This window comes from Prosopis cineraria, unplaced genomic scaffold (genome assembly GCF_029017545.1).
Source record: "Prosopis cineraria cultivar Desert tree isolate PC_DT_omini unplaced genomic scaffold, ASM2901754v1 PC12, whole genome shotgun sequence".
Classification (NCBI taxonomy): domain Eukaryota; kingdom Viridiplantae; phylum Streptophyta; class Magnoliopsida; order Fabales; family Fabaceae; genus Prosopis; species Prosopis cineraria.
Window position 1 is genome coordinate 17,940,428 of NW_026555343.1, and position 72,089 is coordinate 18,012,516.

The following is a 72,089-nucleotide window of genomic DNA, read 5'->3' on the forward strand; positions in this document are numbered from 1 at the left end:
ATATTTTCTAATACATCTATACTTATTCATGAGTTTATAGGTTAGAACACAAGTTTTTGGGTCATCCATGTCATTGATCTGGCTACATTATTTTATGAATTTTATTATTTTATAATTAATTAACATCAGTAAAATCACGTAAATATATTATTTTATATAATAACAAACATTTTTTAAAATAACAAACATTTCAAAACAACGTAGAGACTAACAACCATTTATTTTATAAATAACACTTGGAAAATCACATAAACATATTATTTTATAAAAAGTATACATTATTCTATGGTTAGTTACATTATTCTATTGTATAAAAAAAGTAATTATTAATTAGTTATTTTTAAAATTTATAATATCTTCCTTGATTTATGTTTTAAAAAATGATTTGTTATTTAATTTTTTTTATCTTTGTGTGTCCCACATTTTTAAAACATTTCCTTTCATTTACTGTATCAAATTTTGATTATTTTTAACAATTTAAACAAATATCATAAAAACTCACCAAAAAATTAAAAAATGATTTTTTTCTTTAGATAATTAAGTTGAAACAAAAGGACACGTGATGTGGATTTTTTTTATTTTTTTCATTAGTTTTCTGCTTTAACTCCAAATAAAAAATTTCATCTTCTATATGGCGTCCTCAAACATGCTAACTTAAAAGTTAGAATTACCCAAACTATAGATTTAATGGTGATTTGAATCCTAAACTTGTATTTAATATATTTTAAATTTTAAACTAGTAAACTTGAAGCAATTTTGCCTCCACCATTAAATTAAATCAAACGTTAGTTAACTTTTTAAAAAATAGAGTCTAATGTGCAATTTTTCTCAAAGGAGGGTAGGAGAGAGAGGGAGAGTAGAATCTAAAGAAAATTACACATTATGCTCCATTTTTTTAAAGTAATTTAACGGTGGGGACGAAATTATCTCAAATTTAATTGTTTAGAGTTTAAAATCTATCAAATATGAGTTTAGGGTTTAAATCATCCATGGATCTATAATTCAGGGTCCAAATTATATATTAACTATTAGTATTTTATATTTATTGTGATCCAGTTTGAAAGTGAAGAGCCATTTTTGAAAGCCGACATACTCTAGGTACTAATTTATGGCATTGAGTATTATATATCATGGGTTATGTTGTTGACTAATTTTAAATTATCCGATTTTTATATAAATGTTAAACTAATAACATGCGACATTATGTCAATTGACATTATTAATGTGATTTGTTGGCTACAATCATTACTTTTCACTGCTAGCTTTTCTACCTAATAAATATGCGATCTTATATTTAGTAACTGGCATTTCTAAAAATTGATTACCAATCAAGGAGTTTGACCGTCCTCAATAAATTATCTATTTTAGGAAACTGTGTGTGTATATAATTTCAAATTTTCAATTATCATTATAAGCTATTATTATACGTTGAACATTTGTCAAGTCAACAATTTAGAAATTCATTTGATTGGCTATGTAATTTTTTAGAATGTAAATATTTTCTTTGATTTATCTTCATTTACACACAATAATTTATCATAGACGAGATAATTATCTTCGCCGGCCATGATTTTGTTGTATGTTTGACATTGCGTGTATTTGGAAACTCCACACATTGATTTTGTTGTTTTTTAAAATAAAGTGATTGCAAAGTATTGTGAATATATCAATCTTTTTTACTGACCATGTAATAAATACGGATTTCTAGCCCCCAAGATCCGTTCGATTTTAGCCCCGTATTTGTTATACTTAAAGTTCAATTACCCATCTTAATGTGTTTCTCATATAAGGAAAAAAATTAAAATTTAATTTGTTTGATTAGTTGACTACAACTAGCTATTATTCGTTATTAAAAATATGATGTTGCGTTTAGCATTTGACCCAATATTAAATTATTTATATTTAAGATCATATAGGTGTATTTAATTTATATATACTTCTGGCATTTTGATTGGTAAAAAATGACAAGATTTATATACTTAATATATTCTTATCTAATAAAATTAATATATGTGAATTTTAATGTGTTAATAATATTAATGATAAGAATTTGTTATGAAATAGATAATATATAAAAGATATATATGTTTTAATTTAATTGAAAATAAAACTTTAAGTATATAAAGTTAAGTATATAAATTTTTTTCATGAAAAAATTTATTAAAATTTAAAGGAGTATTTTTTTTAATAAATCAAATATTCATAACAGACAAAATGATTACAAAAGAAATGGTCTTTCAAAGCAAAATCCAAATGCCCAAGGCTAATTTAAAGGTGTATGTTGAATTAACTTGATGGGTGCAATAAAATGGCATAAATCATCCACACACACAATCAGGGTACGCAAGCACACATGTTGTCAGATTAGCAAGTCATGCCAGCTGCACCTTTTCCTCCCATCTTGACACATGGATGACTCCTAACACATTATTTGTTCAATAATATCAAACTTTAGGCATTAATTACTCCTTTAATTTCTTTTCACTAATTTCTTCTTCAATTTGCAGGATTCCAAAAATAATCAACACATAATGCATGCATTAATTGATTTTAAATTACATCAATATTTTTAAGTAGATATTACTAAGATTGTACATGGATTTAAATTTTAACAAATTTAGTGATTATTTTATTTTGTGAATATAATGCAAATATCCTAGCATATATATTTTATTGATTTCTCCTTCAATTTACAAGAATTGAAGAATAAACAACACATAAAAATCAATCCCATTGATTTTAAATTACATTAGTATTTTTAAAAAATTTAAATAAGATTGGATCCAAATTTAAAATTAATAGTTAAATTATAAATATCTATTGAAAAAATACTCGTAATTTTCTTTTTTGAATTTGAACTTGAAATATTCATTCAACAGAATGTGAAAAAAATACAGGAGACAAAACAAACAAAAAGAAAAGCAAACAACCACCCTTAATCAACTAATGGGTGGGGTATCAAAAGTATTAAAGTCATTGGATAATCTATGACCTAATTTAGTAAGGTAGTCAGCCATCCTATTATCATTCCTATATAAAAAGTTAAAGTTCACAATCCAATTTCTAAAAAGAATCAAATTTATGAAATTGATAATACTTTAAAAGGGGTGATAGCCATGGTTGTCCATTGTAATTGTTGAGATCGCTTGTACACAATCACAAAAAATCTTCATAGTCTTATACTTTTTTTGCCAACATAACTCAAGATCCTTGAAAATACCAAACAATGGTAGGGGAAACATGCCCTAATTTCTAATTAAAACCCTGAATCTAGGCATTGTTTTTATCCTTCAAAACTCCTCCACACAAACTGTGGCCATCAGTAAGAGTAGACTCATCAACTTCAAGTCTAACTCCCCTAATAGATGTTGATGTAGAGCATCACGACTGCCACTCATGAGGAGTTGGGGCAGGTTATTTCTAAGATCTTGATCAGTTATAACTCTAAAGAAAGATGTAGATGGTTCCTCCATCATCCAATCCTCTTAAGATTGGAAAACTAAATTGTAATGACTCCTTATATTCGAGTAGATACAAGCAAATAAAATATTTCAAGGAACCTTCTTAGTGAAAGAATTATTTTTTGGGGGGACATTTTACTCATTAACCATTATTTTTTTTGTTCTTCAATTCTTTTATAATGTAATTCTTTGTTAAGGAAATTTATTTGTTTCCATTTTATATTTATGGCATTAATTCTAAATATAGAATCTTGCTTTAACAATTTTATTTCTATGACTATTTGGGGTTTCATCCATTCTAATATTATTTTGGGTTAAAATACAAATATACCTCTAAAATTTTTTCAGAAGCACAATTAATATCATGAAGTATTTAAAGGCACAATTTTATCATTATATTTTTAAAAATTGTACAAATTTGCCCTGCATTAACAAATTCAGATGTCGTCCATTAATTTGACCATTAAACACTATGCTGGCAGCCACGTGTTCGATTTTTTATTTTTTTTGAAGCTGTCCACATGGCTATTTTAAAAATTAAAAAAAAAAATCTATGTATTCACTATTTGCTTTCCTCTTCATCGAGGGATCTCTAAGTTCCTCATCTTCCCTCTTCCTCTCCAACCTGAGCTTCTTCACCCCCTTACTTGTCCGATTTCTATACACGGTGACTCTTCCAAGTCAAACCCCAACCAAATTTATTACCCCCTCACTTGTCTGATCTTGCTTTTGTGATCTTAGTACGGTGAGGGCTGTGGCCCACAATGGAGTTGAAATGCAAAGCTTTAGTTTAGATTTCTCTCTCTGTCAAAAGATCCGGCAATGGCAAGGCTATGCCGAACAGCTTCACTGATCTGGGTCACCTCTCTCTCATAAAAATTTGGGTTTCCATCGAATAACTACGTTGCCATCTCTCGGTTCAAAGAACAGTAGAAGCGCAGACGGTTAGACAACATGGAGGGATGAGATGTTAGACAAGCATGAGCTGGGTTCCCTCTAAATGACAATGTCGTTGAATAATTTCTGCTATATATTGCTATGGTTTCTTATATGTTTTTTGTTTTGATTTGGCTTTCAACTGCTTTCTTGATTTGGTTATGATTTCTTGGGATGGGTTTTGATGGAGAGGGAGACAGATCAGATTTGACTTACAGAGAGTATTTGTCTATGTTCATGTTTGTTTGTTCTAGGTTGGATCTACATGATCTTCAGATCATCAAGATCGCGTGTCCTCAAGAAAAGGATTTTCTAGAAAAAAAGGATTTTCTAGAAATTGATTATTGTCGTTCATGATCCTTTCATTACGTTGTTCAAGAAATCTTTGTTGATTCTTCTAATCTCTGAACCATAGTAAGTTGGGTTGCCATGCTTCTAGGAATCTTCTCCCTACTTTCTTTCCTCGTTATGGGATTCATTGCAATTCTTGGACTCACAGCATCTAGATAGGTCATGGACATGGTGGTTAGTGGACTTGAACCATGTGAATTGGGGTTTATATTTGAACACTATTCTGAAATCTAAACTATTGGGATTCTATCTAATTTTAATTGTGTTTGGGTATGATCGTAAGCTCTAGTCTGATGGGTTTGAACGACGATATGAAGATTGACAATGAAAGATTTCTTCCCTTTTCCTCCAACTAAGGAAATACTTAATCTAGCCCAAAAAAGCTGAGGTGAAAGCCATGTAGGCACAATAAAGTCAATTGACGATCAAACATCAGAGTCTGTTAGGGTAGGGAAAATTTGTACCATTTTTTAAAATGTTTGGGCAAAATTGTATCATTAAATACTTTATGATACCAATTGCGTTTTCAAAAAAACTTCAGGGCCAAATTTGTACTTCAACCTTATTATATTTTCTCCTACTATTTATGTGACTATTCCAGTATGGTTTACCTTGAAAGGTGATATTTGCTCTAAAAATGGTGTTTCTAATACGGTAGGTTTGCTTAAATTTTTGACAAATATAAAAATGCTTTTAAAACATATTCTTCTATTACATATGTGGGCATTCGTTAATTTATATTGTGTGTGTAATTTTGAGCTATTGGTTGTGTTTAATTTTTCTAAAGTTTTCTCATAATTTTTTGTTGAGATTAACCTTTTCTATGCTATCAGGACTGCCAAATTTTTCAAAAATTCTTTATTTATTATTAAACTCACTTGACAATATTTTTTATAAGTTACTTGAGATATAGTATTTAAATATTTCTGCTAATCTATTTCGAAAGGAATTTTATCTATTTCAATTTTTTCTTCATTTTATATTTCATTGTTTTCCGTTATATTTTTACCTTTAGTTTCTATTATGGTTTTTATTTGCAACAATTATATTTTTCTATGTATTTCATTTTCTTTTAATTCTTTTAATTCTTGTTGTATTTGTTTTTTTTTTTGTAATTCTTTTATCTTTTTCAAGATTTTTTGTTTTATCTTTTCTAAAGGATTTTCTATATTTCTTTGGGAAATATTATATATATTTTTTATATCTTTTATAGGGATTTTGTATGTAGGTTCTTTTCGTATTTTGCTTAGAAGGGGCTAGTATCTTTTCAAATCCATATTTTTCACTAAAATTTCCTGATTCTATTTTTCCTTGTTTTGTTTCACTACATATTTTCTTTTGCATTTTTATTTCATTACATAATTTTAAACCTGAATATTTATAATATTAGTTATTTCTCCGTATGTCAATACACTATAATTTATTATTTCTCATTGTTTTTTTTCTTATCTCATTTTTACTCTTTCTGCAAATAATTTAGGTAATCCTATTATAAATTTTTCTTTCCATATGTTTGAGTTAACATCTTGTCTTTGAAATAGTTTTGGGATAAAATTACTTTTATACCATCTAAAATCTACCAGTGTAGGACATTGTAGATTCATTAGCTCTTCCAAATATCTTTCTTATATTCCTATTGGTTCTCCTACAAAGGATTTTCCTATGGAGTACATTAATTGGATTGTATTATCTAAATATCTTTGTTCTTCTCTGGTGGGATCTATTTTTATTGAATACTAACCTTTTTACCTATGTTCTTTTATTTTCACTGGGAACATTTTCCCACTATCCTTTAAGGCTTCATATAGACTGCTACAGCCATGACTATTTCTTGGTTAAATTTATTATTTCATATTCATTGTAACAGTCTATGTTCCACTCATAAATTGACGTTTTGACATAATGAGAGGAGGCCATAGTTGCCTTTCTTCAAACTGTAAATCAGGTAGTGTCGGTTTTGGATAATAATTTTTTAAATTAGAATTTTTTCTAAAATTATTTCTTTTAATTTTATTTATTTGTAATTCTTCTATGTCATGGCTTTTTTCTATGACATTTATTCTGTCTTTATTTTTCTCTTTTAGACTAAGCATTTTGAGTTCTTTTTTTTTTTAATATCTACTAATAAATTTCTATTTTATTATTTTTATCTCTTGTTTCTGAGTAATTGTTTTTGCTTGTTCTATAGCAGTGCCTTCATATTTAAATATTGACTTCATAAGATTTATTTTTTCTTTTAAAGGATTTTTACTTCTTCATCTTTCTAATTTATTTTCTAATATGTCTAGTTGATGTCTTATTGCATCTAAAGCTTGGTTTGTATAGTTATTTTGTTGTACTATTTTCCATAAACTTTTATCTTCTTGTGGATTTATTATCTTTAATGGAGATGCCACTATTTTATTTTCTTCTATGTTGACTGTGATTTCTTCTGATGAAGGTTGTGTTGTTGTAACTGTTGTATTATTTCTATATTTTCAATTTCTAGTCCTAGCTGTATTAACATTTATTGAAGGATGATTATTTTCTGTAAAAGAATTAAATATTTCATTATTATAGGTATAAATTTCTAACCATTTAAAGAGGTAAATATTTTCTCTTAATTGTTCTAGCTCTTTATAATAGTTTTCTTTAATTTTGTCTTGTTCTTCTTTAGTAAAATAACTAAAAAACCAATTTTTTTATATCTATTTTTTAGTAGCATAAATTTTGTCCTTAATAATTCTTTGTTCATTTCAAAATTTTCTCTTCTTATAACTAATAATGAACTTCTTATGGATTAATAATCTATAGGTGGTTGAAATTCTTTATTTATTTATAATTGTGTTTCTAATTCAATATTTTCTTCATACTTGTTATCTTTAACTTTAGAAGTTAGTTTTGGCTTGGTATATTGGTTGTGGGAATTTTGGATAAAAATGTACTCCCATTAGTTTATATCCTATACTAGAATTGTTTGTTGACTGTCTTGGAATTAATATATATGTCTGTTCTCCTATCCTACAAGAGATTGACCTACTTAATATTTCATAAGTTACATCTTCCTATGATGTTCTTATTGTTTTCCTTAATTTCCCTTGCTCTAAAGGTTCTGATTTGGCTAATTTTGTAAATGTCCAACTAGTGGATGCTTGTATTTCACTATGTTTTATTTTCATTGGGATTATAAATGAGGTTTTGGAGTGATCTCCTATTTCTAGTAACATTGATTCTCTTTTAGGGGTTTTTTTATGGCTTTAAAGTTCTGATGTCTTTTTTGTATTTTAAATATTATTCTATATTTGTACAACTGTGTTTGTGACTCCCTTTTTCCAAAAGGCTTGGTTGCCTTTTTCTATTACTAAAACTTCTCTACAATCTTTGTCTTTTAATCTTGTTATATAGTTTGAAAAACAATCAAAATAGATTGGTCATTTGAATAAGTTTGACTGTAGTATTCCTACTAAAGATTTTTGAAAATCTTTTTCTTGTGTTCTATCTCTTAAACATATGATATAGGTTTATCTAAACCTAGTCTAAAATTAGGTTTGAAAACAACCTGTATCATTCCTATATGCATCCAATTATATTCTTTTCTATATTTTCTTATAATTCATATAAATGTATTGTCTATCCTTATTAATTCCTATTTCTCTTTCTATAGTTTTAGTTATATATGAAAAATCAAAGGTTGTCTTGTTATAAATTTCTTTTTCCTTAAAAGTTGCCATTGACTAGTTTGATAATATTTTCTAAAGGTTGATTGAATTGAAATTTGGTTATTTCTAATTTCTTCTATTTCTTTCTCAGGTTTACTATTTATATTTGACTATAAACTAGGACTCTTTAGAGTCATCCTATCTTCTTTCTGGATTTAGATCCTAAAATTTGGCTGAACCATCTCATTTTTATGTTTATACTATCTTTATTTCCTAATGTTCTTCTTCTTCTTAGGTTTAATGAGAACACTACTATCTAATCTAATGGACTTACTAATACTACCAGGTTTAGGCTCAGGCTTGCCAAGGTTTCCACCACAAAAGAATAAAATAGTTTGAAAAAAAAAACAATTTAAACAATAAAATCAGCAAATAAAAAAAAAAAGATGGCTCTGATGCCATTTAGGAAAGTGGATCAGATCATTGTACATAAAATTTAAAACAAAACAATACATATAAGCATATGGCTTTATTTATATAAAGGAAAGTATGAAGTGAGAATGAAGTGCTTACAAAGGAAAATTTGAGAGGAAATGAGAAGGGAAATTTTACAAGTGGAGGATGATAGTTTAAGAGAGAGAGAGAGAGAGAGATGTTCTAAGCCATTTCCATATATGGAGGAGTCTTCTTTATTTATAGACTTCGGTGGTTTGCTTGATCAAATTTAGGTTTATTGATTTTGATTAATTTCTTTTGTGCTTGGCTTTTCTTTTTTGTGACTTGTTTTTCTTCTTTTTGTGCTTTTTTTTTTTTTTAACTTTATTGCCACTTTGTCAGCCCCACACACGCACACACATATATTATATACCTTTAATTTACCAAAACATCCCTATATATTTTAGGTTAAAATAAAATTGTATGTTGACCCAAGCCTCACTCATGTTTCTAGAAGGAAGAGAGGTTATTTTCAGCAACATGGTAATTAAAGCATTTTGAGAGAGTGGCAAAAGTGGAGAAAGGTTAGAGAAAAATTGTAATCAATGGCCTTCAATTGTAAAATCTGTGAGCACATGAAATCAAGGGAAAAACTATCACTTTTGCCTATGGAAGTGAAAATAAGGCACCTACATAATCCCTCCAACAATACTTTTTTTTAATCTATTTATAAAAAAAAAGAATATTTTTTTTTCCTATTTATAAGTCATTTCATTAAATTTTTATCACAAATTTTTTCATTTATCTCCATTGAATGTAGAAGAAAAAAATATGTTATTAAAATATGTATATTTAATAAGAGTAAAGTTGAGAAATTATTAAATTTTTAGATAGAATTAATGAATTTTAATATTTTTTGTGGTTTTGATAAAATATATTAAAAATAATTTATAAATAGAATTAGAGGAATAACAACTAACAAATACATGAATATATCTCTTCTAAAAAATTATGTGTAGTCATCCAACTAGTAGATCCATAACATGGCTCCTATATTTTTCTTATGTTTTTTTATCTTAGATTTTTCTATAATTTCTATTCCTACCCCATCTTGCAATTTTTTTTTTTCATTTTTTATCTCTATTTCTTTTTATCTTTCATTTTTTTAGCACATGAATTTGAAAAAATTGTGACAAAAAATTCTTGGGCTCATTGTTTAATTGAGGAATCAAGTTTATTGCATCATTTGAGGATCAGTTTCTCTAACACACTCCCGGCAAAAATACAGCAAACAATTTGATTCAAATGCAAATGTCATTTTTTAAATTTTTGATTAACTTCTGCCTTAGTGTATGGAGGTGGTGATTAATGATTGAACAGGTTGAACTTAAAAAAAAAAAAAAAAACAAAACAAAAGACGAAACTCTTGCTTTTCTACTTATTTGGTGGCTACAATTTGTTACTCCCAAAAAAGGGGGGATAAAAATCCCTACAATCATCGAGTGGGGTGTTCTAGTTCTATTTAGTCACTTATTATTGGTGGACCATGAGACAACCAATTGACCACTATACTCTTACTTTGAAAAACCATAATAGCCTTACAGATTACAAAAAAAGCCACAAACTTACCTTTTTCTAATTAAAAAAAAAAGCTCTAATACTATCAAATAAACTAATGAGTAAGTAATAAAGTATATAACCAGTGGCCATAAGTTAAAAATTAGTAGATAAGGGGTTCGAGTATTGAAATAATAGAACAAGAAAGATAATAAAACTTATTTGAACATAAGATCAATGAACAGAGTTTTCCCCACATATACTTAGGATTTGCGTTCGATTGATGAGCACTGTGCTCATCAAGTTAGAAGCCATCCTGACCTTTCATTTCAATTTTAATTAATTTTTATCGTTCATTTAAGTTAATTAAATATTTTTTATATTTATTCATATAAAAAGTATAAAAAATTTTAAAATTTTCATTACTCTATTCATTATTAATTTGATCAGTACAAATTTAATTTAACAATTTAATTTAATATAAAAAATATTTTACTCCTTTTGTTAAAAAATTTAAAGTATTTTTAATTAAATTTCACCACCTAATAAAGTAGTTACCTACTTTTTAACTAATCTTATCTTTTCATATTTACTCCTATTAAATACCCTACAATAAATATAAAATCATTATTAATATGGGTATTTTTTTTAAAAAAAGACTGATTATGCCTCGAAATATTAAAAATATCTTACATTTTTTAACATCTAACTTTTCAAAACATGCTTTATATTTTTGAACGAAAGGAGTATAATTTTACAATTTAACCATTTAAATAAACTCTAGACAATTCAAATATAATTTCAATGACTTAATTTAATATTAAAAAATTTATTATAAACTTTATAAATTAACTATTTATATGTACTTTAAATAGTTCAAATTTAATATGAAATTTTTTAATTTTTTATTTTAATAAATTTAAAAATTAGTTTAAATGAATGGCAAAAATTATTCTAAGATGAAATGGAGGGTCAGGAACATTGAATGCGGACACCATATACCTAACTATCAAATTGGATTATAATTAACTGTGGTCAGGTCAAGTGAAAACAAGTCAATTTCTCTCACGCAAGGTTGATAGTTTGAATCTTACGGATTGAAAAAAAAATGTTATATTGAAAGCCACCTTTAATTGAATATGACAATGTTCAAATTTAACCATGGGAAGATATCAGATAATTGTATTAAAAAAAAAAAGGATGAAGTTTTTGGCTCTTTCAACATTTCACTGACATTCATATAGTGTTTCGTCAAAATTCAGAATCTTACAAAGCATTCTTCCAAACAAAGAAAGAAAGAGAAGGGGGGGAGGGGGGAATACAAGTGAACTTCATCCTGACTTCCTGAGAATATTCTATTAATCCTGAGAGAGTTCAGTGACTAAGAAAGTGAGAAGAATGTATGCATTATTGGAGGCAGAGCATGATTCCCAAGAACTATCGTCTGAGTTATAAACAAAATATAGTCTTAAGCTTCACTGGGATTGTCGACGATAATAGTATCTGTCAGAAAAATGTTTGAAAATAATTATATGATAGCCAAATGTCCATAGTATACATGCATACATGCATAAGTGTGTGTACATATATATATATATATATAGAGAGAGAGAGAGAGAGGGGTACACATATATCCTGATCCCATGAAGGGAAGCATATTTTCGTAGAAGACGCTCAGTGGTGTACCACTCAGAACGGCCTGATCCATCTTGATAACCTATACGGGGCATGTGGATTGATGCTTTGCAAGGGGGCAAAAAAAGAAAAATGAACGCAATTAGTGTAAGGTCCAATCGTTATATAGACAGAATTTTCATTACTGATTTAGTTTTTAAGTACGTAAAAACAAACTTCAACTAGTAAGACAGTTTAAGAATGAAAAAGATTAGATTTTTATATGCACCATCTATAATGACGTCTAGTCGCTCCTAGCAATCTCTAAGCCCTGCTTTTGATTTCTAAGATCATGTATGACCTTTCCAAGAAAATAGTTTATTAGTTTAACATCATTGATTTACCCTCATAAAGGAATGTTCGAAGGTATTTGTTATGACTCTCATATTGGAGAGCCTCATATATGAAATGAGATCTATAAATTCAAGAGATTCTCTCATCTAACAAGCTAGTTTTTTGGAATGAGTTTGTTATGATTCCCACATCAAAGAGCCTCACAAGATAAGTGTGGTTTATATAATCAAGAGACTCTTCAAATGTCCACTTAGACCACAATATAGAACACTGGTAATTGCTAGATGAAACCTTAATCTCTTACAAAGTTTTCTAATGTATCATTCTGTTAAGAGTAATATATAAAGTAGGGGTGTAGTTAGAAAAACAATTGTAAGAATTACCTAATACCCTATATTTTAGATCAAGTATGGCTTTTAAAAAATGCCTTATATTGTGGATGGGAGGGAGTACCTAATAATAATGAAAAAAATAACAAAACTTGAACCTTTGTTATAAATAAACTATATAGCAGATATAAGATTATTAATACAAGGAGGTAATGCAACAAGAATCAGTATTGCAATGGTAACAAAATGCTGGGACTTGAATCACTGAGAATGGGGAGCAAGAATAATATAAGAACAACAAATTAAACACCAGGCGAAATAAACTCGGAACAATGTTACCGGAATTTTGCTTGGCTGAAAATGCGGCTTTTGATAAGCAGCTTTCCAGGTGGGGAAGCGAGATCGTACTCCGAGGAACTTTACGCCTTGGATTATAAGACTGAACCACAGCTAAAGCAACCCAAACGGGAGTACTTCTATCCATATTTTGTTCATCACGGTCATCTATATGGTAACATAAATTGCATAGTCAAAGTTGAGTTATAACATGTTGGACAAGATGTGGAACCCATAAACAGTTATTCACGTCAGAAAGATTAATTACAGCTAAAATTTAAAACATATTTGATTGTTTTTTAGATATCCAAAGAGACTAAATTCAGAAACCGAATCCAAATAAAGCAGAATGAGTGGAGAATGTGTCTTGAATTGAGCTTAATTTTCCTCGTAGTCATCAAAATTTGTAAAGATTTAGAGACCAATAGTTATTATTGCAGAAAGATAAAATTAATGGTATTTTGCATTGAGTATGCAGTATGCTGTAAAATGATGAGAGTACATATAAGGAACAAAAGTACGCCCTTTTCTTCATGGTCATTATACTAAATTAAAAACATGCCGCACATCTAAAAGATTAAACATGAGGCAGTACAATTTCTGATGCTAGCTCAACAGTCAATATCAACAATTTCTAAGGTTACTTAATTTTACCAGCTCACCATATCAGCTGTTCTACAAAACTATCAAAGTATTATAACGGAGAAAACGGGACAATGAAGTTGAAATCAGTTTAGTCCCCATGTTCTAAAACAAGCAGTGGTAATAAGATCCGAGGCAAGAGATATCTACATATGACAATTATATAATAACAAGTGGGACAATTTCTGCTGTAAAAGTAGATGCAGCAAAGACTGCCTGATAATGGCTCTAAATTAACCAACACGAAGCACCTTAAAGTCTTGCAATTCATTGTGACCTTGCTTGCAATTCTATATTACAAATTACTTAAAGCGAGTTCTAACCTTCAAGCTTTATAAGATGTAGATCCCCGAGATGCAAGTCCCCATGTGCAGAAGCCCGTTCATAGGCAGCACCAATGCTCAAAGAAAGCTTGTTCAGTGCATTAAACATTCCTCCACGGCCCCACTTTCCCGAAGTATCAACACAGCTGTAAAATCCTCAATTAAGCCAGAATAAAAGCCCAAAAAGGATGAAACTCTGGGCAAAATACTTGGACCGTCAATAATTGATCCTATTTTTAGTGCTAAAAAGTTAATAAACTAGGAAGGCTGGGAAAGTACAGTAAGCTAAAAGTCATAAGTGAACAAAAAATCTAAGAAACTCACAAATGCCTTGTTTTCTCGCAAATTCCTGGAGTATTACGTTTTGAACTTACTCTTCAGTGCTAAGAAAAAAAAAAAAAACTAAATGAAACAATATGATTGTCTAATAATTCCTTGTAGATAAAAGGGAGACACACACACACAACAGCATCCTGCATATAATGTTTCAGAAAGCCTTAATGGAACAGTAGTGCAGACCAAAAGCTAATCCATAGCCAATTAACATCAAATGATTAAAAATGTCATGCAAGCAAGGACACTTTTAATATTAGTGTAGAAAGAAAATTAGTTTCTAAGAAAATCAATATAAAAATTAACAGCTTGTCAAAACAGCAGATAAACTGCACGGCTGCAATTATAAAAGAAAGTTGACCTCAATATTATGGCAGGTTCAGATGGACAGACGTTCAATGGATCTGTGCAATCTCCATACACAAAATGAACAGATCCAGCATCTGATGTATTACCACCATCTGGAGTGATGATAGGGTCATTCACATTCAATGAATGGTATCCAAGAGCTTCCCACTTACGCAGCTTCTTTTCTTCCGCTTTCTTCTTTGCAACCTCAAGTTTTAGACGCTTTTCCTCATCCAAGATTCCTCTATTCCTCATCTCCATGATTGAGTCACCACTTGATTTTGGCAGTTCCTCAAATTTTTTAACCCAGGAAAGATAAGAAGCCTCATCAAGACTAGGATCAGAGTTAAAAGAAACAGAAGATCCTTCCTTAGCATTATATGATTCTAGAAGATTTCTAGGGTTGATCTCAAATTTTCTGTCATCCTTGTCAGATATATGTACATCACGCATTGCAATCACCTTGTCAGTCATAGCATTAATTACTGACAAATTCATGTCCCCAAGCTCCCCATCATTATTTTCATTAGGATCAAACATATGTAGGCCAAATATGATGGATTTTAAATCACCAGTCCCAACTCCAGATTTTTGTTCTTCTTCATGTTCCTGAATATCATCACCTATAACATTGAGACTGAGCTGCAATTTCTTCTCTGCCCTCCGCATAATTACCTACTTCATAACAAATTCAAATTCTAAAACAGGAAAATCACCTCTGTTGTCAAGATGTTAAAAAATATATGAAACATAGAAAGACACCTCCTCTGCTGTTATTTCTGTAACAAGGTTTATGCACAACACATGGTTCATCTGGCCAATCCGATGGGCTCGCTGCAATGCCTGTTTGTCTACTTGAGGATTCCAATCTTGCTCATAGAATACAACCTGCAAAATGCAATTACACTAAATTCTCAATATATCTTATATATTCAAAATGTTTCAGCAAATCTGTGAAAAATATGGGATCCCATGGACTTAAATCATATAGCCATATTCCAAGGGTCAATCGTAACACTTCCAATTTCCAGAAAATGGTAAATTGTATTTAAAGCCATTTATTACAACAGCTGCTGTACCACATAAGGCAGATAACAGAAGCAGTAGTTTACATACCTTTCTTAGACAGCAAAGTCAATAACATAAAAGGGGTATTTTAACATCTCAACTAACGCAAAGCCCAAACTTTAATATCACATAAAATATTAATATAAAACAAACGTGCATAAGAGAACTGTCATTGATTACAAAGTTTGCAAGAATCTCAGAACTAACAGAATCTGCATGACATTTGAGATGTTTTCAAATTGAGAATGAGGTTCTTCATTCTTCTTGTGGTCAAGTGTGAGTAAAGAGGTTGAAGAAGTCTACATTAAATAGAATTGGGATGAAAGTGTTTAAATGAAAAAGACTTGTAGCTCTAATGGCATATTATTTTTGGGTCGAGAGATGGTCTCAATTCACCTATATATTTCTTCTCAAAGTCTAATTAAAAAAAAAAAAAAAAAACCTCATGGATTTACCTAATATTTGGGGCTCTCTTGTTCAAAGCCAAGGTTTGATTGTGACAAGAATGAAGAGCGTGGATCAGGTATTGAAATTAGGAGGTGGTCTCTTAGACCAGGTTCGATAGTAAGGCATAGACTGGGCTCCTATGAGGTGGGTTGTGGTCTGAAGAAGATAAAATGTAAGCATGTTTATGGAAGCATTAGATGAATTCAAACTTAAGGAGAGATTTCTGGAATCAAGCTTGAGTAAAATGTGGGAAGAAGTCTTACATTGAATAGAACTAAGTTGAAGAAAAATATACAAACCAAAATGACCATTGACTTAATGCCATATGATTTTGGGTCAAGTGTCAAATCCACTAGTATCTCTTTTTTTTTCCCCAATGTATGGAAAAAAAAAATCCACTAGTATATTTTCTCACAAAATATGATGAAGAAAAATATTAATAGGAACAACCGTAAGTGTAAATACTGAAGACACATGGCTTACAAAAATGTGACAAGGTTAAGCATCAGATTCCCTGGCCAAGAACCATATGAGAGCACAGGTAAGGGGTCAATGCATGTCACTATGTTATGTACTCCCTTGGTCCCTCTTCTTCTAGAAGTATTTTTTGGTCCTTAATAAAAGTGATAGAAAATATGGGAAATATTATTCTAGGAAGAAATAGGTTTCCTTTGTGTTATTTTATTATTTTGTTTCCTTCGTGTTATTGTAATATTTTGTAAGGGGAAATCTAAACATTAGCTTTATATGGACAAGTTATTACGGTTTTCTTCATTGATAGAAAAACTTAGACTAAGCCTTGCACTTGTAATGGCAGATTAGATGAAGGAATGAATTTCTGAGTTATGTGAATGGTCTATCCCTTCAACTCTGCGTCTCTCTCCCTCTCTTCCTTCAGTTCTGGTCTCTCTGTTTCCCCTCCCTCTCTTTCTCATTCTCTCATTTCTCCCTCTCTCTGTTTCTATTTCTCTCTATTTTCTCCCTCTGTTCAGACCTGTACAAGTGTGTATGGGTGAGTTTTACATCAATAAGGCACTTGGTGGGGTATTAATTACATTTTTTCCAATATTACCCCTATTTAAACTCATTAACTATGAGAAAGAATGTAATGCAAATTTGAAAGCTTTTCATTTTAACAGGGGTAAAATTGGAAGTTTTTTATATTTTCAAACAAAGTTAACAACTTAACTCCCTCTCCTTGGTTCCAATGAGGTTGTTAGAGATGCCTTATAATAGAGATTGGAGGGAGTATATAATAGAGAAAGGATACCCATGAAGCATAATTACATGATGTTTATACAACTTTATACTCACAAGTTATTTTGACAAATTTCAGAGTTACAAAAATATGTCTACCTGCAACCAAAGTTAGTTTCTAACAACTGGACTCACGATTAAAGAGTTAGTTTGGACATAGCTTACAATTTCGCATCACAAGTGAAATTGAATTGTTATTGTTAAAGCTCAATCCTCATTTGTTTGAGGCTCTGACATAACCCAGTCAACAACTGAAAAAAAATGGGAAACTTACCCATTTTCCTTCAACAAGCACCCCTCTGATGCGCCCAACACCTGAATGGGCCAGGTTTACAAGAGGAAAAGAACCACTAACCCACTAAAGGTTCAGCACTGTGCTAAGGGTGCCACAACAGATAGCAAGGTGGGCCCAGAGCCCAATGAAGACAAGACAGAAGCTGTTATCTAGGGTTATGTGCCCTAGTGAAAAGGCATTCAGACAAGAGTTTGCTGGAGGGAGAGTGCCCTGCCCTCTCGAATGTCAGGGGAGTAGTAGTTATTGTTTTCTTAGTCCTTGTTCATTTACAATCACTGTGTTGAGGATATTTTCCACTATATTCTATTATAATCAGCTTACTTAGTTACTCTTTTCCTTGTTCTTCTTCCTTTTCCCTATAGAAGAAGATACTGTAACTAGCTATACGAAGAAATTATATTATATTAGCATCACAGTTCCATCATCCTCAATAAAGTTAACTGCCCATTCAAGAAAGAATTGTATTAGAACTTGTTGGCTATGGGTTTGTAATGATTTCATTCAAAATCTGATTATCCCATGTCTATCATAGAGTCAACTTATTTCTTTTTCTTAATTTGACTTCCATGTATGACATTTTCTTTATTCCGTACTTATTCCCTTGTTTTCCTCATTGATTCATGAGGTTGGTCGGCCAATTCTTAGAGTCAACTATTTATATGCACTGCTCTCATTTCAAAATAAGATGAATCAGAATATATATACTTCTGAATTCCAAATTTCCAAGTGATATTAGAGCTTATGACCCCTATTCTCAGATTTATCTAATTTGGTCAAATTATTGCCACCCATTTTGAGGAGGCCAAAAGCCTCTACTCAAGTTGCTGCTCTGCACAGCAAAATCATATTTTTGCCAACCTTTGGAAGCAAGGCTTCTGATTTTCCAGCCATTGAAAACAAATACAGAGTCATGCATATCACCACTCTATTCAGATTGCAAGTAATATAGACATACATTGGCCTAATAAATGACAAAAAAATAGAGCTTAAAAACCATCTCCACCCTATAATTCCTTAGGGAGCTATTTTAGTATCTTCAATGGAAAGAAATAAAAAAAAGGTACAATAGATATTATATATTTCAACAGATGGAAAAAGTACCGGTAGATGAAAAATGTCTCTTTTACCCTTTAATAAAAACAAAAAGTAATAGAAAGAGGTAGCTGTAGTTACTGTTAAATAACGATAATAAAGGTACAATAGATATTATATATTTCAATTTTTGTCCAAAGAAAAGTGAATCTCTTTCCTTCGCACCAGCCAAATTGAGAGTAAGTTCACATGAGCAAGCACATACACTCGTGCATGTACACATGCACAGCGTACATACCCATGCAACCATGCATATGTCAGTGCAGCACACACACAACCCACACACACAAGAGCATGAGCACACATGCTCAAGCGCACACATACACATTTCCATCCCAATATGAAGAATTACATAATAGAAGGCATTTGGAAAACGATTCCATATTTGGAAAGGGGGAAAAAAAAACAGAGCTTAAAGCTTGATGAAACTTAACTGTATCAGCAGCCACAAGATTCAATCCAACTCCCCCAGCTCTTGTCGTGATCAAGAAGACAAAGGCTCCGTTTTGGTCTGCTTCAGAATTCAAAGCTGAATTAGCTGAAGGGCCACTGAAACTTCTTATTGCAGCAAAGCGCTCCTCAGCCCTAACTGACCCATCGAGACGTACATAGGAATATTTTCGCAACTCCAGAAAGTCCTACAAGAATAAAAAAGCATGCAATAAAAAAATTTAACCAGATAAACATAAGAAATTTTATGCGTTTGGTAGGGATCTAACCTGCAAAATATCAAGTGTTTGGGTCATTTGAGCAAAAAGAAGGACATGGTGTCCATAATAATGTAACTTCTGAAGAAGCTGGTCCAGGATCAACAATTTACCGCTGGCCTGGACAGGCAAAAGTTTATAACATTGGGGCAAGCAAGAAATATTTTAAGGGATTAAAATTCTTATGTAAATAAGTAGAGTCGAATGAAAGCAAAAATTGAAGGTAAAATTGAATACTTCCACTCAATTAATATATTATGGAGTTAACTTATTGGAATTTGACAGATTATGCATCATGCTCCATGTTTGTTATATTTTAATTTGGCATTCTATCTGACAGACATGTACATACCTCAGTAACATGTCAGACTTTTGATGCACTTGTTGTGACACGGCAACATATTAATGCTGAAGTGAACTTAATGGTTTGTGGTCAGTAATACCTGACAAACATTATTAATCGTTCATAGCCATACATAAACTTCAAGCGGATTCCCCAAATATATTGTCCGGCTACAGGGGAGACATTACCTCTTTTACTTTAATTTTCATACATTTCTATTATGTCCTTATCTTTCTTTTTAGCAAGTGGGAAATGCAATGCAAAAAGAAAGTTTAGGATAGGGCTCAAAGAGAAATCAACTAATTTGTGAAAGAGTGAATGCCAGAACAAGTTGGAAAGATGCTGATCAATCCCTATTTATCATGTAATAAAATTGACATTAGCAGTTACCTGAACCAGATGTTCACCCTCTTGATAAGGCTCAGGCTCAATGCCTGGAAAAAGATAAGGATGGCTACACGCTTTCCTTAGTTGTATCACCTGCAAAAGTAAATTATATTTCCTTTCCCCTGTTAATGAAAATATAAATGCAAAAACAAAAATACAGCATTGCTATAAAGTAAAATAAGAAAAAGGTAACAATTCCACCACAGGCCAAATGTAATACATAAACAGAATAATATCATCAAGAAACCAACTCTCCCTCAAAGCTTAAGATGATGAGAATGGTTTGTTACACCTTTAACATCCTCCTCATGAGAAAATCCTTCCGGCTTGAAAAATCAAGAAGTAAACCCACTTAAGTCTTGTGATGAAATTAATTATAAGAATGGAAGTGAAAAGGACAAAACTCCTCACTCATCCAAGAAATCTGAGTTTTTAAGAGAGTTTGTCTAGGACAAATGAGAGAGCTTGAAAGAATTACAGGAGTTCACAATCATGCACCCACCTGGTAGGATCCAAGATAGGTAGAGAGAAATAAGTAACATAAATATCTATTAACACATGAAATTAGAATCTAACTTTGTGGATAGAATCGTAATTATTGTAAATATTGTGTCATTTATGAGAGAATATCTGGTAGAATAGTCAAAGATATTAGGATCATTAGTTTTATATTTCCTCTAGAATCCCAATATCCTAGGCTTGATCATGGGGTTTCATTTATTCTAAAATCTGTATATATTGCCTCTGTCCGGATGAATAACAGATATAGCATTCTAAACCACATGGTATTAGAGCCGGATAACTTTCACATCTCCAACGGTGACTCTGACAGCTACAACAACAGTACCTCAGATGACTCGAACTCTTCGCGGCTTACGAGTATGACAATAGACCTGATGTCTAAGACCGTGGGATCCTCGTCGAGAGACTTGAGCAAAGCCAGCAATCCCCACGGGTCAATTGTTGGCTTCAAAGGGTCTTTAGTACTGATCGTAACTGACATACTAAATGGGTCGAACTATCGCGAGTGGACGCAAGCTATCAAGTTAGCAATTGGTGGCAAAGGCAAGATGAATTTCCTCACTAGGGCTGCAAAGATACTCAGTGAAACAGAATCATAGGCCTTCACACAGTGGCACATGGATAATTCGCTCGTCTCCTCTTGGCTTATCAACGCTATGATTCCTGAAATCAAGCGAAGCTTCCTGTTTTTACCCACTGCAACAGATATCTGGGTTGCTGCTCTTGATTCCTATTCTAATGCTAAAGACCTTGCAAAACTGTATGAGTTAAAGACAAAAGCTTAGTCGTTGAAGCAGGGGGAACACACCAAAACAGAGTATTGGCTCGAGATGACGGCAATCTGGCAAGAACTCGACCTCATGTCTGATGAGGAATAGAAAGATCCAAGTGATGGAGTGAAATATAAGGAGAAGATTGAGCATGAATGTGTATTTCAATTCCTGGCTGGACTGAATTCATCACTAGATGATATTTGAAGCAGAATTCTAAGTAGATTACCCCTCCCGTCAACTCAAGAAGTCTTCTTAGAAATTCATCGTGAAACATCTAGGTGCAAGGTAATGTTGCCTGACCCCCTTCCTCCTCCATCCCTACCCTCGAAACCGTCTACGTTGGTTAGTCGCAGCAATGACACCAATCCAAAGGGTAAGAAAGGAAGGCTGACTTGTGAGCACTGTAAGAAGTAGGTCACACTAAAGATGTATGCTGGGACCTACATGGGAAACCACCAAATTGGAAACCAAAGAAGGGAGGGTCTTGTGCCTACCAAGCATCCAATGACAATGACTATGTTGAGTCACCTACCTTCCCTAAGATGGGCCAAGAGCGACTAGGTAAACTTCTTGAGCTGTTAAGCATCTTACAAAAGACTGACTCATCTTAAAAATCCAACCTATTGCTTCTATAGCTCAAAAAGGTACATGGGCTTTCCTCTCTACCTTAAATAACTTTAAATGGATAGTGGATTCTAGTGCATCTGATCACATGACTTGTGATTCTAAGTTATTTAGTACATACACTCCTTGTGCGGGCAATGAAACAATCAACACAGCAAATGGGTCATCCTCTACTATTGCTGGCAGGGGAAGTGTGGTTATATCTGAGCATATGAAATTAGAATTTGTTTTACATGTTCCTTATTTGGCATGCAATCTTCTATCTATTAGTACAATCACAAAACATGCAAACTGTTGGGCTCATTTTTGTTCCACTCATTGTATTTTTCAGGACCTTCTATCGAGGAAAATGATTGACAGTGCTAAGAAACATGATGGTCTTTATTATCTAGATGAATCAACTGTGAGTACCTTGTGGTCTTGCATTCAATGCAATTTAGTTTCTACCTCTGAAAATAAATCCACTATGGATATTATGTTATAGCATAGGAGAATGAGTCACCTAAATTTTCAATATTTGTCTCCTGAACTTTATTCTAATAAAATAACTTCTTTTCATTGTGATGAGTGTGAACTAGCTAAACACCATTGAACTACTTTTCCTCAATCTGAATACAAATCGTCTCATCCTTTTCTATTGTTCATAGTGATTTATGGGGTCCATCACAGATTCCTAATTGAACACATTCAAAATGGTTTGTCATGTTTATTGATGACCACACCAGACTTTGTTGGGTCTATCTATTACGAGACAAAAGTGATGTCTCTTTTGTTTTCTTTGAATTTTATACTATGATCAAAACTCAATTTCATACTTCCATTCAAGTTCTTCACACTGATAATGGTACTGAGTATTTTAATAATCAATTGGGTACTTTTCTCAAGAATAATGGTATCCTCCATAAGAGTACTTGCCCTAACAGTCCCTAACAAAATGGGATTGCTGAAAGAAAAAACTGACACCTTGAGGTTGCTCGAGCATTAATGTTTAAATCTAATGTTCCTAAATATTTCTGGGGGGATGCTATTCTTACTGCCACTTATCTCATTAACCGAATGCCAAGTTGGATTCTCTCTTTCTCCACTCCACTAGACAAACTCAAAGAATCTCTTAATCCATTTCACTTCACATCCTCAATTCCTCTCAAAGTTTTTGGCTGCACATCTTTTGTTCAAATTTCTCAGTACTCTAAACTTGAGCCTCGTGCGGTCAAGTGTGTTTTCTTGGGCTATTCTCCCTCACAAAAGGGGTATTGATGCTATGATCCTACTACTAAACGTCTCTACACCAGTCTTGATGTTACGTTTGTTGAACACAAACCATTCTTTCCAAAACCTTCTATTCAGGGGGAGTGGCATGGTAAATATCAGTTTTTGAAAAGTGAGGGGGAGAGAGTTCCTAAACCTGTTGTGCTACCTGAAACCCAGACACCTTCTTCCATCTCAGCAGGTAAAAGCAAAGACTTTACACTGGTTTATGAACAGAAGAGGAAACATGACAATAATACCATCATGCCCACAGCACTTCCAGAGTCCAATCCGATAGAGGATCCTGAACCCAACCACATGGAACTAGAAGAGGAGGTTGTTAAGGAAGAAACACCTACAAATGATCTAGATTTGCCAATTTCTGTAAGAAAGCAACCTAGATCTTGCACCCAACATCCAATAAAGAAGTATGTGTGTTATAATGCTCTTTCTCCACGGTATAGTGCATTTATTACTAACCTTGATAGGGTGAAGATTCCCAACAATGTTCATGAGGCACTAAAAATACCTGAATGGAGAGATGCATTCCAGGAAGAAATGAAAGCCTTGGAGAAGAATGGCATATGAGAAATTGTGGATCTACCTAAAGGCAAGAAGGTGGTTGGATGCAGGTGGGTGTTTATCCCCAAGTATGATGAAAATGGTAACCTCAACAAACTTAAAGCTAGATTGGTTGCAAGGAGATTTACTCAAACAAAAAGCTTAGATTATAAAGAGACGTTTGCTCCTGTAGCCAAACCAAACACCATTAGAGTGTTATTATCTGTTGCAACTAATCTTGACTAGTAGCTCCAACAATTAGACATTAAAAATGCTTTCCCAAATGGAGAATTGAAAGAGGAAGTATATATGTCACTACCCCCAGGATTTGAAGAAGGAAGAGATGGACAGGTTTGCAAACTCAAGAAGTCGCTTTATGGTTTGAAGCAATCTCCAAGAGCCAAGTTTGACAGGTTCTCTAGAGTGTTGAAGATTGAAGATTACAAACAATGTCTCGCTGATCACACAATGTTCGTTACAAATGAGGAGGGTAAGAGATGTATTCTCATCATGTATGTTGATGATATAATCATTACTGGAGACCATGGAGAAGAAACTATTAGAATTAAAGCAGCTCTTGCAAGAGAATTTGAAGTCAAAGATCTTGGGAAATTAAAATATTTCCTGGGAATGGAAGTTGCTAGATCCAAAAAAAGAGATCTATGTTTCTCAAAGGAAGTACATCCTGGACCTTTTAACAGAGACCAAAATGTTGGGTTGTAAGCCAACCAACACACCAATTGTTGTAAAGAAGAAAAAGAGGACACTGACGAAGGATGAATTAGATGAAGGGGAAGACCTCTCAGATGATGAAGTTGAAGAAGGGAATAATGAACCAGTAGACAAAGAAAGGTACCAAAGACTTGTAGGAAGACTCATATACCTTTCTCACACTAGACTAGATATAGCTTTTGTAGTGAGTATGGCCAGCCAATACATGTGTGATCTAAGGAAAAAACACGTGGAAGCAGTATATAGAATTCTCAGGTATTTGAAAGGGACACCTGATAGGGGGTTGTTCTTTAAGAAGTCAAAACAAAGAACTATAGAGGTCTATACAGGTGCAGATTGGGGAGGAACTCATGCAGATAGAAGGTCTACATCTGGGTATTGCCCTTTCGTATGGGGAAATATAGTAACCTGGAATAGTAAAAAAACAAAGGGTGGTTTCCAAGAGTAGTGCTGAATCTGAATTACGAGCCTTAACTCAAGGAATAATGAAAGAATGATGGTTAAAACATGTAATGGATGAAATACAAGTCAGAGTGGAAGCTCCACTAAAGCTTTATTGTGACAACAAAGCAGCCATCAATATGGCTTTGAATCCTATATGGCATGAAAGGTCCAAGCATGTGAAAATAGACAGACACTTTATAAGAGAAAAAGTGGAAGAGAGAACTATTTGCCTTATATATTTGCCAACCAACCTACAAGCTACAGATGTTTTGACAAAAGGACTTCATGGGTCGGCCTTTAACAACTACATAAGCAAGTTGGATATGATTAACATCTATGATCCAACTTGAGGAGGAGTGTGGATAGAATCGTAATTATTGTAAATATCCTGTGTCATTTATGAGAGAATATCTGGTAGAATACTCAAAGATATTAGGATCATTAGTTTTATATTTACTCTGAAATCCTGATATCTTAGGCTTGATCATGGGATTTCATTTATTCCAAAATCTGTATATATTGCCTCTGTCTCGATGAATAACAGATATAACATTTTGAACCACAAACTTCACAATATTAATAAGAGAATATAGAATTGATAGAAGAAAATAGAAGGAATAAATCTATCAAGATGATATAGAACAAGAATCTCGTTCTATATTTCTCTCAATAGTCACACTTAGGAGAATCTCAAAAGGGCCAAAAGTCTCAAAAGTCTATTTTATTCATCATGTGCCTGCTTTTGAGTTACTAAGCATATTTATAATGCTAAATATAATCTAAAATAATGAATAAAATCCACATAACTAGATGGTAAAATAAAAACTAAATAAAATCTCTTAGAATCTAGATCTAATACTAAATAAAATCTAAATAACTAAATGCTTGAATAAAATCTAAATAACTAGATGTTTAGATAAATATCTAAATAAATATCTCAATAAAATCTAGATAACTAAACATCTAAATAAAATCTAAAATATTATTAAATAGAAAATATCTAAAATAAAATAAAATAATGTTTATTCCAAATATATTTCTAACTTCTCAAATTACCCATTATCCCACCATAATCAGTACTCTGCCACCACCAAATTCGAATGAATGTGCCTTATACATATATGAAAATTCAATTATACTATCAAAGAATAACGCTACCACCAGTCCTTTTTATAAGAAACTTGCAACAACATTGCTGTAAATTAATGAAATTAGTTAATATTAGTTATATCTTGTGCAATTTCAAAATTACCCTCAATTTAAGTCATGCTTTGAGGCCTGTTCACAATCTTTGAATTTAATTTAGCATCCACATTTAATAGGGGAATCCCAAGATAGTGATAGAAGAATATAAATGTGTTAAAATATAATTAGTTAATATCACAGAAATCCAAGCCACCTTTTCATATGTTCCACTTCAGAATTGTATTGGAAATGCAAGACAGTGCACTCACTATCAAAACAAAACATATCACACTCAAGATAATTATTTTTATGAGGCCGCAATGAAATCAATCTGTGTCTCCAATCTATAACTGAACAAATTATGACAAGCTCAACATTAATAAGTGTATTATAAGCCATATATAAAAATCACAAGTTCTGATGGCAATAAACAAAAAAAAAAAATTGTAGTTTGACCATAAAAAATGCAAATACTTTCAATCAATCTCTAAAGCAGGAAAACAAGACTGTTTACAATTCTGTTAAGCTAAACAAATGCTACATCAAAATTCAATTCGCATCACCTCAAGTAACAAATGGAACAATAGAAATTGCTCTACCCCTGCAGAAAACGGAGAAAAAGAAGAGCTTGAATGCTTGGCTTACAATATTCTGCAGAGACTGATGATTTGAAGTTCCAGAAGATAGGGCAAGTAACTTAGGAAGCTCCTTTCTCAAAATTGACATGTAGACCTTTTTCTGCAGGCCCACTAGGGGTGCCATACTGTCAAATATTTCAACATTCAAAAGTGATGACTTTGAAGTTCTAGTTATCACTTATCAGAAAATAAAGCATGAATTTCCATTTAATTGTTTGTAAATGCTAATTCAAAATTTAACATACACAGTTATCTCAGTGAGGGATGGTAGCACGAGAGTTCCACTCTCTATAAGCTTTGACTTGGTCCGTCGAAGCATAAAAGCTCCTAATATACATTTCAGTATTTTAAGTTGCTCCTTTACCTTCACTGCATTTTGAACTGTTCAGAAACACTAACTGCAGAAGTTAGAGCGAGACAACCATGACATGTAAATCCTGTTTCATGCTAATTAAGCTACTTTTACACCATCACAGGTCATTCAATTGGATGAAAAGTTTTCCAACTTATGATAAGGATCTCATAATACTTTTTCTAATAAATGCAAAATTTGGAGCATATTAACTCTAAAAAAAAATTAGTTCCCTTAAAATCTGTAAACCCTTGATCAGAAGAAGGCACATCAAGATCAACATCCAATAAAGCATTCATATTTCAGATACTAGAAGTTTGCATCCCTCTTCTGGAATAATAAAAAATAAAAATATGAATAATAATAACCTGATGCAGGATCACTGATGTCCTTGAATGCCGAAAGGAACTGTTCTAGCGTACCAAAGACAGAAGGCATACAAAAATACATCAATGCCCACAGTTCAGAAAGATTGTTCTGAATTGGTGTACCAGTCATCAACAACCGTCTTGGCATGACATAGCACTCTTTGAGAACATTGTATAAAACCTGTTAAAGAGTCAGCATTTCAGAAGAAAGCACCAATAATCTTAGCAAAGGGTAATTAAAATGTCATTTTAAGTTCAGAATTACATTGTCTAATTTTTATCAACAAGCCAATATGTTATATATAAACAACTAGTGGGTCAAAAAAGGTTGACCAAGTGAGATATCTGACATCTTAAATAGATAATATTACATTTATTACCAGCTACCAAGGATTTTTTATTTTGGCTCTAATTTTGCAACATTTTCAATTTAATTACAAATTTAACATATAAAAAATTAAAAATGTAAATGAAAAAACTATTTAACATACAGGTAAGTTTATCCAGCCATACCCAGTCTGGTGATACCAAATACATATTCAATAGAAGACATAATGATTATTGTTCCATAAAACTGACAAATAATTCAACAAGTTTAAAATACAAAAGCATAAATTTAACTAAATACTATACATGGCCATTTTATAGTGTCTTCAACTTACACTTGAAGGGTTTTTAAGTCTTTGAGCTTCATCAATAATTGCATAATGCCATGGTATTTGAGAAAGAAAATCCTGATCGATCAGTGCTATGTCATAAGTTGTTAATAGGATGTTAAAAGGTAACAACGCCTAGCAAGGAATTCAGTTGCAAAATATATTAATATACATAAACATAATAAAATGAAAATCAGTTAACATACAAATGAACAGGTGAGTCTCTGCACTTACATTGACTGCTGTCGACTGTCCCTTTACATGCTCATGAATATTCCTCCGTAGGCTGCATCTGTATTCTTTCCCTCCAACATATTTGATTACTTTTAGTTTGGGGGCAAATTTAACTATCTCTGAAACCCATCCATCTGTTACACTTAGAGGACATAAAACCACTGCAAAAGGTAAAAGAAAATAAGGAAAGCAAAAGATATGGGGCAGGAAAAGTTAACGTTTTCAAACAAACAAGGTTTCTTCACTCACAAAATGGTCCAACTGACAATTGACACTCTTTTAAATAGCTCAATAAGGAGATAGCTTGCAATGTCTTGCCCAGTCCCATCTGCCAATGATTAACATGCAGCACAGAAAAATAAAAATATATATAAAAAAAATGTTCTCCGTTGTATCCTAACAAAATGATTATGACCGAGATTTTTCAACGTTGCATCTACTTAACCCGGAAAGGGAAGGTAAAATAAAAAATCAAGCACATCACCAACTGCTTGAATCAATATAACAGAGCTCAGTGTATGTGAACAAATGCAATAAAATAATACACAGCAATGAAGCAGAACATAAGAAGCTGGGAAGCACGGATATGTGCAAAATCCCACTGTGCCTGTGTCAGATATATATCTGACACGGACATGCGTTCAGGATGCGGAAATGCCGTGTCTACTTCTCCAGTTTTATTTTCCACCAGAGACACAAGAGCAAAAAAATAACTTATGTATGTCATGAGGAAAAGAATATGGTATCATAAGGAAACATAGCAACAGCTTAGCTTCTGGATTCGATCTTAAGAAAGAAAGGATAAGAGGGAAGAAAACTGATAGGATTGCTTTTGCTGCCCAAACCTACAAAAGGAGAACTAAGAAGAAGCGTGAAAAAGGAAAGATGCCTTCAGATGGTCAAAACGTTGACCTGACCTCTCCAACTATTATGGAGCAAAGAAATACCAACTAAAGCTGCTTTAAAGTTTCTTTTGACCTAGCTTAGGAGAGGGTTCTTTTTGGAGTCCGTGACAGCTATATCTTAGGTTTATAGTTGTGCTTGAGGTCCCCAAGTGGGTTATGTCATTTTTGTATTCTGAGTGTGGGAAGGAGAGGACTGGCCTCTCGAGAGCCAACAAGTGTTATGTATTAAGGGTGATTGTATTTACTTTAGTTGCTGTGATTTACCATTGAACCAAAGAAATAGGGTTTTATAACAAATCAAGGAGTCCCTCTTGTAACTCTGATTCGGCATCTTATCATATCAATCTTAAAACCTCAGGATTTCCCTTATTTTGTGCTCTGCTGTTGCGTACTTGCTGTTTTCTGGTTCATTAATACAAAGGGTCTCATCATTTGGTATCAGAGCCTCGTTGTCAGCGGTTCCGAAAAGGGCTACCCACAAAGGGGTCTAACCGAAAGGAGACCGAGTTAAGTACTGTGGGGTGCAGCAATCGGGACGTCGGCTTTCCATAGAGGGCCAATTGATAAAGACTTGGTAGTATGGGATACCAAGTCCTACATTGAGTAGTATGGGATGCTCAATAGGGTATATAAGTGAGTTGGTTTTCCCACTTCAATAACTAGCTTTTGGAGTAAGGTTCCCCATCCCACTTAGGTACCCATCATTTGACATCAAAGCAGTGAGATCTTAGGGGGTTACACAGATCACTGTGATAATGAATGAGTGCGTGCAACATGCAAATCCGGATGTGCAGGAGCTAAAGGAGATAGTAGATGTGTTGACAAGAGATATAATCACCATCAAGAAGACACTAGAGAAGACGAATAAGGCATTAGGACTAATACAGAGAACAATGGCCGAAACTCATGTACAAGAACAAGAGGCCGGTAACCATAGGGACGCGTGTGGGAGTAACCCACATGGTGAGAGGGATGGTGGAAAGTATAGAAGATTAGAGTTACCTGTTTTTGCTGGAGAAGACCCATTGGGCTAGCTTTTCTGGGTGGAACGCTACTTCCTGGTCAACACCATGGCAGAGCAAGAAAAGATAGAAGCTGTGATGGTCTATCTTAAAGGGAGAGCACTTAATTGGTACCAATGGATTGACACACAAACCCCATTGCAAAGCTGGGCTAAATTCAAAAGCAAGTTGCTACGCAAATTTCATTTTACTCAACGTGGGGGGGAATATGAGATGTTTTTTTCAGCGAAGCAAGAACACACTGTGCTAGAGTATGTGGAGGAATTTGAGCGTTTATCCGCACCATTAAGGGAAGCTTCAGAGGAGTGTCTCATCGGCGCTTTTCAAAATGGGTTGAGGATTGAAGTCAAAGCGGAATTGAGGCTCACCCCGTGAAGTTATTGAATCTACTCTGTGCGTACCAGATACTTGAGGAAGACAAAGGTCCACAGAGACTTGGGTTTCAATGGTATCCATCTGGGCCTAAAACTAACCAGGCCCAACCTTATTTCTCACATGTAACACACATACCAAAAGCGAGCAAGACCACAATCACTGCAAGTTCACCATACGTGACCACTGAAGCAAACAAGAAGGCCAAAACGAAAACAGGGGAGTCAAAGTTTCAGGGCAATTCGGCGAGTTCATCCACCTTTCAGCGGGGAGGCTTTTCTTAAAGACTCTCAGATGCTAAAGATTAATCGCCGAAGGGAGCTGGGACTTTGTTTCAAATGCGGAGACAAATTTGGCCCGAATCATCAATGCAAAAACAAACACTACCAAGTAATGTTATTGGAAATGAATTTTGAAAAAGACGCAGAGGGTACCGAGAGTACGCAAGAACTGGAAAGAGAGTGCAATGGGGAAGAGGAAGAAGCCACACATATGGAACTTTCTCTAAACTCCATAGCTGGATGTGGTGACAACCACACCATGAAGGTAAGAGGCTGAATTGGGGAAGAAGAAATTGTCATCCACAATTTCATCTCGGAGGAACTACGCAGCAAAAACGATTTCCCAATGGATGAGATATCAGAGTACACAATTACAGTAGGAGATGGGTACACTCTTAAACGGAAGCAATGCTGTAAGGACCTCCACTTGAAGGTACAGGGCATTGACATAATTCAAACATTCTACCCTTTTCCTCTAAATAGCATTTCATTGTCTTGGTTATAGAGTGGCTTAAATCACTAGCTGATGTAAAAATGAACTGGAGTTTATTGACTATGAAATTTGGCTAGAAAAACAACCGAGTTTGTTTACAAGGTGATCCCACCTTATCAAAAAATTAGACTATTCTTAAGTCTCTAATGCATTCTATGAAGGAGGGGGAGGGGTATTTAATTGAGTATAAAGGATTGATAGGGGAGAATGGAGAACCCGTAAGTCTAGCCCCAAAAATAGAGGAGTTGTTGCAACAATTTCCAATAGTGTGTCAAGCTCTCGAAGGATTACCACCTCCACGAGCCAAGGATCATGCTATAACCATCAAACCTAGCAAGCAACCACCAAATATAAGAATGAGATAGAAAATATGGTGAAAGATATGTTGAAGACAGGGATTAAACAAGCTAGCAACAGCCCTTACTCCAGTCCTGTTTTGCTGGTGAAAAAGAAGGATGGAAGCTGAAAGTTTTGTGTTGATTACAGGGCCTTGAATAAGATTACAGTACTCAACAAATTTCCAATTCCTGCCATTGATGAATTGCTAGATGAATTAAAGGGAGCTACTGTGTTTTCAAAGCTGGATTTGAAATCCGGATACCATCAAATACGAATCAAAGCTGGTGATGAGCACAAAACTGCTTTCCAAATGCACGAGAGCCATTATGAATTTAAGGTGATGCCTTTTGGCTTGACTAATGCCCCTTCAACTTTTCAATCATTGATGAATGAGGTATTTAGAGAGCATTTACATAAGTTTGTGCTAGTGTTTTTTAATGATATCCTCATTTACAACACTGATTTAGATTCCCATTTAAAGCATTTAAATGTGGTACTAACATGCTTGAAAGAAAATCAATTGGTGATTAACTTGAAGAAATGTAGTTTTGCTCAACCAAGAATTGAGTATCTTGGTCATATCATTTTGAAGGAAGGAGTCCAAGCTGACCTAGAAAAAATTGACAGCATATTGAAATGGCCTAAGCCCAAGAATGTGAAAGCCTTGCCAGGGTTCTTAGGGCTGACCGGGTATTATCGGCAGTTTGTCAAAAACTATGGCAAAATAGCAAGTCCACTCATAGATTTACTTAAAAAAGATGCCTTCAATGGACTCAAGAAGCCGAACAAGCCTTTGAACAGCTCAAAACAGCAATGACCACTCTTCCGGTCCTTGCCATGCCAGACTTTGCCGCTCCTTTTGAACTCGAAATGGATGCCTCTGGGTCTGGCATAGGCGCTGTACTGATGCAACAGGGGCAGCCCGTAGCATACTATAGCCAAAGACTTTCTAATAGGGCGCAACAATGCTCTATCTATGAGAAGGAGCTCATGGCTGTTGTCATGGCAATCAAGAAATGGCGACATTATTTATGGGGACAGAAATTCACTATCCGCACTGATCAAAAGGCTTTGAAGTACCTCCTGGAGCAGAGAATAGTTGAAGAAAATCAACAAAAGTGGGTTTCAAAACTCATGGGTTTCAAATTTGAGATTGTCTACAAGCCCGGGAAGGAGAATAGGGCTGCGGATACTCTTTCCAAGCAAGAAGAACCTATGGAACTGTTCGGCTTCTCCCTATGGCAGCATGATGACATTGAAGAGTGGGAGAAAGAGGTTCAATTAGACCCCAAGCTACATCAAATTCTACAGCAGCTCATTGCCAAGCCATAAAGTGTGGAAGGGAACAGCTTAAAGAAAGGGTGCTTATGCTATTCTATTGCCTTATTAATGCAGGATTTTCATAATTCACCGGTTGGCGGACACTCCAGCTATCTTCACACCTACAAAGATTGGCTAATGTAGTATATTGGGAAGACATGAAGAAAGATATCCAGCTTTATGTGGCACAATGTGATGTTTGTCAAAAAAAATAAATAAATACCAAGCTTTATCTCCAGCAGAACTCTTGCAACCTCTCACTATTCCACAAAGCATATGGGAGGATATTAGCATGGATTTTATTACTAGGCTCCCTAAATCCAAGAGTTATGACACCATTCTTCTTGTTGTTGATAGGCCCACTAAATATGCCCATTTTCTGCCCTTAGCTCACCCATTCACTGCTAAGGATGTTGCTGAAATTTTTGTCTCCGAGATCGTTAAGTTGTATGGCTTCCCAAGAACAATTGTTTCCGACCGAGATAGGGTGTTTATCAGCCAATTTTGGAAGGAGTTGTTTAAGCAAGTGGGCACCCAATTATGTCTTAGCTCCGCTTACCATCCAGAATCCGATGGCCAAACCGAGGTGCTAAATCGAGGATTAGAGACATATTTACGTTGTTTTACCAATGAGAAACCAAATCAGTGGGGTAAGTGGTTATCTTGGGCTGAATATTGGTACAACACTTCATACCAAAGTGCTGCCAACATGACTCCCTTCAAGGCTGTTTATGGAAGAGACCCCCTTACTTTCCTCAAGTTGAGTGAAGAGCCATCCACTCTTGAAGCTGTCAATGAACAAGTTCAAGCCAGGAATCTGATCATTGCCACTTTGAAGGAAAATTTACTGCAGGCATAGTGCACGATGAAAGAGCAAGCCAACAAACATAAAAGGGATGTTCAATTTGAAGTAGGGGATCAAGTTTATGTCAAAATCAGACCTTATCAACTGCAATCCCTGGCCAAACGGATCAACGAGAAGCTTAGTCCTCACTTTTATGGACCCTTCAAGATCTTAGAGAGGGTGGGGACAGTGGCATACTGGCTGGAACTACCCCCTACTGCATGTATTCACCCTGTTTTTCACGTTTCCAACCTTAAGAGGGCTGTACATGCTGCAGCAATCACTCCCATTCTACCTACAGCATTGTCGGAAGATTTAGAATTGCAAGTGCAGCCTCAGGACATTCTCAAAGTCAGGAAACTCTTAAATGGACAATGTGAAGTACTTGTGAAACGGCAAGATATGCAGGATTTTGAGAATAGTTGGGAGAATGCTGAGACAATTTCTAAGCAATTCCCTGATTTTCACCTTGAGGACAAGGTGAAACTTTTAGGAGAGGGTAATGATAGGATTGCTTTTGCTACCCAGACCTACAAAAGGAGAACTAAGAAGAAGCATGAAAAAAGAAAGATGCCTTCAAATGGTCAGAACGTTGACCTGACCTCTCCAACTATTCTGGAGCAAGGAAATACCAACTAAGGCTGCTTTTAAGTTGCTTTTGACCTGGCCTAGGAGAGGGTTCTTTTTGGAGTCCGTGACAGCTATCTCTTGGGTTTATAGTTGTGCTTGAGGTCCCCAAGTGGGTTATGTCATTTTTGTATTCTGAGTGTGGGAAGGAGAGGACTGGCCTCTCGAAAGCCAGAAAGTGTTCTGTATTAGGGGTGATTGTGTTTACTTTAGCTGCTGTGATTTACCATTGAACCAAGGGAATAGGGTTTTATACTGAATTAAGGAGTCCCTCTTGTAACTCTGATTCAGCATCTTATCATATCAATCTTAAAACCTCAGGATTTCCCTTATTTTGTGCTCTGCTGTTGCGTATTTGCTGTTTTCTGGTTCATTAATACAAAGGGTCTCATCAAAAACTAAACAAAAAGGAACAGAAAATAAAAATGAATATTGGACACCAAATTGGAAATAATGGAAACTGAAGACAGAGAACCAATGGAGACAAAATATGGGGGGAGTCGTTGGCTTCTAGTCATCCTTGAAATCACAACAATAAACATGATTTCAAGGACACACAACTAACTTGCACACACGAACAGTATAAGTACTACTAAATAGTATTGTCAGAGCCATCTAGCATCTAAGCATTTATTTTACCATTAATTGCATCGACTTATAAATTATAATACATGAGGTGGTATAAGGTTGGATAAAATTAAAATTTATTTATTCAGACAAAGAAACCATTACACATAAAAGTGATATACTATTGAAAAACAATGGTGGTGGTAGAAACAACATTAAGTGGCAGTGGTGTGAATGCTGATGGTAGTTATGACAGTTCTGGAAGTAGTTGGTGGCAATGACAATTGTTACTCATGGTAGAGTCTTCTCATGCCACAACTATGGCATCTTAGATATATAAATAAACTAGAGCAAGAATTTTTTTCGCTTTTATCAAATATCTTGCACAAAATTCTCAATCAGGACCAACCTTACTCCCCTTTGGTACATAACATAATGCAATAACAATCATACAAAATCTCAAACAATAAGCTTATACAATCAGTCATGCACAACAAACATCATAACAAGTTACAATGTGTTAGTTTATACATGGACAAACTGACACAGACATGGTGAGACCAAAAACAAAAAAAGAATGAAAATATCCACTGTAATTATAAGTGTCAATAGTGTCATATCTTATAATACAAGCGTCACACATGTATTGAACAAAGACACAACCACTTTTTTGCCAAACCATGAGTCTCCCAACCATAATGCAAGTAGTGCAGAATGGAATATGCAAAAGATTGTTATTTTTATTCTTTTATAATGAAATTATCATTAGGATTTTGGCTTGTAATTAGAAATTAGGGGTAATTTAGTGTTTAAAATCAGCCATTTAGTAAGAGTTCCAATGTGTTCTTTTCAGCTACAATAGATTTTTTCTAATTAGAATTGCTATAAATAGACCCAAAGTCATTCGTAGAGAATTACCTTCATCACATTATATTACAAAATAGAATTACCAAGTTTTATTTATTGCTGATCTTCATATTCTACATCACAAGGTCTACTAATGACGACAACAAGCAATCTTCCTTGAACTACTAAGGGTAAAAAAATAAAATGGTCCCTAGACTATATGTCCAAAAGTGTCTAGGACCCCAAACTCATTTTTTGTGCAATGTTCTCTTTTAATTTTTGAAAGCAGTGCAATCTGGCATTTGCTGTTAACAATGTTAACTTTGACAATTAGTTAGACATAAAATAACAGAAAAGAATCTAAAAAACAACAAAAAATGATCAAAAATTACGGTAAAGAACCCAAAAATTACAGACAAGGATTCAAAAAATTATAAACAAGAACCAAGAAAAATTTATTGGTCTTTTTATGTAATTTTTGAGGTCTTTTTTTGTCATTCTCTAGTCAACAAACAGTCAAAGTTTACTTTGTTAATAATAGGGGCCAAATTACACCGTTTTCAAAAGTTAAAGAAAAACACTACACCAAAAAAAAAAAAAAAAAGTTTTGGGTCACAGACGCTTCTGAACATATAATTTAAAAGCCAATTTTCTCTTTCACATAAAAATTAATAGTAATTGAGTGCAACAATTCAGTTAAAATGGTTATCAACAAGATCCTCTTCTTGAAGATCCAATGTGCTTAACAACTTAAGTGTTTTCTCGAGCATATTAAATATTGAAGTTAATTTTCAACATTATAGCACCACCTTCTCCTTTCTTATATTTGATGCTTTCTTCATGGAATTTCTATATGCCATCATTCATAGCAGAGAAACTCATCTTTAGCTTCCACTGTCTTTAACAAGGCAGCGCAAAACCTTTCCATGATTCAGCTAGAAGAGTAAAATCCTTACTAGTCCTCCGAACACGCTCAAATAGTATATCAAATACAACAGAGAGTTTTCATCCTTCCCACCAACAATTTTTAGTAGCAGTTAATGAATTTCATGGAGCATAAAGTTTCTCCTATATTGAGTATCTATTTATTTCACAGGATGAAAGCAACAGCAAAGAATTACCAGAAAATTCACTTCGTAAAGGGCGAATTTCTTAATTGTTAGACCAATCAGATACCAAATATTTTCCCTTTCCAATAACTGATTAGTCTCCAATATTAAATTGAAGGAAGATTACCTCATCCCCTGCAAATAAAGGTGACATTTTGATCACTACATGATGAAGTTGTTTCCTTAGTGGGGGGGAAAAAAATCTAATGCAGCTAAAATTAAATTAGCCATTCGATATAGTCAATGCTTCGAAGACCAATGTAACAAGTTAACAGACTGGTCCACCAAATAGTTTATTTTCCTTACGTACGAGAAATGGAAATAAAATCACAGACAAAACTAAGAAATAATCACGAACGGAGTTTTATTAAACCGATATTGATCACTGGAAAAGAAGATGAATTGATGTATTTACATCTATTCAAATGTTCATATTGCCTTTCCCCAAAAAATAGTGCAAACTTCCATATATTTCATTCGCTCTTGAACAATACAACATTTCAAAAGAGAAACTCCTCAAACCAAAACATCCCAATTCTTAGTTTAAATTTCTCAGACCTTCTGAGCAACCCAAACACAGAGAAAAAGAGATTACAGATGAAATCTCACCGAGGAGAACGTTGACGCCAAGTTTATATCTTCGTATGAGCCACGAAACTCCCTCCACCTGGTGGGGTTTAAGGGTCGCCTTGATCCCAAGCTCTTGAGGGTGAAGCGGCGCGTCGGCGTCGCAGGCGTCATGTTCAAGTACGACTTTCGCCACAACTTGGAGCCTCTGTCGATAGTTCATATTCAAGTACTGAAAGAACCGGTGAATGCGAATTCTGAAACCCGATGCGGGAACTGTGAGAGTGAAATGGGGCTCTAGTGAGTTGCGAGCTGCGAAGTTTAAAAGAAACAACTTCGCGAGGGAATGGCTCAACGTACCGACAGAAAGAGCCTTCCCGTGTGAATTTTGTCCCGTCACTGTCCACGTGGCATGCTTTGTCATGAAGGGAGGAGAATAAGTTAATTCAAATTAAATTTTAAATATTAAATTTTAAAAATTTATAAATTCATCTCTCAATTTTACAATTACATTATGATAAATTTAATTATATTAAAATTTAAAAAATAAGTTATAAATTCATCTAACGCAATTGCAATATTAAAAGATTGAATTATAATTTTTTACAAATTTTTTAAATTTGACAATTGAAACTTAATTTGAATTAATTAGTCATTTTAAGACTTTTCTATCATTTTTCCTTTAAATAATTCTATATCATCCTCGAAACTTAAAAAAGAATATAAGTTCACCTTACCATTACCATTGAATAACGTTTGATCATAAAATTTTACTTTGATTACATATTTTACACATCATTCCCCCCTTCTCTACACTATTTTTCTAACCATTGGCAATTTTTCTAAGCCTCATACTCCTCCAACCATGCTTGAATTCATAAAAAAGCAAAAGAGTTAAGGGTCATTTTTGTCTTTAAACTATATACAAAAAATCATAAATACTCCTAAATTCAATTATAAGTTAATTCTATCATTCAACTTTAAAGATTTCTTTCATCATTACCCTGACATTGAAAACACTTAATATCTATTAGTCATCAATAAGTCCCAATATTTTTAATATTTTTTTATTAAATCAATGGTCATTTTTGCCTCAACTACTATTCAAAGGGTCATTTTTTCTTCTCAACTCAAATATTTTATAACAAAAAATATTAAGAAATATAATGTGGGCCTATTGACGATCATAAAGGTGAGAAAATAGTAAGGTGATCAAAAATAAAATCTTTAAAGTTGATGGATAAATTTGACCCATAATTATATTTAAAGGCATTGGTGACACTTCGCGTATAGTACAGGGACAAAAAGTAGTCCTTAACCCAAAGAACAAAGCTAGCGACAACTCCAATGAGAATGAGACCATTTATGATAACAGCAATTTGAAAAATCTTGCCCACAACATACAGGTGGAAGAGAGGGTCTCCTCCTTGCTTTCCTTTTTCCTTTTTTACTCAATATAGTGGCTCTCATTAAGTTCACCATCTTTGCAAAGACACTAATAAGTGCTTAACGGAAGCCCCACTAAGAAGGCACTATTGTGTGCCTTTAGACCCCAAATGAATTGAAGCCTCTGATGTATAGCTCCTTCTTCATTCTCCGTCGAGTATTGTGACAAAGCATGTCGTGATGCTAGGAAGCAAGAGGGTAGTTGAGGCCATGGCCATCTTTTATTTGATCTTCATGGCTCTTCCATGCATATAGGAACCAAACTTGAAGAGTTAAGGACCTGTTAGCCAATCAGTTAATGGAAGAAGATGAAATGGTAGAGTGGTGATCACAAAATGAGAGAATTTCAAGGGAGAAGAGGTAGCAAGCATTGAAAAGGTACTTCGTAGGGGGTAGAGAGAGCAAAGGTGATAGAGGGTGGAGGAGAAGAGAGAGGGGGAGAAAAGGACAAAGGAGAGGCAGAGGTTATGGCAGTGGGCGGCAGAGAGGAGCGAGAAAGAGAGACAAGAGAGTGGGAACTTTCAAAGTACAGAGAGGGTAGGAAGGGAAAAAGTTCTAGAACATTTTTGTCTTTTAACCCTTTAATTAAAACGTTTTTTTTTTTTGAAAAATAGTTTTTAAAGTATCAATTAACTGTAATTGATTTTTTAATATGTGGTAAATAGTTAAAAATATTTTATAAAGAAGGACAAGTAATATCTAGTGTAATGCCCTAATTGACATTACCATACGCTCCATTACAATCAATTCAAAACCATTAAATTTAAAAACCTTGGGATCCTAAATAAAAATTTTTAGAAATCATTTCAAAACTCATTCGGGTTATAAAATCCTAATACACAGCGGAAGCAATATGAATATATGCATCAAAGACCAAGAAAACATGTGCAAAATAGGAAAACAAAGTAAAATTTGGCACCGTGCGCCACAACTCGTGCCACATGCACCGTGGCATATGGCATAGAGGCCTTAACTATTCGCTTTGTGCCGTGCACCGCGTCATGCAAGTACATGCGCCACAACACACACACTTGAAATTACTGTTAAAAGGCAGTTTTCTAGTGCGAATTTAAGACATGCGCAATTTTCACATCTAATGTCTGATTGGGATGGTTCAAATGCACACGAAGATTATTTTGAAATCTAACTAATGATACTAGTTCCAATATTTTTATCAAAAATTGGACACCCAAGTGTATTTTGACCGTTTTCTACTAAAATTTTACCACTCAAGTGTCTCAATTTGAAACCAAATATCATTAGCCACTTTTAGGCTTTAACCACGTCTAAATGTACAATACACACCTAATTGACCATACACATGTACAACATAACACATATACACATACACATATTTGACTTGTAAACCACCCATTTCACTCTTTTAGGCCAAAATCACATTTCACTTCTTTAATCTCATACATGGCCAAATCATCACACATACTCTTCAAACATCTCATAGTCACACGCATATATTCTTCCACTAGCCCATCTAATCATTTCACCATTCCCACATGTATAACACTAGGGAACTTAAAATTATCAAACATAACACAATCACATCTTTATGCACATATATGAATCCTATGGCAACTTATACACATTCAAGACTAATAACAACAACTTCATATACCAGAATCTTACAAAGGCTTAGTGAGAGGTCTCTACTCAGTGAATATCTTTCCTCTTCGACCCACTAGTACCAAAACCTAAAAATTATAAATAACCATGGGTAAGATAAAACTCTTAGTAACCAATATAGTTCATTAATATTTATTACCACAAATAACCATGCCAAAGTATCAAAACTAAGGTAATATCACGTATATATAAATGTATGAAGACATAGCATCATTTTGAAGGAATTTCACATAAAAACACACTAGTATGATCCTTTAGCCACCGAACCTCCAATGCTCTCGAATATGAAACCATAGACTCTCCTGAATCAACCAGTTATTGACCTGAGTACACTTTTGGTGGTAGAAACATCCAGCCAAAGGTAATCTAACCCACCTACAGACTATGATTTTTCCCTCTTCATACACTTGTGATAGAGGCATCGTTGACTCCTAACCGCACCCTAACGAGCACTAGAGAGTTGCCAGACTGCTTGGATGTCCCATTATAATAGTCCTATAATATGCTGTATCGGATTACTCATGGTACCAACCTGTAATATGCTACATCAGATGTCTCATAGTGCCAACCTGACTATATGAATTTTTCACTCACATATCTTCACACACACATCCCTACATATTCTAGGTGAACTCTACTCCTTTTGTTTCCATAGCATATAATATCATAATACACATATATTACTAGAAATCAGATATCATTTTACAAATCAATGTTCATACTAAAACCATTTTCAACATCAAATCATGCATAAAACTCATAAAACAACAAGTTTTCTCATTTGGTATTTACTTCTACACAGTTATGATAGTTAATAAACACAATAAACTGTACGATTACCTTAACCCTTCTATTTACTAAAAAGGGTTACCCATGTTCCAATGATTCTATTCAAGCTCCTTTCTCGTAATTTGTGCATCACATACTAGAATCTATACAAAATTGGCATTCCAAGTCAATTCCATTATTGATAAAAAGTGCCAGTTATCGTCATAACACACCTAATTGTTATCAAATCCATAATTTACACTCGATTACACATATTACCACTAATTACCCCTCATTTCAAACTTTAATCTTTTCTAGCAAATTTTCTCACTATTCTCTCTCTAGATTAGGGCAAATCTTGCCTATAGTTTTAAAGCTTTATCATTTTAACCTAAACTAGTGACAAAGTACTATTTTAGTTCTGAATAACCTTTCTATTACTATAGGGTAAGAAATTAACTCTTTAAAACTCCAAAATTCAATTTCTCACTAGTTAAAACTAAGAGAAAATAGGGTAAAATCAGTGGTTAAAATAGTATGTGACTTACTCGATAAGTAATAGGTCAGAAACACTGTCTTTACTCCTAATTTTGCTTGCTCTAGTAGATCTGATAGAACACATTTGTTACCCACTTTTATTTATCAATTAGGACACTTTTATTAATGATTTATCACCTTCAAGTACACACATTGCATTAGATTTGTAATTTTGCCTAAGTTTCTAGGTTCAGTGCAGTAGGGTCATTTTGGTCCAAAAAATGAACTTTTGAGAAAATGTACAAGAAAAATTGATAAAGCGCATTTTATATTCAGTTGATGAATGGTGAAATTATATTTTTAAAATTCATTTTAGTTTGGGAGTAATTAAATAAAAAAGTCAACACTTTTTTAAGTGTCTTAGTTCGTCCTAGTTTTTAGTTTACCTTTGTGTGAAAATTTTTATATAATTTTGTGCAGCCTGAAACTTGGTTAATTTAATAAATTCTCCCTTCTAATTATGAATTTAATTCTGGACATGAATTAGATTTTATTATATCATATGCTATTTAATTGAATTATGTGATTTATGTGACATAGGTGGCATGTGACTTATGCATCAATTGAGCAATTATTGGAGTACTAAGGATTTTTGGTTATATGCTAGGTTATATAGGACATTATTGAATTAAGTGAGAACTTGGAAAAGTTGGGCTATCAAAATTTTGGAAACCCTTCAGGTAAGTGAAGTAGTGTTCCAATTAAATATTTACTAAAGGTTTTTATAAGTTCTTTTCTTTAAATATTTATTGTTATCTCTTTATAATTTATGAAATCTTCATCTCCTATCCTATTTTTACTACAATTGGTTTATTATTGAATTTATCTTATTCTCTTTATGTTATTTTAGATGTAAGCTTTGTAGAGAAGCTTTTGAATCCAATATGCGATAATAGCTGATTTATTTTAACAATCTTGTTATTTAATTCTATAACTGATTTGAGAACTGTTAACATAGTGATTTATGTATAGAGAAAATGGAAAGTAAATTTGATAGTTTGAAAATTATATTTTGAAAGAAATGGTTTTAAATTTGATATTTTTGCCCATACACCCTTATTTATAATTAGGGGAATTGTGTTCAGAACGCTGGATACTAATAACAGTTTTGTTAACCCTTAGCATGCTATGGTACACCTACCTAACAAGGTGTTTAATAGATACTAGCTTTAATATCTGCCTTGATATTACCAATAATCACAACACAATCACAACATATAATGATAATTAGGAGCTACTAATCCCTCTTAAGTTTACTATAATCATGGAAGGGTTAAATCAATTAAATATTTGAAACATATAACATCTTAAATCTTTACTTTGAATAGTAATTGCTAATTAAGGGTAAATTAATAGATTAATTAAGTTAATGATGATTTTAGGTGGTGCATTTATATTTTGGGTTATTAGACAATTGTATGAATATCATTAGAAGGAACTAAATTTGTTTGAAGTTGGGTGAGCTAAAGTAAGATTTAGTTTACTGTGCCAGGTAACAATTTTGACTTTTAAGTGTGTCATTAGTTCATGAAATAGAGAGAAAAAAGGTAAAGGACATGAAAGGAGAAGGAGAGGAAGGCACCTATACTAAAGCAAAGATCTTCAAGTATTTAGGAGATAGTTTTGGCCAGTTACTTACTTGGTAATTTTTGTACCTTCCCACTCTCTTATTCGGCCCTATTTTCTCTTAGTTTGAGATATAAAGAAATTGAGTTAGGAGTTTTGAGGAATTGTTTTCTAACTTAATACCTATGAATGGACTCATGGAATTTAAACTAAGGATTTGTGACTAGTTTAGTGGTTAGTGGTTGAGCTTTTAAGTTATCAACTTAATTTAACCCTAATTGAAAGGTTACAAAAGTTTGAAAATCCTATATGAGTGATAGGAAAGCTAATAGAAGTTATACAGGGCATATGAAAGGTGAATAAGACTTACAGTTGCTAAATAGGAGTGATTAGACATTTAATTTATTTTAATCGTACAAATGACTACATATATTTACTGTTGAAATTGACATATGGTGCTTAATTATGTAGATTGACGTGGCTTATGAGTTATCTTGAGCAAGTAGTTGTGAAGGAAGTAAAAGTACCATGGGTAATTTTTTTAGCATAAAAGGGTTGAGGTAATTAGTTATGTGATTTATAGAGACCAAACTTGTGTTCCAAGTAATAAGGAGATGAGAAAGATGATTATGGAGAAAGCATATCATAGTGAATACACAATCCACCCTAGTGCCATCAAGATGTATCATGACATGAAGCAGATGTAGTGGTGGCCTGAAATGAAGAAGGATGTGACAGAGTATGTGGCTTGATACCTAACATGCTAAAAGGTTAAGATAGAGCACTAAAGGCTGAGTGGTGTGTTGCAACCACTCGAGATTCTTGAGTGAAAATGGGATGGCATATTGTAATATCCTGGATCTTAAATCTAAAAATTTTAAGTGTTGAGAAGGGTATTTTAGTTAATTTAAGTGAATTTTTAGTTTAATGATATTTTAAAGATTAATATAGTTATTGAATCCTTGGAAGAAGACTAGGTCAGAGTTTGAGTGACAAATGGCACAGAGACATGAAATGTGTGTGGTAGGCATATGTGCAAACATTGCACTTATCAGATTCATTAGACCAAAAATCAAAAGTGGGATAGAGTAAAAGTGAGACAACAAGGGGGGACGAATTCATGGCTACTAAGGCTCAATTTTAGGATGCATTTGGAAGTATATGGAGCAAGATATACTTTGGGTAAGCTTCCTTGACATCTTCCTCTCCATTTTATGTGAATTTCTAACTTTTTGAGATAATGGAGGTTGTGATTTTGATTCCCTAGGATTTAGACTGAACCCATTACCTTAGTTAAAGTCATGGGAATTTAAATTAAGCCATGTTGTTGAGATAATTTGTCAGGCGTTTACGATGTTTTTCATGTGAGTCAGCTAAAGAAGTAAGTTAGTTGAAGAAGTATTAGTAGAATCCTACTCATGTTATTAAGCCATAAGATGTGGCATTTTAAAGGAATTTGACATGTAGAGCTAAACCAGAGCGAATTGTAAATATGAAGGATAAATAATTGAGAAATAAGAGCATCCATTTAGTTAAAGTCTTTTAAAAGGGCATGACTCTCAATGATGTAACTCGGGAGACTGAGGATAAAATGAGATAGTTGTATTTGTACGTATTCTCATAAGTATGTAACTATATGAGATTTTGAAGACAAAATTCCTAAAAGGAGGGGAGAATTATAATATTTCTAAGTTTTCAATTTAGAAAATTTTAAGTGTTAGGAAGCGTAAATTGGTCAAAATAAGAGATTTATGAATTAATGATGCTTTTGGATGACTAATATGGTTTTTGGATCACTAGACAACCTTAGAAGAGGACTAGATCAGAGTTCAAGTGGATCATGGCACAGAGAAAGACCTAAAATGAGTTTGAGTTTCTCTATGCCATCTGCTATGGTGGAGGCACCATACATCACGACAAATGCATGAAAATATGATTATATCATATTGTTACGTGCGTGTGAGATAGAGGGAGAAAGCTAAAGAGTACGAGAGAGGGCAATGGAGGAAGCATTTTGCTCTTGATCTTGGGAGAATTTTAGAGGCCTTTTGAGTTGAGAATCCTCATTAGTAAGCTTCCTACATATTCTCCCTTTCTCCTATGCAAAAATTTCTATGTTTTAGGGTAATGTGGGGTTGATTTTAATTTTCTTGGGTTGTAACGGAACCTATTAGCTTAGATAGAGCCTTGGAGAGTTAAACCAAGCTTTTAAACCTAGATTTGTAGATTTTATAGTAATTTAAAAATTTTGGTTAGGGCTTGGATGAATCCTAAGTAAAATTTGAGAGTTTTGGAACATTGTGAGTAAAAAATTGATATTATTAGTGTATTTGGGTGTTAAATAAAATCAATGGAATGCATTAGAAGTGTTGATGGATAATAAGATTTTGGAGATAGTGGGTACCTAAAATTAAACTAAAAATGTATTAATTAGAGCGACAATTGATGATTAAATGTTTAATCTTGTAGATTAAATATTGATTGTGCCTCGTTGTGCAAGTGGATATTAAGAGTTAGTAATTACCATGGTAACCCTTTTTGTGATAAAAGGGTTGAGATAACTGAATTATCTAAACTTATTATTTACGTGTTTAGATGGCGGTGTATGATTGCAAAGCATTATTTATTATTATTTTGAACTAGTATACTATTAGTAGAAAATAATTTCGGATTTTGAAACCCTATGTGAAGTGGAATGAGCTTATGTGTTTGCAAATATGAGGTTTTGAAAGATTTTATGTTAAATCCTATATATGTGTGTATATGCTTGCAAAAATGTATGAGTTATTATGGAGATTATTATTGTAATGTTTATAGCTATGTGTGGAATTGTTTAGCATAATATTTAGCTTGATCATTGTAAGAGAACGGGAGTTCACCCTAGTGTTGTTCGAGGAATAATATTTGAAAATTCATATAGTACATTAGTAATGTGGAGGCCTTGGTGCACAATTCTATTATTGTTTAGAAGTCTTAGTATTATTTGAGATAGATTGGACATATGGAACCTCAGGTATTCATGAAAAGGGAAGAATCTGTGGTCCATAGTAGGTGAAGGCGCCTTTAGCTAGGACTGCCTCCCATGATTAGTGACCTTGAGCCAATTTAGTCACATAATTTAGTTAGAGAATATAAGGTGGTATGTTGATCATGCAAATCATTATCGTCTAGCCATATATGTGTATGTAACTTAATATATATAGAGTGTATGTTTAAATGTCATTTTAGGTACTCACTAACTATTTTCACACATAAGGAGTTTGTCTAGATTATTTGGTTACTGAGTTTTTGACTTATCCTGTAGTTACATTTCTATAAGTGAAGACTCTGATAGGGGCAAAGGGAAGGAGGGTGTTATAGAGAATTAAGGGAGTTGTGTTTGTATAGTCCTCTTACTCTATCTTTTAGTTTTGTAATGAATTTGTATTAAATATGCTAATTTAGGATCATGTATTGTTTTGAGGTCACTTGCATGGGAATTCTTGTGTAAATGTAAGTATCTTGGCTTAGAGTTATATATCTATGATGAATTAGTTGTGAGAGGTTGAGGTACTAGTGCAAGTAATGTTTTTGTGTTATTTATGTGTTGGAATGGCCAAAAAGGATGTTTTAATGTGAATAATTGGTACCCTTTGAATTATGAAGAATTCAGGGTTTTAATGGCCAATTTATATCTAGAATGCTATTGTTGTTGTATGATTGGTTTATCAAGTTGTGTGTGGTCCATTTGAGTTGGTTCGAGTGTTTCCAAAGCTATTGCCATTAGTTTGATGGATTTGGACACCCATGTTGTGGTTTGAAATTGAAAATGAATCAAATTGTGTCTGGGTGTCCAATTTTTAAATGATAAAGTGTATGGGTGTGAAATTAATGTCAATAGCTAGGAGGCTCAATGAGTTACATATGGACACTTGAATTGCTCAAATTGAATGTTGGATGGCGAAATGGCAGACTTTAGAAGTGGGTCCCAAAGTACTGTTATGACAGTAGGAGTACGCCACAGCGCAGTTATACATGTGGCATCTGCTACCTTGTTTAATTTGTTTTAAATTATAGTTAAAGGTCAAAAGTCCTTTCAAAAAGGGTTTTCTTGGGATTCTAGTATTTTAAAACTAAATTCTAAACCCTTGAATTATGATAACTTATATACAGAATTTAATTAATCTTGGTTATCATAACGGTATCTTGTGTCTCGTGTTCTGTGTCCTAGTAATGTTAGGGAGGACATTACACGCCATGGTGTATGTGACACATATCGTGATAAACGGTTTCAGTTGGGCAAAAATGACCTTTTTGCCCTTGTTTTTTATTTTGTTGTGTTCTTGCATTTTAAAAGCTTTCATTATGCATAATAATTTGAAGTTTTAATATGTTTTAAAAGATTTTTAGGATCACAATCATTTTAAAAGATTTAATTGTTATGTTTATAGAGTTTTATAAATTATGGTAATTTAAGAGTTCAAGAATTCCTAATCACTTTTGTGTATAATAAGTTGTGTACAATTTGGTAATGTTGATGAGGACATTGCAAAATACAATTGAAAACTTTTGGGATCATAAAAATCCTTCAAACAAGTAATTTGAGTTCAAACTTATTAACATTTAAAAATATAGGAAGCATGAAAGACAAAAGGGAAGAAAAACTTTTGAACTATTAACACCTTCAGTGGTAGGAATACCAGGCCAAATGTATTTTGTCCTACTTTTGAACTATAATTTCCCCTTTCACACACACAATAGAGGTTTCATTAATTCCTAATCACATCCTCACGAATACTAAAGAGTTGCCAGACTATCTAGATATCCCATGACAACAATCCTAAATATATTTTTGCATTGAAGGTCTCATGGTTCTAACCTAATCATATAGATTTTAGTTTCACGTATCTCCACACACTCAGGGTGAACCCCAACGCTCTAGCATGATTACACCACTTTCACATGCATAAAGTCACATATGTTTCCCCACACACACACACCCTTAATTTACTTTTTAACACCATTTGTAAATAACTTAACAAGTCAAATCCTTATTTGAATGTTAAACATGCAAGTTATAAAACATGTTAATATAAATAATAAATCATTCACACTTACCTAGAAATAGTTAAACTAGTTAATAAACATAGAAAATTATCTCATTACCCTAACTTTTTGTTTTTAGAAAGGCTACCCATGGTACTTCCAAACCTTTGGCTTCCTTTTTGTTAAATCAATATATAAATCACACCAATCTACATAATTTAACACTATAAGGCAATTATCATGTTAACCAATATACTAATTATTATGATAAATCACAATTAATTCCCTTAATCTTCTACATTCAACCATTACATCCTAACCATGCTCTTTACCACACCTTTTAGCTCACCCATAACCCAAACTAACATTTCCACCTTTTAAAACTTCATAATCTAAGTCAAACTAAGCTTACAACCTTAAAGCTTAGTTGTTAACTTCTAATCTAGTTGTAAAACCTTAGTTTAACTCTTAAAGGTCTTTTTTATTACTAAAAGGCAAAAAAAAACAACCGTTTAAAACTCCCTGATTTCTCTAAATCAAAACTAAGAGAAATTAGATTATAATAAGAGCTTAAGGTGATACGAAACTTACCCGATAAGTAACAGGTTAGAAATATCTCTTAGTGGCTTAAATAATCTTCCTCTAGTAGAGCCTAGTCTTCTTATCACTCCTTTATTCTCCTTTCTCTCTTTTCCTCTTTGAACCATAAGCTGATCCATATCTTTTAAAGTCAAAATTATGTGTCATACGCCATGGCACATGCAACGTATGTTGTGCCGTGTAGCACAGTAAGACGAATCCCATTGTTGCTTGCATACTTCTCTCTGAGCCACCGTTCTTCTACCTGATCCTATCAACTCAATAGCATATCAAGTCAAAATATCAATTTGTCATCCAAAATCTTAATTATCTAATTTATACATAATTTACTAATTTACCCTTAATTAGTAATTAGTTTTTGAATCTAAAATTTAGGATGTTACACATTATACTACATACTGAAGTTAGGTCCTAGTCTTATTTTGTTATTATATGGTCTGATAATATAGAGCTAAGCTCCTTTTTTGAATTTAATGAATAGGTTTTGTACTGTAGAAATTTTGAGAGGCCCTATTTATAAGGGAGATTTTGCCAAAATTTTTATAGAATTGTTCAAGACTTTACAAATTTATATTCATATATAGATATATATTATAGACCTATTGTTCTATATAAATTATTTGTCATTATTTTGGGTAATTTTCTAGTTAGTTAAGGTTTATGAAATATGAGTTTATCTCATGTTCTATAACAGTCACACCCTTAGTATTGAGGTGTGATACTCAAATTGATATGCTCACCCTTTCTCTTGTAATTCTACATTCTTCTCCTTATCCTCAGTTACTTTCTCATTCCCACTTTCTTCTTATGGCTTATCCACTATCTTAGCCTTTTTCTCAACTACTTTAGCAGACTCAACCACTTCCTTTTGCATGTTTTACTCAACTCCCATTAGCTTAGGTGTTTGGTAGGGTTTGTAAGTCTTTAATTTTGGTTGGCTCTTCTTCCTAACAAAAGTTTTGGTAATTGAATATGCAATAGGAAGAGTTGTTTAAGATGTGGGAGAGGCAAAGGGATTAGCTTAGGTTAAGGCTATGGTAGGTTTACCAACATGTCGAGTAAGCTACTCAACTAATATGTTGAAGCTTCAATCATCCACATTTTCATCAGTGTTGGCTTTACTCGGAGTTAGTGCCTCATTAGATTTAGGTAGTAAGGGGTAGTTTTGGATTTGGCATGCCATCAAAAGGAAGAACTTCTTTTTCTTTTTCTAGATGGCTCTTTGTTTGAGGCTCTAATTGGTGGATTTTGTTAGATATAGAAACACACCCGAGAGAGGATGAATTAGGTGTTAATCAAATTTTTAGTCCTTTTGAAATTTTTTCAATAAAATAGAGTGTAAGGAAAAGTTTGAGAAAATTTAAGTTTTAAACTTTATTTGTAAGAATGCTAAGGTAATTTTCTCAAGCTTAATAAGTGTAAGAATGATTAAAAATAATTTCTAAGTAGACATTAAAGCATAAACTATAATAGCTAGAAATATAAAGAATGTGATTTATCCTAGTTTAACTCTACCATTTGAGTCTATGTCTAGTTCCCAAGAAAACCATATGAGATTTCTTCACTATCTTTCACAAGTTTGAATTGGAAGCTTGTGAGCCACTATAATCCATAAGTTTGATTCAGGCACTTGTGAATCGTTACAACCACTCACTATACCAGTTAACTTTTCTTGCAAGAGAAGAACCTCTCTTGATTACAAGTAAAGTCTCCCTTACTTTTACAATGTGTATGAAGAAGAATTATACTCATATATAACTCTCTTTAAGAGCAGAATGATTACAATTAAGTACTTATACTCAAATGATGAAGATATAGAAGATATTGGCTAAAGAACAATGTTTTTTGTATAATAACAATAGAAAGAATTCAAATCTTATAACCCAATAACTTTTAAGCTTAATCACTTCTTAAAATAAGTTTTGAGTGTTTTATATGTAGTTCATGCAATAAAATAGCTATTGGAGACACAATATAGTTGTTTATAGCCATTAGATATGTGTAGGAATGAAGCAAAGTTGAAAAAGTATTTTTTTTGTGAAATGTATTAAATGCACTATCAGAAGCTGATTCAATCATGGATTAGTCTAATTCAAGTGTGAATTGGCTAAGACAGAAAATCTTGGTTTACTTTTGGATTATTTGTACCTTGGGCAACCTTCAAAATATATCATGAACAAAGTGATTAGTCTAAGTATCAATATACATGAGAATAAATATAAAAGTTATAATGTCATGCACATGAAAAGCCTTATACTTAGTAAATATCTAAGTTATGAAAATAAAACTTAAACTCTCTTCGATATAGAATCATTTTAGGATGAGAAAAATATGATAGTATAAATAAATTTTATGTAAACAAATTATTTTTTCAAATCTCATATAGTATAGAACAAAATAAGTAAAAAAACAATTTAAAGCACTTGTTCTATAGTTATATTTAACTGCTAAATATATGAAAACAAGTAGAAATTAGTTGACTAATCTATATTTGTCATCATCAAAACTAAATGTCATAAATAAAGTGATTAGTTCAAGTATCAATATGTATAAGAATAAATACAAAAGTTATAATGTCATGCACATAAAAAGTCTTATACTTAGTAAATATTCAAGTTATGATATCATGAAAAGTCCTAGTTGTGATGTTTCATTCAGATACTTGAAGATCCTTTTTTACATCCTGGAGGTAAGGTTCTTTTGGATCATCTTAAAACCTTGCATACATACAAACACTCAACATGATACCATGTTTGTTGGCAATCAAGTATAGCAACGAGCTAATCATTTGTTTGTACTTGGCTTGATCAACCTTCTTCCCCATCTCATTCTTGTCCATTTTGATTGATGAACTTATAAGAGTCTTGCTGGGATTGAAATTCTCAAAACCAAATTTGTATAGTACCTCTTTTGTATGTTTGGTTTGGTTGACAAATAACTTATTCTTCATTTGCTTGATTTATAGTCCAAGAAAGAAGTTCAACTTCCCTATCATTGACATTTCAAATTCTTCTTGCAGAATATCAGTAGATCTTTTACAAAGATCCTCATCAATAGCTCTAAAAATAATGTTATCAACACAAATTTAAACAATTAAAATATGTTCACCTTCTTTTTTTTTTTTAGAAAAATAAGGTTTTATTCACTAGACCTCCTTTATAGTTTTTACATAATAAGAAGGTGCTTTGTTTATCATACCGTTCTTTAAGAGTTTGCTTAAGACCATACAAACCCTTCTTTAGTTTGTACACATGATTTGGCATAGATGGATTATTAAATTCTGGAAGTTGTTCCACATACAACTCTTTAGTTATTATTCCATTTAAGAAAGAATTTTTAACATCTATTTGAAAAAATTTAAAGTCTTTAGCACCTGTAAAAGCAGGTAATAACCTAATAGCCTTAAGCCTTACAATTGAAACAAATATTTTATCATAATCAATACCTTTTTCTTGATTATAACCTTTTGCAACCAGCCTATCTTTGTTTCTAACCACAATACTTCTAAAGACTCATTTAGTGCCCACAATTGGATAGACACTAGGCTTAGGAACTAAATCCCAAACTTAACTTCTCTCAAACTAGTCTTATATTATTATAAGCCAATATTTATCAGATAAGGTTTCTTCAATGTTAGATAGTTCAACATTAGAAAGAAATGAATTGAAATTGCATACCTCTCTTAGTAAACCTTGTAACATCCTAAATTTCTAATCCTGCATCAATGATGAATTAGTAATTTAATGTGGGATTAGGGTTTTCAATAATGAAGTATTGTTTTGACCTATTAGGATGTCATATGAACATATATGAGTGAAAGAGTGAAATCTTGAAGCAGAGCATGTGAGCATAGTGAGGATTTCCCTCACTATGTCACGTGCTATAATAGGGGATAAATGTGCCGCATCGTATAGTGCAGAACTTTGATTAATAGGAAGTGTCCAACTCGTGAAATAGAAAGGAGAAATGTGGGAGAAGAGTTCTGACATGGACAAGAGCAAGGGATGTGTTGGGTTAAGCATAATCAGGAGTAAGGATGATGTTTCCAACCTGTTACTTATTGGGTAGGTCACGTATTGTCTTAACCTCCGATTCTACCCTATTTTCTCTTAGTTTTAACTTGTGAGAAATTGAATTCAGGAGTTTTAAGGAGTTGATTTCTTACCTTATAGTAATAGAAAGGTTCTTCGAAACTAAACTTGTACTTTGTGACTAGTTTAGGTCAAAATGATAAAGCTTTAAAGCTACAAGCAAGGTTTGCCCTAATTTAGAGAGAGAGCAGTGAGAGAAAGTTGTCCAAAAAAGGTTAAAGTTTGAAATGAGTGGTAATCAGTGGTAATGCATGTAATTGAGCGTGAGTTGTGGACTTAATAATGATTAGGTGTGTTATTGCGATAATTGGCACTTTTTGTCAATAGTAAAATTAACTTTGAATGCCAATTTTGTGTAGATTTTAGTATGTGATGAGTGGATAAGCAAAAAGAGATTTGAGTAAGGAAGTTACACAAGTAACCTTGTCTATTGGACAGAAGGGTTAAGGTAACCATATAGTTTATTATGTTTATTAACTATTATAACTATGTAAAAGTAAATACTAAATGAGAATTATAGTTTTATGACCTTTATACATGATTGTTATTGAAAATGGTTTTTAGCATGAACCTTGATTTAGGAAATGAAATGTGAAAAGGTATTGATTTCAATATACATATATATTGTATAAAAGTGTGTAATATGGAAATGTGAAGAAAAGTAGTAAAAATTATGAAAGAGCATGATTATAAGGGGTGGGAGTTCACCTAGAATGTGTAGGGATATGTGTGTGTGGAGATATATAAGTGAAAAATCTATATAGTTAGGCTGGCACTATGGCACATCTAGTATAGCATTATATGGGCTAGTACCATGGGTAGTCCAATACAGCATATTATGGGACTGTTATCATGGGATATCTGAGCAGTCTGGCAACTCCCTAATACTCGTTTAAGTGCAATTAGAAGTCAACAATGCCTCTATCACAAGTGTGTGAAGAGTGAAACCATAATCCATAAGTGGGTTAGATTACATTTGGTCGGGTGTCTTTACCACCGAAAGTGTGCTCGAGTTAATAAGTTGTTGATCTAAGAGAGCCTATGGTTTTGTGTCGGGAAGCTTTAGAGGATCGGTGGATAGATGATTATGCTAAGGTGTAAAGGTATTTGAGAAATGATTTATATGTGAAAATAATGTTTTACCTATTTTATGCTATATATACATATGTTACATTATGGTTTTTATTACTTTAGCATGGTTATTTGTGTTAATAGGCATTAAATGAACTATATCGGTTACTGAGATTTTTATCTTACTCGCTATTATTCACATTTTTTTCAGGTCTTGGTGCTAGTGGGTCGAAGGGAAAGGACCTAGGTTGAGTTGACATCTCTCGCCTAAGCCTTTGTAAGAATTGGTGTAATGACTCTGTAACTTGTTAGTAATGACTGTGTATAAGTTACCTTAAGACTTGAGCATGTACATATTATGGTAAATGTTGTGTTTTGTGATTTTAAGCTCCCTAACACTTTGTATATGTGTAAATGATGAAATGACTGGATGAGCTAGTCGAAGAATGTATATGTGTGTGAATATGAGATGTTTGAAAAGTATGTGTGCTAATTTGGCCACGTATGAGATTATAGAAATGAAAATGAGATTTAGCCCAAAAAGTGTGAAATGGGCAGTTTACAAGCCAAATCTGTGTATGCATGATATATTGTGCATGTATATGGTCAATTAAGTGTGTATTGTCCATTTAGACATGGTCAAGGCCCAAAAAGTGGCTAATGACATTTGGTTTTGAATTGAGACACTTAAGTGACAAAATTTTAGCAAAAACAATCAAAATACACTTGAGTGTTCCATTTTTTATAGAAATATTGAATTGTGATGAAACTAGTGTCATTAGTTAGATTTTGAAGTAAGATTTGTATGGGCGTTTGAACCATCCTAATCAGACATCGGATGTGGAAATGGCGTGTGTCTAAAATTTGCCTCAGAAATTGCAAAATGACAACAATTTTAAGTATGTACGCCATGCCACGACACATGGCACATGTATTCACATGCCACGGCATATGGCATAGAGCAAATGGCTATAGTCTCTATGCCACAACAAGTCGCAGTGCATGTGGCACAAGCCACAGTGCGCGGTGCCAAATTTTACGTTGTTTTCTAAATTTGCACATGTTTTCTTTATCTTTGATGCACTTAGGCAATATGCTTCTGCTATATATAGGGTTTTATAATCTGAGTGATTTATAAAATGATTTCTGAAAATCTTTTCTTAGGACCCAAGGCTTTCAATGTTTTCAAATTATATGATTTCAAAGTGATTTAAATTGATTGTAGTAAAGCATATGGTAATGTCGGTAAGGGCATTACAAACTTTTGGTTCTAACCTTATTACTAACTTCAAAATGACTTGATCAATAGGATGAGACTTACTATATTTTCAACCTATTGAAATAATATTGGTCTGCTCATTATCATTATCAATCATAGGTTCATATTGGTTTGACTCTCTTCCTTATCCTTTAATGAAAGATCATCAAGATGGAGATTTATAGTCTCTTTCTCTTTCTTTTCCTGTGAAGAGGATTCCTCAAATTTGACATGGATAGATTCTTCAATAGAAAAAGATCTTTTCTTAAAGACTTTAATAGCTTTGCTTCTATTGGAGTAACCTAAAAAGATAGTTTCATCACTTTTAAAATTAAATTTTTCTAAATTATATTTTTTTTAATATTAAGCACAAAACGTTTACACCCAAAAACATATAAATGACAGAGATTAGGCTTTCTTTGAAGTTTTGTTCAAAATTGGCCTCACATAGGCTCTATTGGTAATATAGTAAGCTATGCTCATTGCAGCTACCTAAAAATACTTTAGGAGCTCCTTTTTAGTTAGCATTACTCATGCCATTTCCTCTAGAGTTTTGTTCTTTCTTTCTACCATTCCATTTTGTTTGGAAGTTTTTGGTGTTGAGAATTCATGACTAATTTCCTATTCTTCCCAAACTCAACAAAACTAGAATTGTTAAATTTTCTACCATGATTACTTCTAATCTTCATAATTTCAAGCTTTTTTCATTTTGAACCTTTACAGCCAAAGTAATAAAATATTTAAAGGCTTGGTCCTTATGAGACATGAAAATGTCCAAGTGAATCTCAAATAATCATTAACAATTACAAAGGTATAGAGATTATCACCAAGACTTTTTACTCTTGCTAGACTAACCAAGTCCATGTGTAGCAACTCAAGAGATCTAAAAGTAGTCACCACGTTTTTGCTTTAAAAAGTAGCCTTGACTTGCTTCCCCTTCATACAAGCATCACATATCTTGTCTGCCTTGAATTTGATCTATGGTAGGCCAATAGCAAGGTAATTTTTCACCATCTTTTCTAATTGGTTCATGTTCACATGTGTTAATCTTTTATACCACAATTTATCACTCACAATGATTAAGCACTTGATATTTATAAAAGCATCATATTTAAAATTGATGGTGTACATATTTTGAGCTCTCTTCTTAGCTAAGATGATTTTACCTGCCTTTTCATCTCTCACAACACGCTAGATAGAGTTAAATACTACTTCGTAACCTTCATCACATAAGTAACTTATGCTTAAAATGTTATGTCCTAAACCATCAACCAAATAAATAATTATCAATACAAGGTGTAGATGAGAATCTCTTCCCGACCTTACTTACACTAATGATTTAGCCTTTATCATTATCTCTAAATGTGGTAGTTCTATTAGTAGTTTCTGCCACGTAGATGAACATTAAATTGTCAGCAATCATGTACTTAGAGTAGCCACTATCTAAGTAACATCTACTAGTGGCTCTCTTAGAAACCTATACCAATGTCTAGTTTTCTTAAGTACCCAAATCTATTTAGGTCTTGAGGGTTATTGAACCTCTTTAGAACCCACTTCATATTTTCACTCAACATATTTTTCCTACAGTGACATGACTTAGTCATATGACCTTTCTTGTTACAATAAAAACAAGTGAAATTAGGTGAATTAGTTATAGTGACAAGCACAAAAAAGTTGTAATACTTTTACTTCAAATTTGGCTTATAACCTAAGCTAGCTTTATTTTAAACTTTTATTTGTTGATTTAAAATCATATTTAAATTTTCTCTGCCTCTAACAAATTTTTCCAAAGTATTTTTCAAATTCTCCTTTTGTGAAACATGCAATTTGTAATCAATGTATTTAGTTTGAGTCTCATTTTCTAAAGAAGATAATTTCCTTTTCAAGGATTCATTCTTAGTTTTCAAAAATGCATTTTCTTTTTTGGAAGATGTAAGTCTCTTTTGCATTAAAACCAAATATTTAGAAAGTTGAAGAGACTCATTATGCATTTCTTTAAAAGAATTTTTCAATTCCTTAAAAGTGAAATCAAATTCAGAGTCTAAATCAAAATCATTTACCTCATCATCATCTCCTCTTACCATTAGGCAAAGATTAGCTTCCTTGGCTTCAAACTCCTTATCACTTTCATCCTATATAAAAGAGAGATAAACCTTGCATTTCATCTTATCATATTTATTGCTCTTACTCTTTTGGGCTTAAGGACATATAGACTTGATATGGCTTGGCTTCATGCATTTGAAGCAAGTTATCTCCTTTTCTTTCTTTCTTCTCTTTCTTATACCCTTGTTTGGAATCTTTTATGAATTTTTTCTTCCAAAAAAATTTCTAAGTTTCTTGACAAATAATGCTAGAGTCATCTTCTTCTTCTCAGCATCCTCCTTCAGCATGTAAGTTTCCCTTTATGCATAATAAGGCTTCCAAGTAGAGTAGCAAATGATCTCATTAAATCACTCTTTGCTTCTTCTATGGCAGTGATTTTAAGCTACCATTCAACTAGTAGAGCTCTCATTATTTTTATAACTTGCTCTTTGTAAGGATAAGTCTTTCCAAGAGCAGTAAGCTCATTTATCATGTGAGTATATCTCACTAACATCTCCTTGGTGTTTTCTCTTGGCTTCATCTTGAAGAATTCACATTCTCAAGTCAAAATGTTGATCTTGTTCTCCTTTACTCTATGCTTTCATGAACTATTTCAAGGGCATCTCACATTTCTTTTGTTGTGCTTAAGTTGCTCACCTAGAAGCACTCTTGTTAGCCCAAAGTGCTTGCTATAATTAGGTTGGCTTTGGAGTTTAGCATCACTAGCTTCTCCTCTTTCTTGGTATATTTATTTTTACTTTTTCTAACTTTCTCTCTATCTACATCTTTTAGGTAAATATAGAGTCTACTCTTAACAATGCCTTATAAATCCAAATCAGATGCCTCAAAAAAAAAAATCTCATTTTGCTCTTCCAAAATGTATAATTTTCACCACTAAATTATATATGCCTATTAATCTAGGTACTCTTAGAAAGAATAGTATTACCAAAAGCAATCATAGGATCCCTTTAAACTATTTAGGCTTTGATCAAGAGACCAAGCTCTAATATCAAATGTTGGATAAGCTTGACACCTAAGAGGGGGTGTGAATTAGTTGTTCTTAAAATTTTTTCAAAAACTTTTTCCAACCTAAGATAATAATGAACTTAAAATAGTTACATGTAAAAAGCTTTTATGAAATTAAGAGTTTAAAAAAAAGAGAATTATTAAGGTTCATTCCAACCACTTGATCTACATTTAATCCTCAAAATTATACTTGAGATTTTTAACTATAGACACAAGCTTTAAAGGATGCTTGCAACCACTATACAACTACAAGAGTACACTAATCTTAATTTTAGAAAAACACTTACAACACTTGTAAGCTCTTACAACCACTTAGGAAAATCTCCTTATAATATTTCAGATAAGCAATAAAAAGCTTTTCAAAATAATAACTCTCTAAAAAAGTAAATATGAATACAATGAAAGCTTATAAACTGCTTGAGAGCTTTTTTACAAAATATAAAATTCAAATTGACAAAATTGAATGAAAAATACTTAATGTTTAAAGAATTATTACCTACTTACTCAAATGAGATGTTATGTATAGTTTGGCACTAAAAAATACATTAAGAACACTTAGGGTAAGGAATATAGCTGTTAGAGATGTGGAAAAGTGAAGTTTATTAGAAAAAGCACTTTTTCTGTGAACAAAATTAAATGCTTGTCAAAGTATGATTCACGTATGGATTAGAAGGGACACACACATGGATTGGCTTTAGGCATAATGATATGGTTCACTTCCAGCTAGTTCAAGCATGAGGCTATAAAGGTTCAAGCCTATTTTACAGTATAAAAGCTCCTTACTTTCATTATGAACTCAAATACGTGTGGATACAAACTAAAACAAGTGTGGATTGGAAATGACCTCTCTATAAGTCAAGACATTCTTGAGTCACTTCTAAAACAAGCTTGAATTGATTTATTTAGGGTTAAGGCTCTTTAAGTCATGAAATAAAATAAGTGTTGAAACCTATTAAAGCATAGATAAAAATGGTGTCACATGTAAATTACTCTAAGTTACACTTTAAGTTGACACTATGGGATAATTCAAACATGGACAACATTCAACTCAAGCAAGAATTAGGTCATAGAAGCAAGTATAAGTGCAATGGTTCATTCAAGTATGGACTCAATCTAGAGTAAAGCATGATTTAGCCAAGCTTAAGACTCTTTCCTTCTGTAATGCCTTTCTGACATTATGGACTAACATGCAAATTCACCTAGGTTTAAACTTAGAAAACCATTAACGATTGGGATCCCATAGTAAATCTTTTATGAAAACATTTAAATAGGATAGAAAACTTTTAAATGCATAACGAAAATATAAGGTTTGCATTTATAGCACATTAAAAGAAAATAAAGGCTAAATGAAAAATTTTTAGGTAGATTGAGTGATATCCCATGGCATGTGATACATGTACTACGGCATGTGGTATAAATCCATTACATCTCACTCTGTGACATGTATCGTAGCATGTACACCATGGATTGTGGCGTATATGATAGAATTTCAATGTCATAACAGTTCGTTGATATGAACTTCTAGCATGTGCTATGTTCACATTCGATATTTGATTGAGATGGTTGAAGCACTCACATGAAGCTTATTTCAAAATCTAGTTAATGACATTGATTTCGTTTAAATCTGATAATTCTTCTGAAAATTGGACATTTGAATCTAAAATGATCGTTTCGAGTCATGTTCACTCATTCGAGCATCCCAATGCTAAACCAAGTGTTATTGGCTATTTCTAGGGCATTGACTACATCCAAAAGGACATTTAACACCTAATTAACCAGTTGCATACACAATATCATGTGCACACATGAGTTTAGCCATTGAGCTACCTATTTCACACACTTAGACAAAGATCACCCTTTCAAACACATTTACACACTTGGCTAAACTTTGCATGCTTTCACTACAACATATTATATACATATGAACTTGCATTATAACTTGGCCTTGAATGACTCAAAAATCACACACATCACAAATGTACACGCTGTAGAGCCAGGTTACACAAATGCATTCACAAGTGCAATAACTTTCCTACATGCATGTTATCTTATGACAACTTATATATAATACATTATTTACACAATCAAGTTCATTACACCAACCCCAAGTAGGCTAGAAAAAGATTCTTTAATCTTGGCCTGAATCTTTTCCTTTCAAGCTTCTAACGCCAAAACTAAAAAAATATGAATAACTGTGAGTGAGATAATAATCTTAGTAACTAAAATAGTTTATTAAGTACCTATTAGTAGGAATAACAAAATACAAGTAAACAAACCATTGTAACATTCACAAAAAAAATTAATTACACACACACATAGTCATTTCTAGCATAACTACACACACTATCATGATCCTCTATCCATTGATCCTCCAAGTTCCATGATTGAAATTTTAGACTCTATTGGACTAATCATATATTGATTCAAGCAAATCTTTAATGGTAGCAACACCCAACCAAAGATATTCTATCCCATTTTCGGACTACAGTTTCCCTCATTCACACACATACATTAAAGGTGTTGTTGACTCTTAACTGCTACATCACAAACATTAAGGAGTTGTCAAAATACTCGAATGTCTCATAGTAATAGTCTTAAATAATATGCTGCACTGGATGTCCTATAAGGTTAGCTCGACCATATAGATTTCTTTACACACACACATCTCCATCACACACACACAAAGGGTGAACTCCCACCCATTGTCATGATCATGCTATTATCACACGCATAAAATCATTTACTTCCCATGCTTATAGATATATATATATATATATATATTTACACACACACACACACACACTAAATTTTCTTTTTAAAATCATTTTTAGCTAAATCCACATTGACATATCATTTGAATGCTAAAACATACACATTGCAAAAGATATTAAATCTGAAACCATAAGACCATAATTTTTTGCATTTACTTATATATAGTTACACCGGCTAATAAACATAATGAACTATTTAATTACCTCAACTCTTTTGTTCTCAAGAAAGATTACTCGTGGCACTATTGTCCTTACTCAAATTTCTTTCGCTCAATCAACGCACAATTTATGACAAGCTACCTAAATTAGCACCTTAAGCCAATTATCAAATTGACTAAAGAACTAATTATAACAATTAGGCATCTACACACTTCCATCAATCTTTCATAGGTTCATTTCATCCTTTTAAATTCTCTTGACACTTATAGTAACCTTCAAACACTTCTTGTCAACTTTTACCCATTTTTACTCAATAAATTTGGCTAATTTAAGCCTATGCTTTAAAGCTTTACCATTAACTTTCAAACCAGTTGTAAAACCTTAATTTAACCTCGAAGAGCCTTTTTGTTACAAAAGGGTAAGAAAACAACCTCTTAAAACTCTCTGATTCAATTTTTCTATAGCTTAAACTAAGAAAAATTAGTGTAGAATTAAAGCTTAAGGTGATGCAAAACTTACTTGGCAAGCGACAAGTCTGAAATATCCTTCAAGTGGCCATGAAGCTTTGCCTAGCAAAACCCTTATCCTTTTTCTCTCCCTTGCATTCCTTTTCCTCTTTTCCCCTCTCTCTTCATGCTTGATCCATAAGATTTAAAGTCAGAATTCTATGCCATATGTCATGATGCATGCAGCATATATAGCAGTGTATGGAATAATAAGGAAAATTTCACTTTGCTTGCATACTTTGCTTCGGAGCATCATTCTTCCACTCGATCCTATCCATTCATTATTAAAATAAGTTAAAACATTAGCTTACCATCTAAATCTTGATTATCCAATTAATCTACCATATCACTAATTTACCCATAAATTAGTAACTAGTTTTATTAATTTCAACATGTTACACCCTCACTGAGGGCTCAAACATACTTGAGTCTAGTTCAAGACAAGTGTGCATTAATCTATAATGTTTAGCAATGCTTTTAGAGTCTAACTCAAGCTAGTATTAATTTAAATTCTAGCTTGAATTGGATACACTAAGTCCTAAAATGCATAAGGATGGATTGATTCACAGGTAAGTTCACGCTAGAACAAGCGTGGAATAGAAAATTAGGCATAGATGCATCCTAAGTGTTTAACAATAAAGATCCAGGACTTTATGAACCTATGACATGATTTAATGAATGTATTCTTATCATTCCTATTGTAATTTTTCTCTCAATAGTTTTCATAACATAATCTTAGAAAAGAAACAAATAATTAAACCTATAAAGTCTAAGGGCCTATTTGTTTTCATCTTTTAAAAATTACTTTTTGTTTTTTAAAAATAAAAAATTAAAATTTGAAAAAGTGTTTTCAATTTAATTGTTTCTAAAGTTGTTTTTGTTTTTTTATTTTTTAATTAAAAAATAGAAACAAATTCAAGCTGTTTTCATTTATTTTTCTTGTTTTCAAAATAAGTTATATTTGATTATTAAAAATTACAGTTGTCTTGATTAATTTCTATCATAAATCACCACCATTAATAACATATAGCTATCACTATCAGTCTATTTTTTAATTCTAATTTTTTAAATTAATATAACCTAATTAATTTTTATTTTGTTTTCTTTTGAAAAATAATTCTAAAAACTATATTATAAAATAGTTTTTAAAAATAAAAAATGGGAATAAAAACCAAATAAGTCCTAAATCTTCTCTTGTTCTTCATGCTCTTAGAAGTTTTGTCATTTAGTAAATGTAATATTGAACTACACAAGTAACAAAATCATTTCTCATAATTTTATAATTATCAAGACACATGGTTCAATGCTTTCATCTCTAGGTTTAATTATTTGTAATCATCAAACCCCTCACCAATTTATTTGTAAATATTATTATCATTCTTTACAAATCTTCACACACAATTTATGAATCATTTATAATTTTTTGTAGAATTACTTTAAGCTATTAATATTTAAAAATAATTTATAAATTTTGGATGAATATTTATAAATAATAATATTTGAATTATTTAACGTTTAAAAATTTTTGTTAAATTTTATTTTAGGGCAAAAGGGCAAGAATATCTATGAAGTTGTTGGTCAGGACATCTAGTAATCTAAAGTGAGAAAAAAAGTAAAAATGCACCACGTTATATCAATTGGTGCAAGAGTTACCAATCCATTAAATCCCTTAAATGTTGATTGTTTAGCTTACACCTAAATAGAATTAGCCATTTTTTTGCTCATGTGGACTAAAAAAGGGGTGAAAGTATCCACGTAGTCATTAACTAGGAACATCTAGTAGTCTAAAGTGAGAAAATCAGTAGGAATACCTATAACATTATTTTAGTAGATGTAATAGTGACCAATCTATCAAATTTCTCAAACATTAACCATTTAGTTGATATTTAAGTATAAGTTGACCATTTTTTAATGATGTGAACTAGAAAATATTCATAGGTGAAATTCAATGAAGGCTGATTGGTCATTGTATGACAATGAATCTCCACTCTTACATGAACTTAGGTCATGTTATGAGAATTTTTATTCTCTTTTCACTTTAGGCTTCTATATGTGCTCCTAGTTGATGACTTCATGGGTATTTTTATCCTTTAATTTGCTCTTTATTTTAATGATACTTCAAGATGTCTAATGCTTTACGAGCAAATTAGCACCAAAAGATATTATTAGAGTCCTATTTGTCATTGCAAGCTTGCAGCCTAACACACGTGCCATATAAGCAAAAAATGACAAAGTTAATGGGTGACTATGAAATGAGTTTTTTGCTCCTCAAAAAAAATGGTTCAAAGGAAACTGACCCATTTATTAGTGTATAATGCTCAATGCCCCCCTGAAAAAAAATCTTTAAGGCTAAAAATGAAATTAGACCAATTTGCTAGTATTTCTCCTTTTTTTTAATAGCTATACTTAGTAAGCATTGATGGATGAAAAATATGAACATCTGTGCAAGAAACACACACACACACACACACACATGTATATATGTATACATGTATATAGAATATGTACATATGTATATATTTTAGAGGTATAAATAATGAAATTAGTATGTATACTTTGAATTAAAATGATGAAATATGTATGGATATTACCTTTTTTATTTTATATTATTTTGATTGAAATTTAAAAATTCTTTTTTATTATTATATATAATTATTTATTTTTATTTTATGGATATATTATTTAAAATATATCAATTTTTTCATGCTAGGTTGAACAGTTTAAATTGTGATTCAAACATTGAACTATGAATTTGTATCTCGAGAAGTTTAATATTGGTTTAGTTTTCTTAAAGTGATAATAATAATATATTATCTATAATATGGGCCAAAAATCTAGTTATTATTTTCTTCTTATAGGTACGACGAATGATCATGATCCCATATGGTGTAGGATTTGGAGATGGAACATTTTGGAGAAGATGAAAACTTTCTTTTGGCAAATTGTGCATGATAGAGTCCATTCAACTGCTTTTTGGCTGTGTAGAGGTCTTAACATCACTGGCTTATGCCCCTTCGGTTGCAAGGTAATGGAGGATACTATGCACTAACTACGGGATTGCAAACATGCTAGGAAATGGTGGTTAGCTTTTGTGTATCCTAGCTTTATTGAGAAATTTTTCCAATTAGACAAGTGTGATTGGCTAAATTGGAATATGAAATACCAAGTTGGCTTATCCAGAATAAACTGTATTCCTTGGAGCTTTCTTTTTGTGCATATTTGCTGGATCATTTGGAGAAGTAGATGCAAGGTTCTATTTAATGAAGCTGTTGAGGAGGATCTTGAAGAGCCTTTTTCCTCTTCTTCAAGGTTGTTGTTGATTTCAAACTGTCTAATATGATTTCCAGTCTTCACAGGTTGAGAATAGATGAGGGCAGGAAATATTCTCATGATGGGGTCATCATGTTAGAGACTGATGGGTCAACCTTAAGGAATGGTTTAAGTTCTTGTAGTAGACTCATAAGATTTGTGAGTGGACTTTGGGTCCAGGGTTATAGCTGTAAGTTGGGATATGTTCCAGCCATGATTGTTGAAATTTATGGTATTTTTATTAAGGGTCTTGAAATTTGTTGGTAAAAAGGATTCAAGGTTGTGAAGGTTTTTGGTGATTATGCGTTGATCACAAGAGACAACTATAGTCTTTATACTTTTAAGGACATTATTGAAGCTACTAGAAGACTCCTGTGTAGAAAATGGAATGCTAATTTGCACTTTGTGTATAGAGAGGAGAATGACATGGTAGATCATTTAGCCAAGCTGACTCATAGGCTTTCTTTTAATTTTACTATTTTTGACCAACTACCTATAAGATAGTTTTGTGTGATCTCTGGTCTTTGTTATCTTGTTTGGCTTATTGTTCTTGTTTGGATTATTTGTCCTTATATCTTTCGTTTGAATGAAGTTGTCCCGGTATTTATTAAAAAAATATATATATATGGGCCAAAAATATGATTTCCTAAACTGACCCCTTTTTGCCCCCACCCAAGCAAAACGGGGAATAAAAAGCAACAAAACGAAAGGAAAGAGCATGTGTTTCTTGAACTGGAAGCAATTGAAAATATCGGCCAAAAAAAGAAAGCAATGGGGAATAAGTGTAATAAACATTCCGGGAATAAGGAGAGGGGGACAGAAAACGAGAGGCAGAATCAAATCGCGATCAGATGTAACGATACGTTCTCTCTGAAACCCAACGAATTCAGATTTCGATTACGACCTTATTTTTCTTTTCAGGTTTGTCCAAAGTCACCAGCATTTCTCATTCCACGTTTTTCTCGTCCTCGCCTCCTTCGTTCCCCCCCCCCCCCCCGATTCGCTTTCTCCTTCGATTCATTCTCATAAATTTGTGTTTTTCTCCTTGCAGTGATCATACAAGATGTCAGAGGGGCAATCGAGGTACGTAAAGTTGACGAAAGATCGAGGCCAATTGCAAGATATCACTCCCGGCGAACTTAATCAACCCGTTGAGGTTCCATCGGTTGGTTATCCTTTTTCTCTTTCTTGCTCTTGACGTATCAATTTTTGTTAAGTCTTGATCTTGATAAGAATCCGATTTGGGTTTCGACATTTGAATATGGAAGATCAACAATTTCTATATTATTTTATTGTTTGGATCTTTGATTTATAATTTTGTGCCATTTCACATGAATTACATCAAATTCGAGATACGAGTAGTACTGATAATGGTCAAAAGAAATTTGTTATAGATTTTATTACATGGGAAAAAAGTTCCGCAATAAAATGAGACTGGTTTCTCTGCTACATTTTTTAGAGAAGTACGTGCCGCTTACAGTCCAGGCCTGCCATACAAAGAGATCAAGATTTTTCACCCAAAAAAAAAAAAAACAGAGAGAAAGAGAGAGATCAAGATTCTCTCTCTCTCACACACGCGTGCGCACGCACACTAATGCTCATGATATATTAAAATCATTGAACCTTATTGTTTTGGATGAAATGATCAGTTTGAATTTTATATATTTTTTCACTCCACATTGTGTTTGAAACGACATTGTTCTGAGCTAAAATAAAATAAAATAAATAGTCGTCAGTCGAATTTGTTGTGTGTTTTGTTGAATTATATGTGGTTTATACATTAATGTTCTATATGCTTGTGGATTAATGCTTTTTTTATTTAAGTATTACTCTTTTCAAGGTTATATATAAATATTTTTGTATATTCTAATTATAACTGGGTTGACCCCAATTTAACCATAGTTGGATTACTAACTTTTGAACTATTGTCTTGACTGGTTCAATAATCAAATCAGTTTTTAATACCTTACTCATGCTTAGTCACTTTGATCCTAAATGTAGAAGTTAATTAACTAATTCAGACAAAATTAGAAAAGTTGGTCATTTGTAAAAAATGCGTGTTGGTTTTCCTAAAATATCCCCCATTTTGTCATTTACATTGGAGTATTATCAACAAGAATCTTACTATAGTGGTAGTTTGGGAAAAATAATAAACATGGGAGATAAAAGAGATTGAAGTCTCATATTTAGGACCAAAACAAATCCCCTAACTAGTTCCTAAATTTAGGAGGGGAGAGAGTACACACATGCGCGCACACATCTTTATTGTTTTATTGTTGGTTCTTTTTAATTTCCATTTGCATTGTTTCTAACTTCATTTTGCCATTGATTTATTATGAAATATAAATAACTGGATATGTTTCACATGCCTGGCATGAAATTTGAGAAATTAAGCCACAGGTTTTTGTGGCTTATAATATATATATATATATATATGATTAGTGCAGCTTGTTATTGATTTAAATATACACATAATGAAGATTTTGATTTGCGGGGGCACATGTATATAATTTTTAGGAGCATGCAAAAGAAAATATATGCAAGAAGAGGGCAGCACAGTATTATACAGCAGAGAATTCACTTTCTAAATATTAGATATTAAGGTATTTATTGAAAAAATCTTGGCTTCTGATGTTTGAAGAAATCAAAGCATTTACAATTATATGCTAATTTTCTTTTAAAAAAAAAACTTTGGAAGTGTTAAGTTATATTTTTTACTATGTCATATATTGAAGTTTAACAATTTATCAATGATGCATATATCAAAACACTGAATTCAATACATTTAGATTTGTAGAAATTTTAATTGTGGATAAAATATATATTGTATGACGTGTTTTAATACGAATTTTCTCTTGGTACAAGATGAGCATGTCAAACTTGCCACCTTTCATTGTAATTCTCACTCGTCCACCTGCTTGAGCTAGTCCCAATTGACATATTAATTATAATATCTTCTACACTTGTGCAAAATTATAACTCAATCTTATTAGTTTATATTGTTATTGATGATATTATGCTATACCTTTGATTCTAGTACTAGACTTCTAGTATTGAAAAGAAAGAAGTATATCTATGAATCAAAAGAAAATTAAAAAAGTAGTATATCTGGGAGAATGATGTGATTATTTCTATTCTTGATTTAACCTTTCATGCAATATCGAATAGACAAAATGATTTAGGCAAGGAAACAATATATTACTGAACGGCTTTCTTTTAGGTTCAACTTTTAGGTTCAAGAAAGACGGGAGCATGAAGGGTGTTTGGTAGAGTTTTCATAAACAGTTTTATCTCTGGTACCATAGGAATTTTAAGTCAAAGATGATGCAAACGATAAAGTATTATTATGACTCTGTCTTCTGTATTCTTTTCCTCCCCAGGCACTTTTCACTGAAGTGATATTACTTATTTCTCAATTCTTTATACCCATTTTTGGGGCCGCAGTTGCCCTGGCTTTTCATAGTGAGCCTCATAATGGATATTTAGCTTTGTATTCTAGGAGACAATATGATAGTTGATCTTCTGTCTTCCTTCTATTGCGTGCAGTTTGTTTTATGGATTGGCTTTGTGAATAGGTGTAGACAAAAAAGAGGGAAAAATAGAAGAACTTGAGGGAGAGAGAGCCTAGTCCTAGTTAATCTGAAGCTTTTTTATTCTAGAAGATAAAATAAGCCCACCCATTTTCAAATTTAAAATTAACAAAATACGACTTAACATAGGATAGGATAGAAGGATAAATCCTATAAAGTCTAATCCAACTAAGTTTATTCCAAAGGTAATCTAAATATCGTAGCTTAGATAAAACTAACCTAGTTTAAATGAAACCAAAGAATTCCGATAAAGATAAAATATATCTATTTACCTTCTCCGACAGTGGTGGAGCCGTGAGAAGGTAGTCATCTAAAATATTGAAGTTTTGAATTATAGTGCCTATTCAAATCTTTAATTTATTTGTTAAGTAAACAGTAACAATGAGAAAACACCAGGTTCAAACTATTTATTATCAAATTATTTTGATGGTCATCTCTTTTTCCTGAATTTTAAACTTTGAGAAAGGATATTTATAGAAGTAAATAACGGGAGTAGGGTAACCCTTTTCCATGTTATCGAAAGCATATGTTGCTTATTTGACTAAGAAATTTACCATTTTTTATTATTATAATTTCATTGCTAATTAAGATTATTTTCAACAGTTAAACGTTCACAGATGTCAAGAATGTGGACAAGTCCTTCCTGAAAGTTACGAGCCCCCTGCAGATGAAGATTGGACAACTGGAATCTGTAGTTGTGTCGAAGATACTGAAAGCTGTAAGATTCTATCTGCTTTTCTATAATAACACTATCTCATGTATTTAGATTTTAGATACCCAGCGTAAAGAAGTGTAAAATGCTCCAATTTGCAAAGAGTAAGAATTTATTCGAGATGTATATAGAGATGGTACCATATTATGCAAGAGGACAAAATACTTAACAATAGTTCTATGGGAGGGAAGAAAAAAATGATTTAGGTCCCGTATGGTTATAAGAATTGAGTGGATTGAAAAAAAAAAAAGGGACAAAAATGAACGAAATCACTCTTCCTCCCATGTTAAGTATGATAAAACTCATTAATAGATACTATTAAGATAGGAATCATCACATCCTCTAAAAATCTCATAAATCATAATTTCCAAACTCATGAACTAAATTACTCCTCCACTTATGAATGTACTTTTATCCCTTTTGATCATCTTATTTTTACCTTTATTTTTTCAATCCATTCCATTCCATTTCTTTCTAGTAAGCAAACAAGACCTTAGGATTCCAGTCTTGGCTCATTATCCTCAATGATCATGCAACTATCACATTCCATGTTATAAACATGTTTTGCTTTTTTGTTGTTTTTGGTTGTTTGAGTTGGTGGTAGTGGTGCTGCTGGAGATAACATCTCAGTTTATGTGTAGAAATATGAGCACTATGAGCAAGATTTATATAGAAAATAGTACCTTGGTTCTGACGGCCTGAGATTTCTTAGGTCCCTAGAAGATATCTTGTACGGAACGAAGAAAGAGCCAATTTTTGCTCCTTCAATATGCTGAAACTCCAGTAGCTGTTTGAAGATATTTTTTCACACGATTAATCAACAGCATTTGATTTGATGAATATTTAGTCTTCCCTCATAAATGATTGTAATCTTCGGTGTACTAGAACTGGAGAGCTTGTTGAAGAAATTTAAATGCCCATGTATTTTATCTCCTTGTCCTTGAGAATTTTTCCACAATCGTACGTTTCTCTACAATAGTGGTGCTTGCTTTGCAGGCTGGACTGGATTATTCTGCCCATGTGTTCTATTTGGGCGCAATGTTGAAGCAATGAGAGATGACATTCCTTGGACCAATGCTTGTGTTTGTCATGCTATGTGTGTAGAAGGTGGAATGGCTGTTGCAGCTGCAACAGCATTTATCAATGGTATTGATCCTGACACATCGTTTCTCATCGTTGAAAGCCTGCTTTTCATGTGGTGGATGTGTGGCATTTATACTGGCCTGTTTCGGCAATCTTTGCAGAAGAAATATCATCTCAAGGTAATTTTATTCACTTGCATTAGTACTTGGTTTCATGTCTTCCTCAAACAATATTGGTTTCCAGGAATTTGTTGCGCATTTCAACTAGTGCAGAAATGTTTATTGATTTTGAAATGGCTTGCAGCTTTGTTACTTTTGCTATTCATTTATACTTTTAGTCATTTTACACGTAATTGACTTCTAACTCTTCTATTATCATCATGTTAGATATTTGAAGAGTTAGTTTTTAGTTCTCCTTTGTTGTCCCTATTCAACAGAATATAACTGGAATTGATGTCACTGATCATTTTCAGTGTTACTTATCTAGAAATGCCTTTACAGTGTTATAATTTTCGTAGGTAAAGAAATGACTCTGTAAATAACGTTTATGATAGTGTCAGATCTGTTTTCTGTGGTATTTGCAGCTTATGCCAACTTTCTTCAGTCTCCATATCAACCGTGGGCAGTCTAGTATAAGGATAAAAAGAATGTGATTAATCGTTAATGCATGATACAGTGCAATCATTTATTTAACTATAGGACTAGGATTTCTAGTAGGAAACAGATCACATTACATCATCATCATAATAATAATATAGTTACGACTTACCAGAACAGATCACTTCAGTTACCAACAACTAACTCATCATAGGGACCACTACAATAACAAGAAGTCTTAGCTCACTACTAACTTGAATCAGGATATATAATTTATCCAATTTCAAGTGTTTCTTTTTTTCTTTTTTCTTTTCTTTCTTTTCTGTTTGGGGGGGGGGGGATCACCACCACTTTGTTGGTTACTTGTAGT

The 72,089-nt window shown here is 32.8% G+C and overlaps 2 protein-coding genes across 13 annotated transcripts in view; one reads left to right on the top strand and one right to left on the bottom strand.

Moving 5' to 3' along the window:
- Positions 1-11,584: 11,584 nt before the first annotated feature.
- On the bottom strand, positions 11,585-38,220 carry LOC129288445 (probable helicase CHR10). 10 transcript variants are annotated; one of them, XM_054925019.1, is made up of 16 exons: positions 37,925-38,220; positions 28,840-28,918; positions 28,591-28,751; positions 28,363-28,491; positions 27,701-27,881; positions 27,226-27,361; positions 26,988-27,105; positions 20,257-20,346; positions 19,536-19,643; positions 19,251-19,454; positions 15,420-15,545; positions 14,671-15,332; positions 13,977-14,122; positions 13,015-13,179; positions 12,005-12,119; positions 11,585-11,881 (listed from the first exon to the last, which is right to left on the bottom strand). In XM_054925019.1, the coding sequence occupies exons 1-16, from the start codon at positions 38,054-38,056 to the stop codon at positions 11,854-11,856; spliced, it is 2,580 nt and encodes an 859-aa protein (XP_054780994.1). In that variant the 5' UTR covers positions 38,057-38,220; the 3' UTR covers positions 11,585-11,853. The 10 variants fall into 10 exon arrangements, with proteins under 10 accessions (XP_054780994.1, XP_054780999.1, XP_054781000.1 ...); XM_054925024.1 differs by adding an exon at positions 37,443-37,450 and having other exon boundaries at positions 11,585-12,119; XM_054925025.1 differs by having other exon boundaries at positions 37,911-38,220.
- Positions 38,221-66,501: 28,281 nt separating this feature from the next.
- LOC129289653 (cell number regulator 6) overlaps positions 66,502-72,089 on the top strand; it is a 6,234-nt gene continuing 646 nt past the window's right edge. For all 3 annotated transcript variants that reach the window (XM_054926461.1, XM_054926463.1, XM_054926462.1), the window contains exons 1-4: positions 66,502-66,659; positions 66,790-66,903; positions 69,932-70,046; positions 71,037-71,302. In XM_054926461.1, the coding sequence (XP_054782436.1) occupies positions 66,802-66,903; positions 69,932-70,046; positions 71,037-71,302 (483 nt within the window). In that variant the 5' untranslated portion in view covers positions 66,502-66,659; positions 66,790-66,801. The remainder of the gene's footprint in view (positions 66,660-66,789; positions 66,904-69,931; positions 70,047-71,036; positions 71,303-72,089) is intronic.

Coding starts and splice junctions, on each gene's coding strand:
- LOC129288445 (XM_054925024.1), bottom strand. CDS start 38,105: ATGAACTATCGACAGAGGCTCCAAGTTGTGGCGAAAGTCGTACTTGAA. Junction 15,546..19,250: donor ATCTTGTGGCTGCTGATACA/GTTAAGTTTCAT, acceptor TGCATTTTGCAG/GTTGTATTCTATGAGCAAGA. Junction 14,123..14,670: donor GAACCTGCCATAATATTGAG/GTCAACTTTCTT, acceptor AGGATTTTACAG/CTGTGTTGATACTTCGGGAA.